The sequence below is a fragment of the Anthonomus grandis genome, chromosome 13, assembly GCF_022605725.1.
Source record: "Anthonomus grandis grandis chromosome 13, icAntGran1.3, whole genome shotgun sequence".
NCBI lineage: Eukaryota > Metazoa > Arthropoda > Insecta > Coleoptera > Curculionidae > Anthonomus > Anthonomus grandis.
In genome coordinates, this window is record NC_065558.1 from 4038423 (window position 1) to 4110511 (window position 72089).

Consider the following 72089-nt stretch of genomic DNA (forward strand, 5'->3'; position numbering starts at 1 on the left):
CTCACGGCCACTCGCTTTTCTTCGTATTTTTTGCTTACGCGATCGTTACCACGATTTTCTCTGGGCAAAAGATCTGATCCTTAGAGATATTAAGAATGTCCAAAAACGTTTTTTGGCAAACTTGTATTTCAAATTTTTGGCAACCGGACTTTTTCACAAAATACTTAACACTTTTTCGGGTGCTACCTACTTTTATATGTCTACCGCGCTTCGGTTGTAAACATTTACAAAATTTTAATATGTACCCATCTTGCTCCTTCTTGATTTTCCCCTGATAAAAGTTTTGATGAAAGTCATATACATCTCGGCTGGTTAATCTTATACATTTGTATGTTTTTCCATTGTGACCGTAGGTAGGATAGCCTGGCAAACCTTTGGCGGAACGCCTAAAGTAGCAAAACAATTATCTTTAAGACCCTGTCAATCTTGCAAAAAAAAAAACATAAAATACCTTTCGCGTTTTAGTATTTCTCTTTTCCACTGAGATTTGTCTGCGGGAAAAATTTTTTGCTCCATATTAAAAATAACTAGTTAGTTTTATAAATTATAATTCCAATACAAATACCTTAAAAGTTAGTTAAAAACAAAGAATTTGGTAAGAATATCCCACAATAACTCTGTTATAACCTATACTAATCCAAATAATTTATAAAAATATTAAACGGGTGATACAAGCAGGCACGCGTTTTATGTTTTCGACTTCTGATTGGTCGTGCGGATAACGCGTCGAAATTTTGCCGTTGAATTTTAATGAGATAAGGCAAGTTTTGATGAATATTATTAAGATAGAAGGAGCATATCAACCTAAAGAGAATATTGTCATATTTACCACATTTCTTGTAAAATTTGGATAAGACGAGTTTTGCTATGAGACGCCTATATATATATACAAAATTGCTTATTGAAAATTGCTCTAACTATAAGTGAAAATGCTTTTTAAATACCTGGAATAGTTTTCCAATTATCCAGATTAGAAACAAATTTTTGCAATATCTAAATATGAACTACTTTATCCTTATAATTTCAATTTTTAACCCGCCAAAAGTCATAGCTAATAAAACTGAGCATAACTCAAAAACTTTGATGTATAAACTTGTTTATTGAGAATAATTGCCCTAGCTAGTAGTAGAAATTCTATTCAAATGCCTGGAATAATTTCTGAATTTGCAGCATAGGACCTAACGTAGCAGTGTCCTAATATAAAGTAGTATATAAATTTATTTATAAATTTAGTTACTGCTGCAATAAACTGTCTTTAAAAAAAATACAAAGTAATGTAAAATTATTTATAAAAAAAAATAAGTACTGTCTTAGTGTATAAATTCTAAACATTTTCTTGTCTTTGTTTAATGTGAAACTTTATGAAAGACCCAACAAAATTTAATAACATAAATAAAACAAGGCTCTAATTTAAAAACTCTATATCTCAATCGATTTGCAAACTGTTTATTAAATATGATAATTCTATATCATCGAATGCTTTATATAAAAATTCTATTCAGATGCCTGGAATAGTCTTTGAATTATCCAATTATTATTTGAATTATATATATTTTATAAAATGTCAATGTAATTATTAAATTTTTGCTTTTTTTTGTAAATATGACTCTAGTTTTAGTTACTAGTGAAGTAAACCTTATTTAAAAAAAATACAAAAGTTAAATAAATTTGTAAAAAAAAACTTTTGAGCTTTCCACCAATGAGGTCAATATACTTACTTAAGGTAGGTATATGTTTATTATTATTTCATCTCTTTGTCAATTTAGTGAATGTTATAGCTTTTATTAGTTACACTTTCTCTTTTCGTTTATTTAAACCTTGTTTTATTTGCTTATTTATTTTGTAGTCTTAACAGGCTATGGCAAAAATTCAAGCCAGAAACAATGGAAATTAAATACCAAATATTGATTTTATTCATTGATGCCAGAAAATCTCTAATTGATCCGAGAACCTTTGTACAATCCTTGCATAAAAATAAGTTGAACCAACTATGAGACGCTAAAATCGTGAACACGAGTAAAAAAGGTACGCATATCTCTAGTAGATGCCTTGACTGCCTCACGTATTCGTAATTACGTAACAATGTGGACTCAAGCTCAAATTTGCACTTTAGTGCTTTAACACCTCGCCCTTAAAAATGAAAGGATTAAAAATTAGCCAGTGGAATTATGCATAATTTAATGAGGTGTGACGCACAAATTTAAATTAATTTGAATTTGCTCTATAGTCTTAGACAGTAGATGAAAAAAAAATATTTTTTTTTGATTGATTTTAATACTGTAGAAAAAAAAAACAAATTAGAGTCGTAACTTCCAAACTATAAACACGAGTAAGTAATTGTATCGCAGTGAAGCCCCGACGGCTTCTATGTTTCCAAACTTTATAATCCGCCCTGTTTTAAAAGCAAATGTGTGCTTTAAGCCCGGAAACGTCCGGTTTTACTGCCGTAGAAAGACCGTCTCCACGTCTCGACGGTTTAAAACAGTTTACTTAAATCTACGCGGATTAGAATAATTGTCATAATAGTTTCTACTTGTACCGGATTATCTCCGAAAATGGAAACTGAATTATTTTTAAACTAATAAAATATAAATTCTCGTTTAATTCTGAGCACAAGAGCTTAGGTTTATAATATAGAAAAACTTTTTTAAAACGAGTATCCTTTCCTATACAAGAGCACGTCTTATCTGTACATTATGTTTATCCAGGAATTATCGAGGATTACACGAAGATTATACAATGTCAAAATTTGTTAAAACTAAGACGCTACATCGCAAAATCGACTCTCACAGCTCGCGCTAACTTTCGTTATTACCGTGGCCCAAGTTTTAATGAGACTGTCACATTATTTTGACCTCCCGAGTCTCTTCGAACTTCTTAACGAATTAGAAGTTTCCTACGTAAAATGACAAGATGGTGTGTCGTCGGAAAAGGCGCCTCAGACATGATAAGTTTAGCAGATTTCAGTGAAATTAGATATATTTTGTATAAACCTGGAGCGACAAGTGGAATAAGTAAAATAATGTGCATAACTTAAATGGATCTAATTATATATTTTTTTTTAAAGTGAGTTTTTAGTTCGTTCAAGGTAAAGGCAGAAGTTTCTATTTCTTTCAGAGTTGAAGTAATTTTTAATTTTTGTAGGAGTTAATTTTTATTTGTTTTAGACAGTTAAAATTAAATCTATTATATAAATTTTTTTCTCAAGACCTCCATTTATTGACGACCAATAAAGTCGGTAATGCTTAGTCGATATCTTTTATTACTATTTTTGAGTATTTTATTTGGGATTCTTTAGTAATTTTGCGATTCATTTAGGTATAATTTTTGTAGACATCCTAACTTTTCTCAGCTTTATTTGCATTATTTATGGTTAGCACCAATAATTGCAATATATTGTAAATATCTTTGCTAGATATAGATTTACTTTTAGGCTTGTATTGAAATAAAAGCATTGCATGTTTCCCAAGCAACACACGTTAAATAAATATTTGTTTTTAGTTTACACCAGGTGTACAGTTTTGGTTGATTTTCAACTATAAATATAAGATAAAATGTCTGCGTAATATACGTTGAGGAATTTAAAATTATCTTAATCTAATGCTTAGTACATGCTAATAATATACAATTATTATTTCATTAAAAGTTAAACCTCTGGTACATTGTTTATTATTTAAAGATGTTTACATAATGCGTTTAATAAACAAATATACTTATCATCAACAAAAGCAAACTAGTATAAAACCTTTAACTTAAACCTTATAAACAAAAAACAGTTTTTTTCGCATTTTATTCAAAAACTTTGAGGTTACGTCAGAAAAGTGTAGATACAAAAGTTACCAATTTTTTTTTATTGTTGATACGCAAAAAAACGATTTTACTACCCAAAATACATCTTAGAATGCATGAAAAATACAGCATTAAACAATTGATAAGATTTCCAGAAAATTATATACATATATAGTAAATGGGTTTAAATAAGGTGTACTTCATTTTTTTTCTGCTGTAAATTGGCGGAGGCACTGGAAGATGCAACGTTCAGTCTTCCTTTCGACCTAATTAAATTATTATAAAAAAAATTACCATTTTTAGTATTATTTTTATACTTATTTTTCGACGTGCCAGAAAAAAATATTTTTTACCAATGGCGTCCATAAGAGGTTTATTGTAAACATTTTTTAATAAAAAAAATACACCACTGGATTTTTTTAAAATATGTTTTTTTTTTTAATCCTTGTTAAGATTTGAATAAACTTGTATATGTATGAAAAGTATATCGGATGCTGCAAAGTGGCATATATTATGTAATATCGAGGTTATTTTATCAAATATGTGAGGTGTAATAATCGACTATAAAAATTAGATATGTGAGTCCCGTGTCAATTTTTTTTAAATGCAAAAATGTTCTCCTTTTTAGAAACATAATAGTATATGATGTACGTTAATTCTACAGTTCAATAAATATATGATATGATACATATATCAAGACCAAAAATTTACGAAAAAATCGTTGTCTAAATATATGTTTAAAAAAATAAACCATAATAATTTATAAGTGGAATATTATTAACTAAAGGAGCATTATGGTTAATTCATGTATGCCCTTGAGTCCACAATTTTTATTATTTAATTACAAAACTGATTGGAATGCTAAATTTTTTGAGAGAGACTTCAAAAAGACCAATCAAAACGGACTTTAATAAATTTTTTTAAATACATAGAACATGTTCTTAATAAATAATAAAATACGTGAAAATTCTATTGAGTAATTTATATTGGCCTGTAAATAGTGTGAGCTCTTTTAAAACCCAAAACAACTCTAGACACTTGAAAAATTGAGTCTCGTAGGTTTAATTAAAACATACCTTACTCACCAATTCCAAATAATTTATTTCTCATAAAAACCTGGGCTCAAGGAACCTCCTTACGACCCCTCCTTCATACTTTATTAGTTTCATCCATGGTCGAAAATTTATGCAAATAAATTTAATTAAGGAGATAATTATTCAGGGAAAAAAGCGGGCAGGAAAAATATGAATATCCCATTCTGCATTAAGGAGCATGCAAAAGACCGGTTAATGAAGTGCCTTGTACACCGCGCCCGCCAAGTACCGTTAATCATTTTACGACTCCCGTTTGGCAATCCTTACTACGATGGTTTTTTGGCTGTTAAATTAAGGAAAAAAAAACTTTAAACAGTGCAGTTCGTTTTGTAAGCAAGCAAATAGACAAATGCATAATTTAATGAGATGTGATACGTAAATTCTATTTATTTAATTTAATGTGTATCCTTAGACAGAAAATAGTTTAGTGTACTACACTTGCTTGATTTAAGGAGGATTTTATTTAAAAAAATACAAAAATAACAATAAAGAAATAAAATAAAAGATACATTTGCATTAACGGTCATCCTAATACCCCCACTTAATTTCAGAATCTATTGCAAACCCAACTTATTCACAAAGCTGTTCTCGAGTTTTTATAGCACCGGCATAAACTTTCGATTTCAAATATCTCCAAATGCATAAATAACCGGGATTTAAATCGGGGCATCTAGGAGGCCAACAATCAAATCATTCCTTCCTATCTATTTATTTTGGTACGTCTGATTTAAATACTACCGAACGTTTACATCAAAATGCGACAGTCATCGCCAATAATATAGACGAATATTTAAAGCCACTTCACTTGTTTCAAAATTAAAAATCATTCAAAAAATTGAGCACTGGTCTTTTCTTGGCTTTTGTTATTTCCAATTCTTCTAAAAGGTCCAACTTTTTTTCTTTAGGTTTTTTATGCATTAATTTCATATTCAGCATGAGAATAACCAAACATGACAATTGCAATATATTTTAATATATCTAGTGCATTTTTAAATGCTGTGTTTAAGGGTGGGATTTGGAAAAGTTTATAAAAGGAACTATTAAAAGGCGCAAATTTATATGAATTTTGTACACATCTTTAATAAGTAATAAGCCTAGAAAGGATAGTTCTAGCTTAAGGTTTCCTTTCTTTAATTAGAAGTGTAGTTCAATAACTCACGAAATCACTTAGTTTATTTTCCACGCGATCCAAATGTTGTCCACGTATATTTTGTAGAAAATTGTGTTGTTGTTAGGAACTGTTTATGATTTTAAAGTTCCAAGTCATGCATGAAAACTTCGATAAAAAAAAGGAGAAAGAGCCGAGACCCTATAGCCATCCCAGTAATTGGTCTAAATAATTATGCATAATTTAATAAGGTACGATGCACAAAGTCTAATTTATTTTAATTCGTTCTGTCTTTAGACAGTAAGAAAAAGAAAAGATAGTCCTCTTATTAAACCTCTGATATATAAGCTATTTCAATGTTCATATATTCTATAAGCGCAAGTATAAAGCTTCTTAAAAGAAAGAAAATAACTTTGAAGTTCAAAGGATATTTAAAGAAGTTTATGGACTGACACACCCTGTATTATTCACAATTCAGTCATCGTCTGCTACCAATTCACTTCCATCAACCTAAAAACCTATTTAGCAAAAAAAAACCACACTGACTCCATTCGTCCATCGAATAACAGACAACAATGAAAACTGAGCTGGCAGCGATCAAGCAAGAGCCGTCGTCTTGCGACCTAAATTCCCGTTTTGTCCCTAGGGACGTATGCTCCCGGTTAATGGGAAATGCCCGACATGAACACTGCGAATTCGTGGATCCCGAAATAATATGGACGATTTAGGACTGTGAACCCCGAAATGGACCGGGGACAGTATGTCAGCGGTAACTCGTTCGAACTGGTTATCCCGTAGGAATTGTAACCTGGAATTGGATTGTAAAAAGTGTGTAATAACAGTGTGAAAAGGATAAGTCTGATTGAGAACTCATTTTCTTTATTGACTTGTATTAAGATAATTTGATAATTTCAGTTTTTCAAATCAATTAATTTTCAGAGTTATCCTGAGTCAAACGGGGTTGATTTGAAGGTTACCTATTAAGAAAGTGTATGGAATATGTGCGTTTAAAATCTAATTTTCATATTCAATTAGTAGAGCAGGAAAATGCAAGGAATATAATTGTTAAAGGCGTCCTTGCATTATCGATCTGTAGCATAATTAACCTGAAGCTGAAAATTTCACATTTTAACTGCTTTTACCTGGAAATGACGAAATCGTAGACTCTCTTTGTGCTGGTAACTATGCTATAATATTAAAAAGCGCTATAGAATATATCATAGAAGAAACTTTTTAAGGAATCACAAACAAATTACGGTCAGCTAATGATAAATATACTGGTATAAATATCTTAATGAGTCCAGGAGTTTTATAAAAATACTTATCGGAATTAAATTTGAACATGCTAGTTTCCCAGCCATATTAAGTTTTATTATTGGTAATTGTATCGGCTGCAACACTACAGGTGACATAATTCACAATTTCTACCGTGTAAAAATATATTCAAGAAATCAAGAAGCATTACTATTAAAGCTGATAACATATAAAGTTGCACTTACTACTGAAAATATCAAAATATATACAGCTCTACTTGCCTTTCTAAGCCAAATTGGACTTCGAATATTTAGAGTTATAGAGAAATATCTTATAGATTCAATTAAATATTTAAAATTATAAGATAGGGAATAAAAAATTTATTATATCTATGAAAAAATTGCAACTGGAAATAATTAAATGCAAGAAAATAATTACTTAAAAAATTCATTTTTATTATCAATTGGTAGAATAATAAACAAGAATAATAAAAAATAATAAATAAAGTACGAATAATGTGAATGTTTGAACACTCATTATCATTATCGATTTGTAGCCTATTGGCTATCTGCTCATAATTACATAATTTGTAATTTAATAAAAGAATTTTTATGAATTTTAATATAAAGTTTTAACATTTAAGACAACCCAACCCAACTTGATTTGAGTTTTAGAAAACGTCACCCTGATCGTTCGAATTTTTCGTGTTTTCTCAATTTTTCCTTTGTAATTTTTTTGCAGTTTACTTGAATTTCTTTAATAGAGTTTTCTTAGTTTGAGCTATGACTACGAATTAGAATTAGAACTTCTTAATTTCGAGATTTTTTGAATTTTATCTCTACATTTTGAGTTTTTTTCCGTATGACTTCTTCCACTTAAATTCTTGAGTCAAAATTTTAGGAAAATATTTTAAAAAAATTAATTAAATTTTTTTTCCCAGATTCAAGTCCCAAATTCAGCTTGTTAATTTTTGTTTTTTTTTTTTAAGTTTCCTTTAATTTTTACAGTATTTTTCTTAAATTTCCTTTAATTTTTCTATTATTGCTAAAGGCTTATATTTTCAATTTTCTTTTCGTATAATAACGAGAAATTTTTAAAACAATTAAAGGAAATTCTTTAGGTTTCCTGGGGTGTTAATTTTTTTTTCAATTTCTATTTGGGTTTCCTTCACTTAACACTACATTGCCTATTACATTAACTTTTGGCAATTATTTTTGAATAAATTCTCGAAAAAACATTCAAGGAAACTCAAGCAATTTTAATTTCATTACAGCTTTTCTTTAAATATTTTCAAAACCTTTCTTTTCCAAAGGTTTCTCTCCATTATTCTAATATACAGCTCTGATAAATGTTGGTCTTGATTACAAAAATCAACGAGCAATAAATCATCAGACCTTTCTTGACAATATCGTTATTATTGTCTTTGCTGCGCACCTATAGGGAGTATTTATTAGAAATTTTATTTTATAAATTTATTTAATTGAAAAAAATGTATAATAGAGCACCGGTGCCTTGTATATTAGAAATTATAAATAAACCGAAAATTAAATGTTTTAAATAAGTAAGGAATTAAAAGAAAAGAATGGTAAAAAAGAAACAATAAAAGTGAAAGACAAATACAAAAAAGTGTTTATGGTGTAAAAGTTATGATAGGAATTTAAATACTTATAAATTCCTTTCAGATTTACAGAGTGTTAAATAATTTTGTTTAAAATATTTTTACACCCAATTATTATTTTTTTTAAAAATTGAAGATCTGTTCTATATATCAGAAGCATATTTTAACGTAGAAGAAACCCAGTGGCATTCGTAAGAGGTTTCTCTTAAATATTGTTTAATACAAAACAAGTACATCACTTTTCCCAACAAATTTGTATTCTTGAGTTTCTTTTTTTTTAAGACACTGTCTTTTAAGTTATTTAATAAAGACCATTTTTGGAATGGTCAAGTTGATAATATTTACTCAACAATTTACGCAAAAACAGTGCATCAAATTAAAAAAAATCAGAAGTAAAACTTTGCTCAAAATTAAACAGATGATTTAAAAATATTAATATTACTACTTAAAATACTGGTACAATACTTTAGTTTAATAACTAAATGTAGATATTCTGTATATTTTCAACTAATTATCCAGGATACTAATATAATTTGACAAAATTGCATTAATTAAAAATTAATATCTCCTGCGGGCAGACCAGTTTAAAGTGAAACCGCCACTCGGTCAATAACTAATAATATTCAATTTGATTACACGAATCGTAACCAGCGGACCCTATTAATTATTAACCATGATATAATTATTATTTAGGACCCATCAGACCATTAAACTTTAAATTAGACACATCGACCGGGGATTTATTTTGTGTTTAAAATCGTGCATTGAAATTAACCTCTAATTATTTTAATCCTCTGATTGATTAAAGTTAATACGTCCATCACGGGATTAAAATCGATCTCGAACCCTACAGATAATTGTTTTGCGGCTCTCGTAACAAAATCCTTCTCTCACGGATTTCAATTACTGTCAAAGGCAGCTTTTAATTAAATCTTGTTCGTTTCGTACTTAAAACGTGTTGCTTTTGACTGACACTTTTACGAAATAAACGTATGGAATGAGATTTAGCACCCTGATTGGATGTGTATAATAGTTAGGGAATAACAACCTGCCGGCAAACACTTTGGCAATACAAATATTAGACCATATTATTCTAGGTTCCCGGGTTTCCATTAGTGTAAATTCAGGAATTTCAATTGAGAGGTATAATGGATTTTAGTTATTGTTTGTCGATTACCATTAGGAATTCTTGGATTATCAGATTTGATTTGCACTTTTTAAGCCAATAGACATGTTTGCTTTCAGGAATTTTTCATGAATAGCTTATATAAATATTAAGGCTTTTTTCCAGAGAGGGAGTAAAAATGCGCTAATTTAAACCCATTCGATCATATAGAATTATCATATTCAATAAACTTTATGCAAATTAGAGTCATGTTTTATTATTCTATTTCTGTTATTAATTTTTATTGGGTCTTTTATACAGTTGCACATTATACGGAGGCAAGAGAATATTTAAAATTTATACAGTAAAACGGGACATGACAGAATTTTTATCACATACGAAGCGACACCGAATGTATATTATATGGAAATGTAGCCTCTATGAGACCTATTTATATGTCTGGAATATTTTGTAACGCTTCGCCCGTGTCAGTTATATACACGATTTTTTCATGCTAACAAGCCTTGATAAGTCGCAGTTTTTCGACCAGAAATTTTCCACCAGTAGTATGTAGATTAAAGAGGCGAAAAGAAAAAATAAAACAACACAAACGAGTTTTTTAATGTGGCCATTACGGCACCCAGAAATTCAACTTTAAGCAGCCACTACAGCCGGTAATCGTTATCCATTACCCGCAGTTAATACCGTGGGGCCCCGCAGAATAAATTGATACAAACTTCCCACTATAAATTGCGAGGCTTATTTTAAGAAAAGTAAGAGAGAGGTGCGGTTTCGGGGGCTATTTTCTCCAGGGCTACGTGATTTACAACCGGCGCTTTACGAGTTTCCAGTATACACGAACACCTAAAGCGCCGGTTTTCTCAAAGCTCGAAACTTTATTTTAATAGTAGGTACCTCTACTATACCGACGGCGGTAGTTAAATTTTGATGAATTAGGCATGTCTTAAGAGGTATTTTTACTGCATAACCTTTGTATCTATGGTTATTTATATTTAAAAGAAAGTTTTAGGATCCCAGTAAACATTTTCATGCTGTTCTGACAACGATTCATATTTTACCACTAGAAGCGCTGAAACGATAAACCTACTTACACGAAATAAATGGTTTTGAACTAAGCAGTGAACTGAAAAGGCGAGGTCATAGTTTGAATACTCGTTATCTTAATCAATTAACAAAACATATACTAAATCTAATAATCCCATATTATTAGAAAACTGATTAATTAAATACTGAGAGGGAATTCACAAGAAAAAAATATTGGACTCAAAAGAGGAAATATTTGAATTACTTCAACGAGACAGACAATTCCTTAAATGGCTCCCAGACAATGAATTAATATAATAAATGAAGGCTCCGAAGCAGAAATCAGGTGAAGGTTTAACGAAAATCTTATTTTTATATTTAATTTGTTACATGTTTTCGTTATCGATCTGCAACATTTTTACCATTTCATATTTTTAATGATTTTAACTGGAAATAATGAAGCACAAAAGACTAGTTACTTTGAAAACTCATTTTCACTATCAATTTATATAATAATTAATTATATGCCAATATGATAATTTAGCTTAAATTCTCGTTAAGATTTTTAGGGCATGTTCCTGGACTAGTAAAGTAATTACTTAAATATTCCAGTCCTTTATAGTAATTCAGCCATTTATTTGTTCTATAAATTTAAAGTTATTTTTCTTTTTATTATCCGGATTTTGTTTTGAGATTTGTAGATAATTTTTTTTATAAATTATTAGGCATTTAAGGTTTCGAATTTTTTCCTGGTATTTAAAGCCCTTTAATTTTTTTTTCTAAATTTTATTTTAATACCTCTCAGGTTTTTGAGGCAATTTTCTTGTTTTATTCCAGGCGTTTGATGTAATTTGAAAGTCTTTTCATGCATTTAAAGTAATTTTAATGTATTTTGCAGGCACCTAAAAAGTCTTTAATTAAATAAGCTTTGGAAGCTATGAAATTCTCTATTAATTTAAAATATTTTTTTTATATTCCAGATTTTATGTCGGCAATTATACGTAGTTTTGCAAATTTTCCAGGCATTTAAGGTAACTTTTTGTAATCCTGGACTTTTAAAGTTATTACTTAATATTCCTGAATTTTAAAGTCTATAATTAATGCATTAGAATTATTAAATTATTTTCTTTATAATATATTTTGCATAGTTTTTTAATTTAAAATGAAACTAATATAAGCTACATTAGAAGTAAAAAATTTGACTAGAAACCATCAGTAAAAAAACATTCCTTAATTATTTTTTGTATTTAGGTTTTATTTTGTTTGATTTTTCTCAGTTATAAAATGTTGTCTTTTATTTCTAAATAATTGTTTAGTTATACATTCTACCTAATTTTCTTCCTATTTTTTAGTAGCTTGCCTAGTTTTTTCTTTCTTTAGATCTTAAGCGAACATTTTTAACTTGTTTTTTTTGAAATATCAAAGAATATTGTAAATAGGTGATTTTATGTTTTCAGTAGTAGTGTAGTAACAACTATTAATAATTCTTTTTCGCCAAATAATAATTTTTTTATAGCTTATTTATAATTTAGCTGATCAAATTAAAAAATACAATTGTCTTTATAATAAAATACTAATACATATTTTTGCATCATTTTAAGAATTAAATAGTTTTATTAAAAAAATCCTACACTTTTTTTAATTTTCATAATTCCTTTGTTCAATCGATATTTTTTTATACCTTTTTTATATTTTCGTATTACTTCGACAATTTAGTTTCATACCTTTATGATTTAATACTATTTTTCTACTTTCTAATAAATATCTTAGTTTTTGATAAGTTCATGTTTAAAATTATTGAAAAAGTATACCCTGCTTCTCCTTCTCCTTGACATGTACTTGGAAACATTGGTGTTACAAATGATTTTGGCACTGACTTTTAATTAAAAAGCCGCAATAGCCACATTTAAAATATGTGCCTATAACCTTGGTTCGAACTCAAACTCGAAATTCTAAAAAGAATGGTACAAAATAACAACTAGAAAAAAAAAATTCTCAAAGCAAAGGACTTACCTAGAAATTACAGAATACTATGCAAAAAATGTTTTGGGAAAAACTTAAAATTAACAATGAAAAATAGCGTAACGAACTGAACGGACGCAAAAAATAAGGTTCGAATTAACAAAGTTCTATCCGTAGAACCGGTACCAATGTGGATTGAGGCTGAATAGCTTTAATCACATCTCAAGAATAACTCCTAGTCATTATAGCATGAAATATTGTGCAGCTAGTAATAATTGGCCACAAATTAAAATAAACTAGAACTTGTGCATCGTGCCTCATTAAATTATGCATAATTCCACTCGTATATTTTTAATATTTACATTTTTAAAGACAAGTTGCTCACTAAAGTGCAAATAGAAACCAAAACCTTAAATTTCGTCCCAATGATAGCTTTCAATTAATAGACCTTAAAGTATTGTGCAAAATACAAGTAATTGGTCATCTTAGCTAGCTACAGAGCAAATTCGCAATTATTCTTATGTCTTTAGTTTGGAAATTACGGCTCTAATTTGATTTATATTTTTTATTTTCTACGGTATTAAAATCAATCTGGTATATAAAATTAAAAAAAGAACATGCAGGTATAATTTTTTTTGCCAGTTTTTAGCGGTGAAACTGTAAATCCCTTAAGTTGAACAGAAAAATTAATTAAATAAATTCTTTTTAATGTTTGCATCAATTTTTTTTATCAGCAAAATTAGCAAAAATGATTTTTGTCTATTCAAGGTTTAAATCTTTCTATTAATTTTATTGATTTGATTTCTTGCAAAAACCACTTAGAATTTCCATGTGCAGTTCAAATTTAAAAAGTTTTAAATTTAGGTGTAAAAAAGTATATTTTTCAGATACGTCAGGAATGATCCTCTCAGAATATTTACAAAATACTTAAAGACTCATAGCAGTTTTTCAAAAATAACTGACTTTAGTGATTCAATTTTAATTAATTAAAAATTATATTAGGAAGAACTTACAGCAAGTTTTTATAAACAAATATTTAAAAGAGCATAAAGTCTTCATTTTTAAACTTACATAAGGAAAATCTTCAAGATTTATAACTTAAATTATTTTTGGTCTATAAGAAAAATAAATTAAATCAAAATAGCATATTTAGCAAAAAACCTCAATAGCAATAAACTAAATAATACCCTTTTATAGCTTGCTAGCTGATTAATATTAGTACAAGTTTTTTTATTCTTTTTAAATTAATTAAAATTTCTTAAATCTCTGTATAGAACATAGTTATGCATTTGACTGATACTGCATTTATTAACCAAAATTAAATCTTCAAAATTTCTGGTTTCATAGGTCATTGGATATCATAATAATAACCTGTTAATTTATTATATATATATGCCTATGTAATACGCCTGTTTTCAATTCGAATATAAATAAGTTAACATTAAACTCAATTTATTAATGAATGGATAGCAATTAGCGATTACGTTTTAGTATCGTTCTTATAGGAAATAATTATTTGTTTTAAATTTAAAATTGTAACCAAATATAAGATATTTCTCATCATACACCAATTTTTCTCTATATATATATATATATATTAGTAAATACATTTTCAGATTTTTTTAGATTTTTGCTTAAGTTTGTTACTGCAGAGCAAGCAAAAGAAATCCATAAGTATAATAGTAATATTCAAAGACAACAAATAATGAAATATTAGAATTTTTGAACCAAATAACCGTAATATTAATGCATTATAAAAATAACAATGGACCAGGCACAGTAACTTATAGCATACCATATTTAAAATATATATATATATAAATTGCAATTTTCCGTAGATCCCTACTTATATTCTCAAGGTCTGTTGTATTTTAAAAAATATTTTGTATTTTTTATAAAATCTTTTTATTTTCATCTTTTTAAAAGGTATTAATTAATATACATTATTATTTAAGTTAAGTTATATATAAGTGTCCTTATAAAGCTACGTTACTAGCTATGCTGGATAATGCAATGTTTGAAAATAGCTTATATGTAAAGTACATAAAAATTAAAAATGAGCAAGAAACTGTACAAAAAATAATAATACCAAAAGAATAATTTTTAATAATAAAATACATATATTTTATTATTAAAATTATTAAATATATATATTTTTTACACTAATGTAGAAGATCATTAGTTAAAAGGCAATCGATGTTTTTTTTAAATACATGTAGTAGTACAAGAGAAAACATTAATTAATTTAATTTTTATATCATAAAGGATCTTAAAAAATATTTAAGTAGATGAAAACTTGAAGAATATTTTATCGTTTTTTTTTTTTTAATTAAAAACCACAATTCTGAAAACATTGCCTTTAAAAGTTCAGAAACCCTTTTCAAAATACTCTTTGAGGATTTTTTTTTTTTAAACTTTATGCCCAGTAATGTCTGTATGTATGTGTGCCTACTGAAGAAGGTTACTCAGAGGATCATAAAAAAATATAATTAACACTTTCTAAAGCTTAAAAACCTTAAATTAATAAATAAAAAATTAAAGAATATTTTAGTAAATAATTCAGCCAAAAACTACAATAACAAAAAAAATACTGTTGAAAATTTTTGTTGTTGGTATTTTAGAAGCACTTTATGAAAAGTTAATTCTAGGTAAATAGAAGTAAAATTGAACGAAGTACAAAGTAAGGGTGAAATAAAATATACATCAAAAATCTACCAGCAACAATACAGAGTTTTAGTTCTACTTATTTAAACACCGAAATCAGGTAAACTTTAGGTAAATTTTGGTATTTTATTGAGTGTTAAATTGTAAATTGTAAATGGGAATTTATTTTCTAAATCATTTAAACATATATAACGGATTCAAGTTTTTAATTTTTTCTAGTAAAGGTAAGTAAATACGTGGATGTATGTGTATGTAGAAAAAAAACTTTGAGCTAATGATGTTTTAAATTTAAAGATTAATCGACTATATAATTACAATGAAAAAGTGAAATTTTTATTTTTTTAAAGTCTAAAGAAAAAAAGGGTTCTCTTTTATTACTTTCTCATTTCTTTTATCAATTTTTAATAAATGATCTAATGTTTTAGGAAATACCTTATTATCAATATTTTTCGTTTCATTAATGATTTTTTGTAATAAATTTAAAAAATAAATAAATATTTTAACTGCCTCAAACGAATTAAATTTAATATTTATCCTTTATTTTAAATAAATCATTAGAAGCCTGAATAGAAGAAGCAAGCAACTGTTCTTAAATAGAAAAAATCAGTACAATTTAAATGATGATGAAAAAGCATGTAAGAAAAATAAAATTAAAATAATTAATTTAATTCCTTTTATACTTAAGTGGAATTTTAATTTTTCTCAGTGCTAAATAAAAGGAATAAGGGAAATTTATCTAGAAAATGTTAAAAAAATTATCTGACATTAATTTTTTCAAAAAGATAGTTCAGCTTTCCCTATAAACAAGTCCTTATAAATAATAGAAAAGAATAGAGAAAATATCTCATTGGCTTGTAAGAGTTATTTAATTATAGTAAATGTTTAATGAAAAATTAAGCTAGTTAAGAAAATTAATTTTGCTGTATATGTAAAAGAAGTTTAACTACTCAAAATAAAATTGAAAAACATTTGAGAAACTTGTATTTACTTCAAATATTTCTAATTTATTGGCTTTCCTACTTCCTCTTTTAAGATAGCAATTCTTGATAGAATTTTATTTTAATAGTCATTACTCCCTGATTTTTTTTTAAAGTGATTATAAAAGAATCAACAAATGGCTCTCAACCCAAACTTCCTTTTACATAAAAAAACATTTGACCGTTAACTGTTTGACTAAATTTTAACACTTTAACAGCATTATCGGAAAATTTACCATTTACCCAATTGCGACCACCATCAGGGCCGATTCGACCAATGTCAGACGACAAATTGAATTGTCACGGTTCTTCATGAATTAGCAGATCTGCACATTTTGATTAGGTTGCGCCTTCATAAATATTCAGGCAATTTAAATAATATTGTACCGGGCCTCACAATTTGCCTAATGAAGCCTGAAATAGTGCGTTCAGACTATTTACATTTTCGGGCCCGGGTGTTGTTGGCTCTGTATAAATTAAACCGTAAAACAAGTTTATATTCTGTTAATGCCCTCGATGATTTTTGTCGCTTTATTTTTTAAGCTATTTTAAGTAAATTTTATCCAGTCATTTTTTAGGGCTGAAAAATCTACATGGAAATAGTTTCCCCCGGTTCGGATAAACTTGTTTGGAACTCCACTGAGCTAAATTGGAAAGATACACAATTAATTTAGCTAGAGAGTTCGGAAAGTTTTTCATCTAGTCTCTTGCTCACTACAGCAACTTAATTTTAAAAATATGGGAAAGCTAAACAGAAGTTGGAAACGGACGGAATTAGCAACTCAAACAAGAGGAGGGCGCGGCGACATCTGCCTGAATTTCTCGGAGAAATGGAGCCAAGGCCGTAAACTTCCTTTTTTTTTTTGGCAATATAATAATACGAATACGATTTTGGTAATATCTTAATTGCAAAAATTGTACTTTATTTAGTGTGTCCATATTCTAAAATTTTGAATTATTTAGGCACTTTAAGGCATAGAAATTATTCAATAATATTTGTCACTTATATCATACCATCTTTTCTTTAGCAAAAAAATAGAAAAATACAAAATGCTGTTATTAGAGTGAGCCATAAATACGTGTTTACATTTTAAGGTTTCATGATAATAAGGTGTCTGACATATTAAAAAATACATCAAGATATTTTCAATGGTAATCAATCATTAAGAACCTAACTTTATAACTAACCCTCCTAGATCAAAAGCGTCACTCTACGCCCATTTTTTTAAAAATTGATTATTTTTGTATGATTTACCTTTTTTGTCACGTTTTTTTAATTATTTCTTTCATAAAAATATTAAATTTATCCTACAAATTGAAAAAATATTTAAACGTTATTATAGTAAGGTTTTGCGTTTAATGCATCTTCAGGATTATGATAATTATATAATAGATAGTAGAATGTTGTTTTACATACATTTTATTATTCACTTTTATTATATCAGGCAGTTAAGTTAATTTTTTTTCTATGTTGCTTAGTTTCACTAAGTTTAGACTTTAAATGGATCTTTTATTAAAAGAAATAGTAGTTTAAATGCGTTGCTCTACGACCATTCCTTCAAAATTTTATTACCTTTTTTTGTAATTATTTGTTATTGCTTCCTAATTTTCCTGTCTAATTTTTGTATTATTTACTTTCTTTATTACCTTTTTTAAATGTTTTTTTCAATAAAATATAAAATTATAACCTAGAATTAAAAAAAAAATTGTTGTAGTCACGTTTTGTTTTTTGTGGGAAGCATCCTCAGGACTGTGATAATAATAGTATAGGTAGCTATTTTTTTTGCAAACATTACTCTAAGTTTACCTATTATTATTCACTTTCAATATAATCAGGCAGTTAAGTTATATTTCCTTTTTTTTCTATGTTGTTAATTTTTTTAAATTTTGAGACCTTAAATGGATCTCTTATTGTAATATTTTGTTTAAAAATTAACTGGATGCACTAGCAACTAGATCTTTCCCCATAGATCATAAAGGCTATGAAAGAATTTGGAAACTTCTATAGGAACTAAATTAATTTTTTTAGGAGCTACTAATTTTTTTTTTTTAATTTAGCAATTTTGAGGATTTTTTCATCCCATTTTTTTTATTAAGGAAAAAGTCCATTCTAAAGTAGAGTCTATAGAGTAGAGAAAATAATATATATTTTATTTGGCATATATTTTTAATTTGTTGGTTTTTTTTACTTCTTCTTTTTTCAGGTCTGCTCTTTTCAGAGCACCTCTTAACCTTAAAATAATAACAAGTAGTTGTAAGAAATTTGTTTTATCTGATCACTAACCTTCCTGGATAAAAAGCGTCACTCTACGCCCATTTCTTCAAAATTTAATTACGTTTTTCGTAAAAATGTATTGTTCCTTCTGAATTTTTCTGTTTAATTTTTGTATTGTTTACTTTTTTTATTATGTTTTTTTTTGTAATTTCTTTTACAAAAATATAAAATTTTAGCCTTTAGCTTAAAAGAGTCGAAAATAATAAAAGCAGCCTCAGAAATTTTATTTTTTCTCCTATGTTACTTCATTTTACTAATTTCAGACTCTCTATGCATTTTTTTAAATTCTTTTTTTTGAAGTTCAATTAACTACACTAGCAACTAAATCTTACCACATGTATCATAAAAAAGTATAATACAGTCTTAATTTCTGCGTTTCTTCTTATTCCTTTTTTCAGGTTGGTTAGCTCTTGACCTTAAACTAATAAGTACTCGTAATAAATTATTATTATCGGCTTACTAACCTTTTTCGGTCAAAAGCGTCAGTCTACAGCCACTTCTTCAGAATTTAATTACCCTTTTTTGTAATAGTTTTTTATTCCTTCTAAGTTTTCTTGTTTAATTTGTTTATTATTTACTTTTTTTTATTAAGTTTTTTTATGATTTCTTTTATAAAATTGAAAAATCTTAACCTAGTTTGGAGTAAGATTTAAAAAAAAAATTTTTGGTTGTCTCGTTTCGTCTTTAAAGGAAAGCATCCTCAGAATTATGATAATGACATTTTAGGTAGTCGAGTGTTGCAAATATTACAGAAAATTTAATTTATTTTATTGTTTACTTTCATTATATTAAGTAGGTAATATACACTTAATTTCTTCTTCCATGTTGTTTAATTTTACTAATTTTAAACTTTGAATGGATCTTTTATTAAAAGAAAAAAAGTATTTTTAAAAATAAATTGTTATCTAAAAATTAATCTTCTCGATTAAAAGCGTTGTTTTTCGACCATCTCTTCAAAACTTAATAACGTTTTTTTTTTGTTATTCCTTCTAAATTTTCCTGTTAAATTTTTGTACTGTTTGCTTTAATTAATACCTTTTTTTTTTAATGATTTCTTCCTTAAAAATAAAAAAAGGTCTATATACGCATATTGTCTTTAAAGCATCCTAGCTGTAAAATTTTGTAATTCACAAACAATATATATCTTTAAATTATACATTTCTTTTAATTTCTTTTTTTATGTTTGTTCGTTCTTAACCTTAAAATAATAATAAGTAGTTCTAATAACTTAATGATAGCTGATTGCTAATCTTCCTCGATCAAAAGCGTCTCTTTACGGTCATTCCATCAAAATTTAATTACGTTTTTGTGTATTAGTTTGTTATTCCTTCTAGATTTTCCTGTTTAATTTTTGTATTGTTTACTTTTTTTATCACGTTTATTTAATAAGTTATAGATTTAAAGTAAGTAGTGATTCTGAGTAATAATACTTATTTTAAATCTTCACTTTTATTATGCCAGGCAGTGAAGTTAAATGTGTTTTTCTTCCACGTTGTTCAATTTTAGTAATTATAGACTATAGATAGATCTCTTATTAAAAAAAAAGAAAGTCATCAATCAAAAGCGTCACTCTACGGCCATTTTTGCAAAATTTGGTTGCGTTTTTTCATATTAGTTTGTTATTTCTTCTAAATTTTCCTGTTTAATTTTTGTATTGTTTACTTTTTTAGATTTTTTTAAAATTTTTCTTTTGTAAAAATTAAAAATTTCATAAAAAAATTAAAAATTTATTGATGTCGCGTTTTGCCTTTCACGCAAAGCATCCTCAAGACTAAGGTAATATCACTAAAGGTAGTTGTGTGTTTTTTGCATACACTGATATAATTATACTTATTTTTAATGTCCACTTTCATTATCCCATGGAGTTAAATTAATTCTTATTTTTCCTTCCATGTTATTCATTTTTACTAATTTTGCGTCTTCAATGGATCCTTTATTAAAACAATTTTTTTGAAGTTTAACTATATGAAAGGGTGGAAGGCATTTCAAAATTTCTATAGGAGCTACAGAACTTTCAACTTACGAAGCCTCAATAAATATAAGAGTTACAACTTTCCATGTAGTCTAAATGAAATCATAGGAGTGATATTACACCAGAGCAGCTGGTATTGTAACAAAAATTAAAGATTTAGCCTTTTTATAAAAGAAATTAATGACAAAAACTTTAGGTTATACAGGGATCTAAGAAAATTTATAGGATCTATAGCACTATTAAAATTAACAACAGCTTTTTTGAAGATATATTTAACACCAAAATTGACCTTGTGAGGCTATAATATATATAACTTTAATTAAGTGAATTCGTAGTTTTCCCACTTTGAAACTTTCTAAAGTAAGTAAGTCTTTCTAAATAATTTTATTGGATTCAAGTGTAAAATTTTTTAAACTTGTAATTCTTAAACATGTTTTATAATTAAATAATTAAAATAAATGCTCACTGTACTGTTTACAGTATACTAAATATTTCTTTTTTGGCTGCATTACCTTTACGTACTCGACTCACATTTTCTTAAACGTGACAAAAGAGCTATCTCGCGGTGTCCATGCCTCAAAAAACAATCACGAAATTTATCTCCGACCCTCAACAAGAGCGCGCCACCATCGTCAGCTAAGTTACGAAACTTTTACCAGAAGATAAAGGGTAGCCTATTTAAGGCTCCTCTTATTGTTTAGGTTTATTAACGACATCTCTCCGCTATAGAAAGCCATTATGAATGTTAAATAGAAAACGCTGTCATTGTTTCATTTTCGAGACATTTCCCCGGCTTTTAAATTGCCTGCTTGAAAGTTTTATGAGGTCTATTGTTCGACCGCTTTTTATATGAGTCAATTATAGTTCAACTCGAGGCTCCGTTTTATGTGTATAATATGGAATATTCAACGAGGGGTCTGCTAAGCGAAAATATTTTCCCTACAAATAGTTAATTTATTAATATCCGTATCGGTATAGTGTTGATACCAATAATGTGCTTAAGATGATCTGGCATCGTGCAATTAACTACACGCTATTGACGCGAAATTGCGAACATATTATTATCTACTCACCCGTATTATAACGGATCAAAGGGTGCTATGTCAAACGGATTAATTTGCAATATGTGTTAGCCCAAATATGTGTTAATAACCAAATATCGTCATAATATAATTTCATCAGTTCCCAAAATTTAATTAAATGTCAGCAAATGAAGGGCCTAACAAACCTAAGCCTGCCTAGTCTAGGTTTTCTATTCCCTCACATGGAAAGAAAATATGGAGGGCTAATCTTTAAAAAGTATAGAAACAAGGAACTTTGAATTACACCTTATTGATTGTACAGTATCTGTATGAGTTCTTTTGGTACGTATGCAGTGAGCTAGGACTGTATAAACAAAGAATAAAGACATACAACCTTAAAAGCCCTCACATACCCATATGACCTATAAATTTAACTTAAATTACTACATTATACTATGCACCGGAGTGCCTAACTCTAAAGCCTTCAATTTCAAAACAAATTTCTAGGCGATCCGGCCCACTTTCCGAATTCATGAATATTAAAATTGAAATTATTATGTAGAAATTGCGAGTTCTAAAAAGGATCACCAACGCCAGGAAAACCAACGACAACTTTCAACTTTAATAGCTCCACGGTGTTTTAATACCTGAATGGGCTAGTTGGGACGTTTCGGGTGGTTACGTTAATTTAACTCGGTTTTGCTAAGTTTTATTTAGAGCCGTTGAGAATGGGAGCGTTTAAATGTTATTTTTGCACTTTTCGGTTTAAATTTCTAGTAAAAAAACGGTTAGTAAAGTAGAAATTAAGAAAACAAAAAAAAACTAAAAATAGTTAGTCAGCTACAGTAAAAGACAAAATGTTTTTAAATTTTAAAAAGAAATTAGTAGGTTTTAGAACCACATTTTTTTAAAAGATTTATTTAACATTTCTGTCTAATTTTTTTAACGAAGTCAACTTTTTTTAAATTAATATAGCTAATTTTGGGAATTTCAGCTTAATATGAAGAGAATAAAAAAACGATGAATACTAAGAAAATTATTTAGATTATATGAAAAAAATATTTATATGAACAATTTTTGGAATTTAAGGAAAAAAAACGAAAAGAAAAAGAATATTTAAAAGTACAATTTTATAAAGAAAGAAAGTGGGAAACGAAAAAATAATAAAATAATTTATTTAGTAAGCCAGAGTTTAGACTACAGGAATTTGTTTACCATATAACTATACTTAATAAAAAAAAAACAAAAAAAAAGTAAATATAGAAAAAATTGTATATTCGGTACATCTATTATTAGCGTTTTAATCTAAATGTATAAATTGTGATAAATGGGAAAATTGCTTGGTGGTAGCAAATGTGGTGTTCCTAGTCTAAATTTCTATTTATAATTTGCACAATTTGTAACCCAATTCTTTATTAAAAATTGTACTAAAAAAGCCTTTATGCGTGGCCAGAGGCCTCGCATCACCAAGCAATTTTTCCAATTATCACAATTTTTATATTTCATTTAAAATACTTAAAAAATTGCTTAGTGGTACGAGGCCTCTGGCCACGCACAAGAGTATTTTTAGTACAATTTTGTATTAATATTTTGAATAATTTGTAACCTAATTTTGTAATAAAAAATTGTACTCGCACCACTTATCAATTTTTAAAGTGTTTTAAATTTAATGAGAAAACTATGATATATGGAGTTGTTTAAGGCACTTAAATAAAAATAAAATATTTGGTTGTAGTGCCCTTGTCTACTTACTGGTTAGGTTGTCTTAAAATTTCTTTACAAAAATTGCGAAATATAAAAATACTTACTAGTCCCAAAATAACCAACAAAAACCCCTAAACTTAAAAACCCCACAGTGGTTAATGCGTTTCCAGAGAATACCGCTTTGTTAATTCTTGATACTTGATACTAGCGTACTATTTAAGCCGATCGACGGGGAGAATTTTCAAATAATTCCATACAGTGTTTGTTAATTAAACGTCGTAGAAACCATACCGCAACCCCCAAACAAAGCGACTTAACTGTTGCAAGATCCCGAATGCGAAATATATCATCGAACGTGTACCGTGGTCTCAGTCACGGAATTATTAAATGAAAATCGCCCGAAATCTCGCTGGAGGGAGGTCTTACCATTGTTCTTGGAACATTTATCAATTTTAAGCTCAGACTTTAGAGAAATATAAACGGAAAGATAAAGGAGTTTCGTTAGGGTGTCGCGATGTCATAAGCCAATTTATAGGGTGAGAGACAACATGTGGTAATCATATAATGTTTGAGTTAAAAGGACGAATGAAATTATCAAGCGTTTTGATAATATTTAGTAGGTATGTCAGGAGGGAAAAGTGGACTGATTTCGTAGCAAGTGAGACGAATAAGCTTAAATATGTCTTTGATAATCTAGCACCTCTATGTCTAGATATAAGTATAACCCATTAGCGCACAGTGTCATCATTTGAGGACGGCGCGTATGAGTGGAGATAAAAAAAATGTGCGTGGCAATAATTAATTGTGTCCTAGACGATGCGGCGGCTTAGTATTGGTCCAGAGACAACCAAAGAGACGCGCAACTGTGCGCTAATAAAATATCCGATTATTTTCCATCTTTGTCTCTCTTCGTGAAAGGTGAACATAGATGGCGTAGATAGCGTTTGCCGCCATAATTCAAACCTCGTCAAAAATCAGCCGGTTATTTTAATTTTTTACAACAATATTTTGATCCTCTGCTCCACTTTAGTCAATACATAAAATGTCAGACTATTTAAAAATTCTCTCGTTAAATCGCTCTGTAGTAAAATTCCAACAGTCTACGCAAAGGTAATCTGCATACATTAAAACTTCGAAGCAAAGTTGAATTATCGAAGCGTGTTTGCTAACAATGTCCGGGGCGTGCCTGAATGTATTAATACAGATGTAACTCCGCTATTTCGGCCCGTACGGTCTCAAAAAGCGTCATACTGTTTTAGAGCTTTAAGTTTTACAAACTCGAAGCGCGACCCTCGTTCTCACAAAAGGGTTTTATTAAAAAAAGAAAAAAGCGTCGGACGATTTGAATAATATTTTCCATACGGATGAATGGATGAGGCCAGAATTGAATTAACAATGCGATAGGTTAAGCCATTCGACTCGATAAAGCCATATAGGAGCTCTAAATAAGGGTAACGTTACTGATATTTATTCACTGCGAAGCACCCTTATCCCCTATTGTTGGGGTTGAGTTTCCAATTATTTTCCTTTATTTGAAGCAATATTAGATTAAGCGGTATTAGCGTAATTATACTAAAAAAGCCTCTTAGGTATTCAAGGGACGTGAATTTTAATTTCAATTAACCAATTATTCGTTCAAAAACAAAACTTTTCCCCGGAAATTATTATTCAACCCGGATAATATTTGCCAATTTCTATGAACAAACAAGTACGTGTATAATTATGAAATTCGCTAAAAGAGCGCGAGCCTGAATACTAAATAAAGTTATACGTGAAATAACATTAAAATTTCCACCTTTATCTCGTAAAGGCGAGACGAATTCGCTTTCAGAGTGTTGTCAACGCTTTGAAACTCGCAGTTATGGGGGTGATTTAATTAAAACCCGATGAAGGTACGCAACAAGGTGTAGGCTCTTAAGTAGTTTACTAACAAATTTTAAATTATCGTTTTAAATCATGTGTTTTTTTTTAATTGGGCAAATGAAAGTTTTCCGGTTCTCCTGCACTAAATTTTCATTTTTCGGACATAGAACATGTTTATCATTAGGATTATAAATTATATATTAAAAATATTTTTTTTGTTAAGCTGTTAAATTATAAAAATGATGAAAATTACTTACACGGTTATGGGGTTTTGTGAAACTCATACGTCTAGTGCCTTCGATAAAGTTAAATAGTTAAAGTGAATAAAAATAAACAAAAATGACATCTACAAAAACGATAAAATGCTTGCAAGGAATTAACAAATAAATGGACGTTGAAGGCATAAAACTTACCATTACTAATTTTTCAACAAATTCTTTTGTGCTATTGTACCATATGGCCACGCAAAAAGCGCTTTTAGTACAATTCTAAAACTAGTCCCTCGGCTAGTAAAAGATAAAAGATGTTGATAAAACCTTCTACTATTTAAAAACTTGTACTAAAATAAGATAATGCTTTGCCAAAGATAACATGCAAAGCGTTTCTAGTACAATTCTAAAAGTAAACCCTGGGCTAGTAAATATTATAATACAACCTTGCACCATTTGAAAATTTGTACTAAAACAAGATTATGCATTGCCATAGATTATATACAGAGTGCTTTTTGTGCAATTTTAAAACAAAATCTTCCGGTAGTAAAGGATAAAAAATGTTGATGGAACCCTATACTATTTGAAAATTTGTATTAAAACAACCTTGTGCATATCTAAGGCTTACGTACCACACAACTATTAAAATTATCTCATTTTTCTTTAATATCAATGAAGACTCTGCAGACTCTGAAGCCTCTGGCCTCGCATAAAGCGTTTTTGGTACAATTCTAAATGTAACTCTTACTTAGTACAAAATAAGAGATGTTGATAGTGTAGTATCCATGAAATTCGACAACACTGTCACGTACAACGACTGATATGTGACTTTATAGAAAGGGATTTTACACTTCTTGGTTAGGTTAACAATGATTACGTTTTTATAAAGTTGCATACAAAAATAAAATATAGTATTTGTTAAATTTATGACAGTTGTATTAATTTAAGCAATGAATAAATAACAACAATATAAGTAAGATAAATAATACAGATAGAACCCTATACTATTTAAAAAATTGTAATAATATCAACGCATTAAAATACATGTGAATAGGAGAAAACTTGTGTTTTCAAAAAATTGAAAGTTACATAATTAAAACAATAGGTCCTTAAACGGAAGAACATAAAAGAACGATGTAAATTACAAAAATCTACCCAGCAAACGCACTCATCCTTTCAAAATGATGGCGTGCGCCTTACTTGGTGTATGGTATCCTTAATTTGCAAAATTAGATTTTAATGTTGTCTACATATGGCAGTACTGGAAATGCAACTTATAAATAAATCATAAATGTGTTTAATATTAGAGAATAAAAAGGCATTATAAATTAGCATAAAAACTCAATGAATTAAAAAAATGTATGCACAAATGATTTATTTGATCATTGACACATGTAATACCATTATTCTGTATAGCCTTAATTATCTTTAAAATTTATAGTAAATCTAGTTTATTACTTTTATGACAGAGACCTAAATAATTAATGTCTAAAAGAGGATCGAAGTTATGGTTGTTAAAATATATGTGTCCTAAAAATAAGTTTGATTCTATATCTTATAATCCCTGATGATGGACATGTTCTATATTCAAAACATGGATTGATGATTTTTAAATAAATTTTGTAAAGAATGACCAGAAAACTACCATTTCATTTACGCATTGAATTATTAACCCCACTGCAAGAATGGACTAGTTCTTCAGTTTTAAATTAGATAAAGGTACTAGGATTTTTTGTATCCATATTTAAAACATTTTGGCCTATATTTAGCCATCTTTAGGGTGCTAAAATGGATATACCTAGTACTTATCAACAATTAATCAATAATTATTAAGATTTATTAGTTTAAAATACATATCTAGTATATAGCATACGATAGAATCTATAGTTTTTTAAAACTTTTTGGGCTTCAGATGTAAATCATTAAAGTTTTTTAAAGATAATTTTTTGGATAATTTTTATTACCCGATATATTTTTGAGAATGATATGATGAAAAATAAGATTGTTATGACTAAAGCTATACCGTTTTGAAAATACTAAAACATTTTTAATTTGAGCTTTTAATCTACCGGTAGAGTACCTCCAATAATCTTATTAAAGTTTTTGAGTTATACTATCAGAAATTTAAAATACATTTTTTAATAAAACTTTGCATACCTTAACTTTAATACCTAATTTCGACTATTTATAGAATAAACGAGAGAAAATTCTATTAAAAAACAAATATATGAATTTTGAAGGTCAAATGATGCTAAACAATAGAACTCATTCATTATAGTTTTTTGACGTTCTTCAGTAACCTTAATATGGCACTTTAGTGGCCAAATCCAATTAAACCTTTTTCTCTTTTTATTTTTGACTGCTTATATCATTTTTGATATCTGCAAATCGGTTATTTTTCACTTTTGAATAATTTGTAATTTCGTCTAGTCAGTTTAAAATTAACAAAACCTCTATTTTTCTTCTCCTTCTGTTTCTTCTTGTTTCCTTTCTTCATTCATCATTCTCTTTCTTTTTTTCTCACACACAGTTCATCATTTCTTCCAGGCAGTTGAACTTATATTAAGAAGAAATCTTTTAAGGTTTTTTAACTGCCAGGAAGAATAAAATGAATTATTTCTTCCAGGCGGCTGAGGTTATGCCATTAGATCTTTAGTCTTCTTAAGGTTCCTTGAAATTTCCTTGAATAGTTTTGACAGCAATTATTTTACCTTAAAAACTAGTATATTCGTCTCCTGCTGATCCTGAGTTTTTCTTAAAAAAAAATCGAAATCCTCTTCTTTTGGTCATAAGAGTTCAATTGTTTTGTTGGAACTGGAATCTTGGTCACTAGGTTGGTATTTGGAACCTGATTCTTCAAATCGGGTCTTCTGTATCAGATATGTAGATATCATATAATAGAATGAAGCTTAGAAGAATTAGGCATCGGATCCAATTAGGTTATGCATAGTTTTGCAAAATATTTGGTTTTTTACCTTAACTGTTTTTTTTTTGTAAAGAAATGCTTATATGATTTTTTTTTTATTCCTAAATAATATACAGACTTAGAATAATTTAAAGAACAAGTAAAAGGTTTATATTTTAATAATTTAGGTAAAATGCGATTTATACATCTCGTATTTCCGGAATTAAATATAGAGGGATAAGGTGTATAATAGTAGTTCTCAAAGATTAAACAATCAAAAATTTATTGGATCACAAATTTTTGTATCAAATAAAATTTTGTGTCAGTATTCTTAGGTTTTGAATTATTTTTTTTACAGAAACAAGATATGCATGGTTTATTTTAAAATATTTAAATGAACGAGATCTATGTCCGATATAACCAAATATACTATAACTATCAACCTATTTTAGTTGTATTTATCTACTTTATAGTTTCTCTACAATCTATCGATGCAACTCCCGGAGAATAACCTTGCATAGTAGAAAAAGGATTATAAAAAAATTAACAATTATTTTTAGATACCAACTAGGCTGAAAACAAATTACATACTGTCTGTTAACGAATTGGCGAAAATAGTTTTTTTTTGCTACGAGGGTTAGCTGGAATTTTTTTTTAAAGAAAAATTAACTAATTTACTGAAAATTAAACAAAGGATTTTTGATTTTTTCTTTAGGCATTTAAATATATATCTTAATTTTTCTAGGATATTGAATTATTATTGAAAGCAAAGAAGTAGTTTCTTTGCAGATAAAATGAATATTTCTTTGCTTTGCTTAATTTTTCATTTAATTATTATATAATTGAAATTAATTTCATGTCTAAAGATATTTAAATTAAAAAAAAATAAGATTAAAATGACAAGTTGTAACCAAAATTTAATCATCTTAAAAGGTTTTTTTTTATTTTATTAAGGTAATTCATATATAAACTTTTAAGGTGTTTCAAATAATTTTGCACGCAAAAAAAGCTTCAACCAAAAAAAAAATTATATACCTTAAAGGTTCGTTTAATATCTCTTAAGTTTTTTTATGAATTTTCATTTTAATAAAACAAGTTATTTTGGTATTAAGAAAATGGTAATATGAGACTTTTTCGAACGTTCTTAAGTAATTAAAAGACTCTTTTCCAGGCATCTTAAATTATGTCTACTTTTCCAGGATGATGAATTTTAATGAAATTTATTGCCAAAAACATACAGACATTTTTTTTTGCTTCTAAAAGGAAATAGCTCTTTGTGTTCCAGGTCGTTTTAATTTTACCACAAAATTATTCTTTCTTTAGGTTTTTTCCGAAGAATATATTATTAAAATAATATTTTTATAGAGCAGTGGAAGATATTAAAAATAAAAGTCCTTGTTTTTTATTTAAGGGTCAAATTATTTTCTTTTATTTTTTCGGTTTTGCAATGCATTTATACTGTATACAAAAATAGTTTGTTTTTTCATAAAATAATTAAAAAAAGTGTTTTTTGCTTCAGATGAATTTAAAAAAAAAAATTAGAAAAAACTTGTCAAAACAAAAATTTTTTAATCTGAATCTGACTTCTTAATAATTATTAGTTAGGAATTTAAAAAAATTAACTATAATTAAATGATTTATAAAATTTTAATTTCCTTTTGCGATAGTTGATATTTTAGGATTTAAAGCCATAGTTCTTACTTTTAGTTTTTTTTAATCAATTAAAATTTTATTTATTCAAAATCCACGCAGTTTTTAGCTTAAGATAATTTTAACCTAAAAAATTAAATTCCCTGAAAAATACAAAATATTACATATTTGACTGCCTGGAAGAAATCAACATTATTTCTATGGTATTTAAGGCTTTTTTACCTTTTTAAAAACTAAATAACCTGAAAATCCCCACCTAAAATTAAAGAGATATAAGCCTGTTTTACACACGACCTTTTGGAAACCTTTCTTCAAATCTATTTAAACTTTACTTATTCAAAAATCAAAATCGACATTTATTTACATGCACTATATAAATAACTGAGATTAAAATAATTTTCTTCTTATAACAAAATTAAATCGCCTTAGGACGCTTTACTTTCATCTTCTTTTTTCGCTCCTCATTTAAGATCTTAAATACTTATCAAAATCAAAATAATTTTTAAAATATTAGGAACAATAATTTTTTTAGAAAATTATACTTTACATATTTGACATATTAAAAGATATGAAAAACGATTGTCAGTGCCCGAAAAATACAAGCAATTTGCCTGGAATAATTAATTAGTAAATATCTCTAAAAACCTATAAAAATAATGGCTTTAAATACCTGGAAGTTAATTTAAAGTTTATGTTAAATTAAAAAGTAATAAAACTCCCTGGAACAAATAAATAATTATTCTAAGACACATAAAAAATCACTTACTGGATCCTTACTTTAAGTCCCAATAAACTGTCCTTACCAGAATAATAGTTTCAAAAAACGTCTAATAAATCCACTTAAATTATGCATAAAATGGCAAATTTTTCTAACACATAATTATAATAATTAATTTAAGAATTACTAAAGATAAATTAATTAGTAAGGCTAAAATAATAAGCAGCAAATTCAAATAACCTCGAAGAAGTAGTCAACTTTTTGTCCCATATTATTAACGTTAAATTTTTAATCTGGACTTGTAACATAGAGTGCTATTTTTTTGTTATTGTTTTTATTAGTGAATAAACAAGAAGCTCTGATGATGCCTAGTACAGGCGAAACGCGTGTTATTCTCTGACTTTATATTCAATATACTTGAGACCTGTTAATTGAATTTTAATTTGTCACTATATAACTTTGGAAAATATTTCGTTTTTTACCCAAATGGCATTTTTTTTAAAGAAATATTTTGTAAAAAAAATGCTATTTGTATATTGTTATAACTTAAATTTTCTTTATTTTTTTTGCATTTTCTATTATTGGAAGACTTATCTGTTGGAAATATATATTTTTTATTAATTTTTATATAAATAAAAAATAGTGATCTAAAAATATTCTATAAATTAAGTTGTATAAATAATGTAATAGTTTTAGAAATTATTGACCAAACCAAAATGAAATTATTAAAGAAATAACACCTAAATTCTGACCGAAAAACAAAATTCTATGTAAAACGTTTAAATATGGAACAAATAATACTAAAATATAAGCAGGTTGACAACAACACTAGATTGTTTAATTTAAGTATTAAGTAAAAATAGGAAAAAATATAATGACAAAATACCTTAAGTTCAAGAAATACGTCTAACATTATGGCTACTACGACTATATTATGGAACAAAAATATATATAAATTATGTAGAAATTTTTAGTTTTATTTTCTTGTTTAAATATAATTTTATTTGTTGGAATTGTAAGCATGAAACAACCCCAATTAATTGAAAAACATAAAATTATTTAATAAGCTTGATATTAAAAAAAAATCACTTCACATGTATGGAAAAATGAAACAGCTCTCCAGGACTTTAAAACACATAAGAAATCACTTGAATTATGTAAAAAAAAATAAAAAATTATAAAAATTCCCTAAAACGAATAAAGATTTAATCTAGGAACTTGAAACATATAAAAAATTACTTCAATTACCCGGAAAAATATAAAAAATAGCCCAAATTACCTGGAAGTTATATAATAAAATTTAAAAAGAGTAAAACTAAGAGCCAATAACTAAATACCTTAAAAAGTTTTAGGAATAACCTCAGACACCTGAAAAATTAAGAAACTATTCTGGGAGTTTAAAACACATGAAAAATCACTTACTTGATGCTTATCTTTGCATTTTTTTAAAAATCCAAATGAACTGTCCTTGAGCAGAACAACGGCTTAGATAAACGGCTATCAAATCCAGTTAGATTATGCATAAAATGATTTTTTTTATTATTTATAATAATTTATTTAAAAATTAATAAAGAATTAACTAAACGTTAGTGAAGCTAGAACCAAAAGCATCAAAGCCAAAGAACCTGAACTTAGTAGTGTAGCATGTAGTGTTGTTTTTCTATTTTTTTTTATTAGTGAATACATAAGAAGTTTAATGAAGTTGTTAAATACATAAGTGTTGGATTAGAAAGAATGATGCCTAATTTAGGTAAAAAAAGACGTATAATTCTCTGACCTTATCTTAAATATATTTAAGACCAGTGACTTTATGACTATTAAAACACAATTAAGTTATGCATGACTTGACTGGAAAATCCTCCGTTTTTTACCTAAGCTGTATTTTTTTAATACAAACGTTTACTGTTTAGTTATTTAAAAAATATTTTTTTTACAATATGACTATCTTTTATTTAGACATGTACGTACTTAGACATAAGAAATTTGTTTTCTAATTTTAGTTGGTTACATTTCTTATGCTACATAAGTTTTATTTCTTCAGTAATATACAGCCTTAAGAACATGATGCTTTCTCATCACTTCACCCTCGTAATAATGAAAACTTAACGCTACCTGCCACCAACTATAATTAACCAAACCTCATTAACCGTATGACCGTCTGGGGTTATTTTTATAAGCCGCAGGCGACATATTATAATTATTGGCTATGCACCAGGTCCAGGAAACCTAAAATATTTCACATTTTTAATGAGAGACTCTAGCACAAAATATTTAATCGGTCGCAAGTTTGAAATAGTCAAAATTCATTATGTTTTCGTGTGCAAATCGTTTCATTTTTGTGTTCTTCACCCTCTTGCCAAATTCCGGATTTACGCAAACAATTGTTAATATAGGTAAACAGCTTAGGTTATATAAAATAATAATAAACTTCTTAAACAGATTATGTATTCTAGGCATATGCTTGCACGAAGGGGATCTGGAAAATTTTAATATAGATACAATATCAGGTAGCGCTTCCAAAGATTATCTTCACATATCTGCAGCAACAATTATGGTTCCAGATGATATTTTAGATGCTTTGCATAGCAGTAAGTATTTTAGGGTATATTATAATAAGCTTAAAAAGTGCTTAATTTTAGTATGTGATAAGGCTGCCTTAGAAAATGGCTTGACAGCCATTATTGGCCACACTAAAGGAAAGACTGATAATTTACTCAAATCTACTTCGTCATTCTTGGGAATTCCTTATATAAACACCCAATGGATTCCAAGGGAATTTACGGATATTCCTAATAGTTTTAGTGTGTATCCTGATACTAGTATGCTTGCTCTTGTAAGATGGATTTATTAAATGCGGAATTTATTATAATATGAAAAAAATATATTTCAAGGCTTATGGTGCTATTGTAAAGAGTCTAAGCTGGTCCACTTTTGCCATAGTATATGAAAACGAGGAATCCCTAATAAGGCTACAGGACGTAATTAAATTGCAGCAATACAATAAGGATGCTAAGAGAAACTCTGTTATTTTAAGGAAACTTCATGAAGCAGATAGCAGGTTATTAAAATTATGAATTTTAAAATATTTACTTATTAAATATTTTAGGCCAATTTTCAAGGAAATAAGACATTTGCCAATATATTCCGTGCTATTGGACTGCAGCATCGAACGCACTATAGAAGTCTTACAGCAAGCAAAAGACGTTAAACTACTGGACGATATTAACACAAATTTTTTCTTGACGTCATTGGTAAAATTTGTCCTTTTGTACATTATATAAATTAATTAAAAATTATATCTTTAAGGACGCGCACACATTAAACTTTACCGCTCTTAACTCGAAAACTAACTTAACAACAGTTCGTCTATTTAATCCGTTCACGAGTGGGGTACAGAGGCACACAAGGAAATATTATCCAAACATCGATCCAAACCAAATTTCTGTAAGTTTGCGATAAGTTTACAATATTATCTGGCTTGTGCATATGTGTGTTTTCGCTTGGAGTTTGTGCCGGGGAACGTGTCAGATATACCAGGCTAAGTCGGGATGTTTTCTTTCGGATGCAAATTTTAATCCGGTGTATTATGAAAGTTATTGTAGTAAGGGATGGGGCGGAGAGAAGATTTGCCGTGTTTGCAGTCTTTTGAGTGAGTTCAACAAGTCTAATTGTTGAAATGTGTTTCACGAAGCAAATCTGAAAAAGAATATTTATCTTTTAACTGTAGAAATCAGCTTGAAATACTCAAAATAATTGTATTTATTTATATAACTTAAAGAAATTACTGTCAAGTCCAATTAGATTATGCCTAATTATCTATGAAAATTCGTTTAGTATTTAAGATGAAAAGTATTCTTTCATAATTTATTAAGGCTAGAAAAGTGTAAATAGTCCACTAAATCTATCATATTACTATGGAAAACATGGCAAAGGTGTGATTTAACTGTATTTCGACGGCAAAGAATTCCCGTAATAGAATTAAAAACAATGCATCCAAAAATTTCGAGTGGAACATGTGTGTGCACTAAACAAAAAATTCAGTTTTGTAATTTTTATTATTAAACTGTCCCTACAAAGTGCACAGTATATGTTGCGAAAAAATGTTGGTCATTAGCGTTTGGTGTTGAACATGAAACTTGTCCCATTAATTTACGACAAATATTTGACGAGAAATTTTATTGTTAATTTAAATAAAGTGTTTTTTTCACTGTTAGTTTAATGTTTTTTTTTTCGTTTTTATGGTTCTAAGTTGTGCAATCGCTTTTTGTTTGATTCCACCGTTAATTTTTGGACTAATTCAATTAATAACTTGTTTAGAACCTAGTAAGCAAATTAACTTTATTAACCGATTTTATTAATATCGCTATCAGAGAGTTGTTATGTAACCTTTTTCTTGATAATAACTTAAAAACAAGTTTTTTAACGCCTAATCTTTTTTATTGTATTTTGCAAGTAACGACAATTTTGATAGCTATGCTTTTTGTAACATGTATTGTATACTCTATAGGCAGTTTAATAATAAAACATGAAGTCGAATATTTTGTTTATTATAAAAACATGTTGCACTCAAAATTATTGGTTGATTTTTTTTTACTCGTTTACAGGAATTTTTTGCTATCGAAATGCAGCATTTTTCTATTTTTGTTTAAAATTTTGGACAGAATAACTCAGCCAAAATATTAAAATTTTGACGGGTAATATTGATCCAATAATTTCACGATCAACTACTAAACCTTCTAAGGGTTCTATTCCTGAAGAACCTCCTATTATCTTGTCAATTATTGCTGATAAACTTGGTCCTAAAGAGCCTCCATAATATAAGAGAATCGATCTCCTATCATTTATTTATTATTATTATATAAAAGACAAAATAGAAAACTTGATCTCTTCTAATTAAAGTTTTAGGTCATTCCAGCATATATGATGGGTATAGAAGTAATATGAGTAATAGGATGGTGCTTAGCAGTATTTAAAGGGCAACTAGTGGCATTTGGAAGAGGTTCATTTAGAATTATTTCGAGAAGTTTCCGGATTAAACATCAGGAATTTGTCAACAAGTTCCTGATGCTTAAAAATAGCTAATCACTGTCAAAATATAATACCTAGTATTCGATTTGTAATTCATTATTATGTACTAGTTCCAACTCTGTTCATTTAGGTTTATTTTAAAGTTATACGCAATACCTATTAGTATCCATGGGTAGTTAACCTCAATATTTTATTAAGGAGTACCTGCTGTAGTAGCCTTTTTCCTTATAGGGAAGCTAGTTAGTTATTTTTTCGCGTATATTTTAAATTTTTGTACTAAATATATAAATATATAAATTATCTAAAAAAATATAAAATTAATTTAGAGATTTAGAGAGGATTTATAAGAATATTCACTGTATGTTTGGTATAGGGTTTAAATTTTCGAAAGTTTACAAAAAAGGAGAAAAGTCTGATAAATATGTTAATAATTAGGAACAATTACCAGAGCTTATAAAATTGTACAAAAAATTAATATGTAGTTTAGGTCATCAGATTCATTTAGATTATGCTTATATTAGTAAACATAAGTAATTTCATATCATTTAATATAATATATAACTAATAAATAATTTTAATGAAAAATAATAATTCAATGCAGCTAAAGCTTTACTTATTTATATTTACATCATATTGAGTTATTATATTATAGAAAATTAAAAAATAAGCTAAAGCATTTTTTAATAAAAAGACTTTAATTGCTTAAAAATAGAATTTCAAATACAATAAACTTAACAAAAAGTTAGAAATTCTTATAAGGAAAACTACTTTGTAAATTTTAGAAATAAAAAAATATAGCATAACTTGGATTTGCAAAAATTATTTTTACTGGCTCAAAGAAATATTAAAAATTTAATTTTTATTTTTTAAAACAATATTTATTAGACTTTAAACAAGTACTAGAATTTTAAAACGAAAAAAAAAGAATTAAGGAATAAGAATTTAATTAAAAAAAATCATATTCAACTTCCTGGAAGAACAAGCTTTTTTAATTATAGTCTCTAAAGGTATTTTTCTTTTGAGAAAACATCTTCCTTATTATTAAGTTTTAGATTATTATTATTTTATAAATAAATATTAGATCTAGATTTTTTTAAATTAGTTCAAAATTGGGTTTGCAAATATTGCTAATAGAAAATAATTATTAAAATTTAGGGCATCACTATTTTTGTACCTTTCTTAAGTAGCTAAGAAATTAATTTTTTTGTAATCAAATTTAAGGCAAAAAACATAAGTGAATATTTCTAAGTCATAATCAATTAATAGAAATTAAAATTTGTTTTTGGAAAGTTAAGTTTTATGTAAAGAAACATCCAGGGATAAAAAAGATAAATTGTTAATCCATCACTAAGAAATAAATATTAAAAAATAATAATTTAATGCTAATAAAACTTTAAAGAATTGTAATATTACATCAGATTCAATTATTACCTTATAGATTTACCTCAAAATTTTATTTTTTAAGAGACTGACTTTATTTGTCTTAAAACAGATTTTCAAATATAAAAAAATATTTTTTTTTGTAAAAACAGGCAAAACGGAAGTTACAAAATATGTAAAATAAACAAGGTTTCAAGGAAAAGACAAATTTTACACAAAAAAAATTAAAATTATGAATAATTTAAAAAATATCCAGGGACAAAAAAATTATGTATATATCTTGAGAATTAAATTTACAAAATATTAATTTAGTGCTATAAGAGCTTTAAAAAATTTTTTAAATTACATTCAGATTAAATTATTACAATATACAGGGTGACGCATAATAAGCGTTATGGTTTGAACGCTTTGCCACTATTTTATATACCTATGAATACAATTTTAAAATAAAGCATAAACTTGGAGAATATTGTCAACCTAAACGTAAAAAATGACTCGTCGTGCTATTTTCAACACATGTTGCAAGACTTTTTTGGTTTCCAGTTTAGGGACAGTCTCTGGCTTATTGATATTTATGTCTTTCTTTTAAATAGCCCCAAACAAAAAAAGTCTGGAGCAGTCAAATCCGGTAAACGCGGCGGCCAATTAAAATCGCACCTTGACGAAATAATATGTTTGCGGAAGATCTCTCAGTAACAGAACCATTGTGTCCCGTGCAGTATGGGGCGTCGCACTATCTTGTTGAAACCACTTATAAAGATAGTTTGTCATAACTGGTCTCAAAAAATTACTCAACATGTAACATTGATGGTATCGGCAGCACCGACTTCATTTTCGATGAAATATGGCCCAATGATACTTCGACAATGCAGCATTCACAGATGCAATGCTCTTAGATCCTTTGTAGTTCATTAATCCAGATGTTGCTTTTTGCTTGTTTACAAATTCATTTAAATGAAAACGAGCTTCATTACTCAAATTGCCAGTGAAATCGGGAATGAAACTATTTTTTGTTGCAACGCATTAGCATAATCTAATAGTAGTTGGTAGTCAGCCGGCTTTATTTCTTGCACTAGTTGGATTTTGTAGGGAAACATATGCGACGTAGCCAAAGTTCACTGAAAAAACCTTCGTGATATCCCAAATTGAGTAGTATGTCTTCTTGTTGATGTTTCTGGACTTCGTCCACACATGATTTTTAAGAGAATTGCTACATAAATTGTCGCTTTTTGACATCTTTAATTAATGCCCAGATTTGAAAAAGATGGGTTGTCTATTAATTAATATTGTTAATTTTTGTTGTACTTTGTACAAATAACTTCTGCTGCTTATAGAGTATTACCTACCTTAATTTTGAAGCTTTTTTACCTTTCGTCAAATGTTCGTCCGACGCACGGTTTAGACGCAAAATATTAAAAGTTATATATATACCTTCTGTTTGCTTTTGTCGTTTTTTCTAAATAAACGGTGATGTTTTAGCCATTAATTGAGTTTTACTAAATTAAACAATAATAATTTTTTGATTTTTTAAATAATTCTTTATTCGTCTCGTATAATTTTGACAAAAAGAAAATAAATAAATTAAATAGTATCTGTTAATAAATTAAACAGATACTTTTTAAAATATATTAATGGCTTTTGCTCAAAACAGAAAATATCAAAAAATTTTAATTCAAAATAAATAGCAATTTAAAAATATTTACTTAATACGGTCATACAAAAATAAACAAAAAATGAAGTACATAATAAATGCCCCAAAAGCTGTAATATTTGTATAAAAAAAGATGCTCAATTTTTCCGGCCTCTTGAATGCATCAATGAATTATTTAAAAAAATAAACTGAACCTTGGGCGTTACCTCTGGCTTATTTCTAAAATAGTCAATAATAGTCAGTAGCATTCGAAATGTTTTGAAACAACTCGAGTAGTTTCGCTTCAGTAACTTTCGACTTAAAAGCGCCTTAGCTGTCTATATAACAAAGATTGTTAAAAATGACAAAAATAAAACACTTAATAAAATAATTAGGTTAAAAAATATCGTATCTATAAATAAGCGGAACAAAGAAACTTAAAAAATAACTCACTTTCTTCTTCTTCTTCTGCTTCCTCTGTGATAGGTACTTTGGCTCACATTTTGCAACATTTTTTAAATGAACCTGTGCTTGAAAAACAACACCACAAAAAAACACACTTTCTATGAATTTATTCCTTGCAGGTAAAAACGGCCCTTATGCATGACGCGATGCTTCTGTTAGCAGAATCTCTTAATGCCATTAAATCAACACATGCTGACGGGGAAATTGTTTATGAACCATTATTTTGTAACGCTCCTGAAAAATACAGCGATAAATATGGCTTGGTGTCAGCGCTGCAGGAGGTAAGCTTTTAATAATTCATTACCAGTGTTTTATAATGCCCCAGTTTTTTCGTTGTTTTTTGTTAAAACGCGACTCGCCATTTTTTTTTAATGTTTGTAATTTTGCATGTTTTTTTTTTTGGTGCCGTTTTCAACACGGGATAAATTCAAATTAGTTAATGGAAAACTGTTGTCTAGTTTTGTTGTTTGTGGATATTTAACGCGTTCGGTTGTTAATTTTACACGAAATTTATTTAAGGCCACGGTGGAGGGTATTACGGGGCAAATAAGTCTCCCCAATGGCAAAAGGGAGGGGTTCGAGTTGGAGATAATTGAAATATTTAATAGGGAGGAGCCTATTGGAACGTGGGACAGTAATGATCCGGAAAAGGTGGTTTTAAAGAGGAATGCCACCCAGAGGGAGGCTGATATTCAGAAGAGGTTGCAAAATCATAATTTTATTGTTACATCCAGGTACGATAAAAAGAATGAGTGTTTTATTAGAGATGTATGCTTTTTTTAGATCTACAGAATTTTTCAAAAAATTACAGAAGTCTCTGGGCTGTAAACAAGTATATTAAATGCACTTGAAAAGCAACATCTTAACTTATATTTTTCACACAAAAACGACAAACTTCAGTTAGTTTTCTCTTCTCAAATATTTACTTTAAAATGTTCACATACTATTTGAAAAATATCCAACCAACACTGAAAAACTCATGTTTTTTTTTATATCTTCTTTATGCTTCTCTGTTTAATACTTTTTCATATTAATACACTTTTTATATTTTTTTCTTTTCTTCTGTCCCGTACAATAAATATTAATCTACCCTTTACATATTTGTGTATAAATATTTGTTTTTCTTTTATTTTTTTTTGCTTCTTCTTCCTCATAATTTACTACTTTCCCTTTTGTTACCATTAATTAAGTATATAATTTTTATACTATGTTCTAATATTTATTTTAGAATTTTTAATTAATCTCAATTTATTGATGTTATCAAGTCTTTAAATTTTAGATTTTTTAAATTATTTTTTGTTCGTTAATTCTTTACATTAAAAAATTCTATCTAATTTAATACCCAGGTTTCTCTGTTTAATATTCTTTACATTAATTCGTATCATATTTTCATATCATCTTATATCTTGCAATAAAATATCAACCTATCCTTTACATATTTTTTTCCTAAAATTTATTCTTTAAAATTCTTTATTTTCTTATTCATTTGCATCATAATTTTCTCCTTCTACTTTTATCTTTTCCAATAACTAATAACTATTCGTTTTCATAGTGTTTGTATTTTTTTGGTTCTTTTTCTTCTTCTTCATTTGCATACTTCTTTTTCCCTCTTTCTACCTCATTTCGGTAGTTAGGTCTTATAGTCTCACAATTTTTGTCATTTTTTAAATATCTTTTTCTCTTTGCATTATCATTTTTATAAACCATCGAGTCACTAAGGTTAATACGAAACAATCAAATTAAGGATAGTGACTAAATAGTTTAAAGACATAAATGTAGATACCCTTATTTAATATATTGTTCTTCTTTTTGGTAATATTTGTATTTGTTTATATTTAAAATTATTTAGCTTCTGCTTGAATTTCATCATCCAGTAACCCAATTCATTTCAAATCCACACTTTAAGAACAAAAAAACTATCAAATTTACTCTTTGTGTAACAAATAATTTTTTTTATCTTTTATTTCCCATTTTATCTCAATATTTGATTTATATATCAAAATTACTTAATCTACCCTTTTATCCATCAAACTCTTCTGTATCATAAGCTTATGGTACGTTTCCTTCTTCAATTTTATCATTATTTATGATACTGCTATTGATCTACTTTTAAATCATAATTTGTTTCTTCTTTTTTTTCATCTTCATCTTTATCTATTTCTTTACCTTCATCTTCTTTCCCTTCCTGTTCTGCGTCTTTATCTTTGGTTGCATCATAATTTTTATATGATTTTGTTTATTAAGGTTATTAAGACATTGAGATTCTCCTTGGATTTTACGTTATAAGTAGATTACTTCTTTTATTTCATTCAGACGCATTATCCAATAAACTTTTAACTTATAATTGTTCGTTTTTCTGATCTTTAACTTCACATAATTTTCTTTTGTTTTATATAAGTTTCGTAATTATTCTTCCTATTGATTTACTTAATTTTTTTATTCTGTTTTTCTTATCCACCATTATTCAGACAAAAGAATAAAACGTAAAAAATTTAATAATCCATTTCATTCTTTCACAATTTTTTGACGATCGTTGTCTTCCTCTTCTTCTTATTCTATTTCTGGTTTTTTATCTTCAGTTGCATCATAATTTTAATTTTTATATGTTGAGGTTATTAAGGCTATTTTTTTGTTGGACATTATCATGTAATAATTTTTTTTTTATCTGCTTTATCAGTTTTCGGGTCATGATCAGTTATTTCACTCATAAACTTTATACAATCTACTTTTAGATGATAATTATTCGTTTTCACGATCACCCTTTAATTCTTCCTGCTTTTTTATCTTTAGTTGCATCATAATTTTTATTTTCGCATCTTTCTACTCATTGAGGTAATTAAGGCTATATCTCCTTGGACTTTATATTATAATTAGTTTTCATCTCCTTCTACTTCATTATTATTATTATATTTCTCTTACTTTTAAAAAAAAAAAACATTCAATCATCCCTTGAATTTTCATGTTTTTTATCCATATTCATTTTCTTCCGTCCTTCATTTGCATGATATTTTTTTCTCCTTTTTTTCTTTATTTAGGTCTTATGATCTTTCAGCCTTTACTATTTGTATTCTTTTTCTATTCAACCTTAATTTATTGATATTACTAGGTCGTTTAATTTCAGATTTTTTAAATTGTATTTTTGTCACAAGAACACTACTAAAATTCAGTTTTCTCAACTTTTTTTCCTGCATAAAATTTTTCACACTGAAAATATTAATAATTAAATTTAATTTCAATGTTTCTCTTTTTTTATGTTCTTTACGTATTATTTTCCCAACATTTATTTTTTTAATTTCTTTTACTTCATTTGCATCATAATTTACTCCTTCTGCTTTTGCTTTATCGTTACTTAATCATATTCTTTTTTTCTTATGGTCTAATGTTCTGCTTTGTCATTTTTTGGTTCTTCTTCATAATATGTTCTCTCTTTTTCTACTTTATCAATATATATGCGTACACTTTTATCATCTCATTTCTTACTAAAACTATGCATCAATGCAATAATGCTTCTTCATTTGCATTATATATTGTTTTCTTTCCTTCTACCTTATTTAATATAATTGTATTTTTCTTTGTAATATTTCTATTTATTTCTTCAATTCTATTTGTCATTATTTATCCCTAATTTTATCATCCAGTCATCAAATTTAATTAAAAACACTACCAAATTTCATCCTTATATATCTTTTATTTTCTCTTTTAATTTTTGTATTATTCTCTTTATTTTATAGTCAACCCAATCCAACCCTTTTATCTATATCACACTCTTCTTTATCCATCTTAATCTTATAGATATTTTTCCTTTCTTTCTATTTAATTAATATTTATATAAAATCTATTCGACCTATTTTTAATTCATAATTATTTGGTTTCGTGGTCATTATCTTTTTCTCCTTCTGATTCTGCGTCTTTATCTTAAGTTACATCGTAATTTTCATTTTTTTATTTTTCTGTTTTTTGAGGTTATTAAGGCTATATCTGCCTAGACTTTGACCTCTTAAAACTTACCACTTAATTTAAATATTTTGTCAAAATATTTATATTTTAAATATAAATTTATATTTTAATAATTTTTAAAATTTTTTTCCTCTTCATTTTCATATTTATTCCCATAAGAATTATGTTCTTTTTTGTCCTCCTTCTTTCAATTTATCTTACCTCTTTCTGATTACGTAGGGAGTTTTCGTTGTTTCATGTAATTACTTGGTTTATTCACATAATGATCTTTATTTTTAGAATATTCTTCTCCTTCATTTACATATTGTTTTATTTCCTTCTTCTTCTTTTGCATCAGTATTCAGACCATACCCTCTTAAACTTTGAGTCATTGATCCAATTGATTTAACTGACCCTGTATTTAACTTACCATATTATTTCACTAAAAAATTTCAGTTCTCACTTTGATTTTTTTTTATTTGCACAAAAATGTTGCTTCTGTCCTTTTTTTACATCAATATTTAGGAATGATTATCCTTTTTTAATTAAATTTCATTCAATGATCCAAGTCAAAAAACTATCCAGCCTTCCTTTTCATCCATATCGTCCTTTTTCACTTATCTCATCTTATTTCTAATTCCTCTACATTTTTATTTATTTGTGTTTTCTTAGTTCTGTTCCTTTATTACATATTAGTTTCTGCAGATGCAGCTACTATACAGAGATTTTATTATTAAAATATAAAAAGATGTGAAAAAAGAAACTAGGGGTTCGTAAAAAAGTTACTAGTGGGTCATACATTAAACATAATTTCAAATGTATGAAGGAAGTAACTAGGGGTTGGTAAAAATGTTACTAGTGGGTCATATATTGAACATGCAAGTTCCAATTAATTTTTAACTAAACACTAATTAATTAAACCGATTCCCGATTAGTTAAATATTATTTGTAGACTCGGAGGTCCGTATCTGTATCAAAGCAAAGACCCAGAGGCAACAGGCAACGCGAGGTATTACGGATATTCCATGGATTTGATATCGGAAATTGCTAAGGAGATGAACATTACATTCGAATTCCAAATTACTAAGGATAATGCTTATGGAAATTTGCAACAAGATCTTATAGATCGAGTAAATGTTAAATAATTTTTTTAATGATTTATCATATGTATGATTTTGTTTTAGAGAGCTGACTTGGCTATATGTGATTTCACCATTACACCCCAAAGGAGGGAGGTGATCGACTTTAGTTTGCCTTTTATGTCTTTAGGTAGCAATTGTTTAAAATTTTTATAATACAATTTAATTAATTAGGAATTTTGAAGGTATCGGAATATTACATACAACTGTTGAGACAGCAGAAGAGGCCAATCTGTATGGTTTCTTGGGACCATTATCCACAGTTGTATGGTTGTACATAGGACTTTTATACTTAATTTTGTCTTTTGTATTAGTACTTATAGCAAGGTATTATTTTATTTTGAAAAAAATTAGATAAATTATAACATGTTCTTAAAAGGTGTTCTACTGAAGACTGGGAAAACCCGCATCCATGCGAACAAAACCCCTCTGAACTGGAAAATATTTGGGACTTAAAAAACTGTTGTTGGCTCACTTTGGGATCCATTACTACTCAAGGATGTGATTTATTGCCCAAGTACGACTTAATTCAGTACTGTTGTATGGTACTTATAATAGTTTTTTTCCGGAGGGACCTGCACTAGGATAGCCACTGCTAGCTGGTGGTTCTTTTCTCTTATAATCACCAGTTCTTATACAGCAAATTTAGCTGCTTTCCTAACTATGTCAAAACAGGAAGCCACTATTGATTCAGTGGAGGAGTTGGCTGTACAGAACAAAATAAAATATGGTATATAATGACCACATCCTTCTGTAATATTAATATTTTCCATTGCTTCCACCTTTCTAACTCTTTTAGGTCTTGTCCAGGGTGGTTCAACAGCAACGTTCTTCAAAAACTCCAACAACTCCCTCTACCAACGGATGTGGAATACCATGGTGAACGAAAAACCTTCAGTTTTTGAATCTGATAACATCAAGGGTGTCGAAAGGGTCGAGAGTACCAAAAATGGCCTGTATGCTTACTTTATGGAGTCCACCGGTATCGAGTATGAAATGGAGAGAAGGTGTAAGTTAAGAAGAATCGGAAACTTGCTGGATTCTAAGTCTTACGGAATCGGAATGCCTATGGGTACAAGATTATGCCATGAGTCTGTTTTTTTTTCATTGATATAATAATTGTAGATGCAGAGTACAGGCATAAGATTAATAATGCGATCCTGAAGCTGGCCGAAGTGGGGAAATTAACTGAATTAAAGGAGAAATGGTGGAAGCTTGAAAGGGAGGGAAAGCCATGCCCTGTGGTTAGTATGTTTAAGTGAGAAATTGAGTCTATTAACTATATTTTTTTATTTAGCAAGAACCTGTTAATACAGATGCTCTTGCTCTAGTTAATGTCGGAGGAGTATTCATAGTTCTTGGAGCGGGCATCGCCTTAGCATTTTTTATAGCAATATTGGAATTTTTATGGAATTGCTACAACATTTCTGTGGAGGAGCACGTAAGCTTAGATTCTCCAAAGTCCTAAAGCATTAAATCCTGCTATTTGTAGATAACGTTCACTGAGGCCCTCAAAATCGAACTGAAGTTTGCCTGTAACATATTTATAACCCGCAAAAGAGCAAAACCGGTTATTTCAGAAGCTTCATCAGAGAAATCTGATAAGGAGGATGACGCGAAGTCTCACAAGGGAATTTTACCTGGACTAGGATCGTTTTTGAATGTATCAATGCTTCACGTGGATGAGCATTCAGCACGCAGTCCTACACCAAAATCTGGATCTAAGAGGCGTAGCAGCTAATTAGATAATAAAGTAGCTTATAGTTGCTTGATCAACCCAACAGGTCCATTCCAGAAGTATACCTGAATATCCATGCTTCCTGTACAAAAATATATGTGGTGTGTTATTTTATTCCAATGGTAATTAAGTGCTTTATTCCCAACTACGATTAAACGATTTCCTAATAACATCATGACCAATTATCAAAATCAAATCACTTTAATCTCAGTTCCGAGTCCGTATCTGGCCCGAATCCCCCTTAATGAAGAGCATTGTCTAATATTCAGTAAATATGTGGAATTATGATACTCCAATTGTAGCAATTTACAGTTCCGAGTGTACTCCATCCTCATGCATATTGATATACATCGAGACGCCATTTCTCATTGCAGCAAGGGACTTAGGATAACTCTCTATTTATGCATATTCCTCACGTCTGACCCAATTAAGTCGGATTGTCGTTGCTTATGACAGGGGGATTCCCTTATATTGTGGAAAATTTGGTTCCATCAATCGCATTTCTGTTTAACAAATAGATATGTGATAAGTTTTATATTATTTTTTTATTGAAAATTGGTTTAATATTTACGACAACCATTATTTAACGACAAGTCTTCATGATAAAAAAATTTTTTAAGGCATTTTTCTTTAATCTAGTTTTATTATCTTTTTCCTAAAGCCTGAAAAAACTCTATTTTTAATCTAGAAATTAGTTGAACAATTACGGTGAAAATGTCCAAAAGCAAGAAAACATATTCCTTTTTTAATTTCAATCCTACAATACTGACTGATCGATCGACATCATAAATAAAAACATAAATAGAATGGACTCTCCCTTTTAACGCATATTACCATTATTTTGTCGCACCTAGAGCCATCTGGCGATCTGGAACGAAGTAATGGCTTACATCCTTTTATGCTAGGTAGCGCGCTACGCAAAAGCTCGCTATTTTAGGCGGGATTTTTAAATATATTGACTAATTTTATTGATCTTCTGCCTAAAGTCTTTTTTTTATAGAAATTAATTAAATTTTTGTACCACTTTAGTACTGGTACATAGGTTTGTGAAAAACGTAAAAAATTGGTGATATAAATCGCTTTTTTGTAACAAATAGATCTTAAATTAATTTCATATTATTTTTTATTGAAAATTGGTTTAATATTTGCTACAAGCATTATTTAACTATTATTCTTTATGATAAAACTTGTTTTTAAAAAGTTTTTTTAGATCTAATTTTATTGATCTTTTGCCTAACCCTGTAAAAACTTTATTTTTATTATAGAAATTAATTGAATAATTACTGACTCAATCTATCAGACTTAAATCCTATAATATTGACTGATCGATAGACATCATAGATAAAGACGTAAATAGAATGAAGTCTCCGCTGTTAGGGCATGTCAGCATTATTTTATTGGACCTAGGGCCACCTATCGGTCTGGAATAAAGTAGTGGCTTGCTTACACTCTTTATTACTAGATCGCGCGCTACGCAATATCTCGCTATTTTAGGCGGGAATTTCAAATATTTTGACTAGACCCGCTTTACTAACCTTGAATTTATATTTAAAAATTAAAATAATTCTTGAGAAAACACGTCGTACATTAAACAAAATGTATTAAAGTTACATATACTGTAAATTTTTAAATAATAAATGTTATTACACTTCTGAATACAGATTTTTAATTTAAAACGAATTTTAACATCAAAATAACATAATTTTAACATTTAAATCACGTGCTTAATAAAATTTAAAAGGGTTTACATTCTTAATTTGCACTTTATTTTTGTTATAGAAATTAACTGAAATATTACATTGAAAATGTCCAGAAATAAGAAATAGAATGGACTCTCCCTTTCAATGCATGCCAGCATTATTTTGTCGCACCTAAGGCCATCTAGCGGTCTGGTATAATGTAACGGCTTGCATCTTTTATTACTAGATGACCCGCTATGCAAAAGCTCGCTCTTTTAGGCGGGGTTCTTAAATATTTTCACTAATTTTATTGATCTTTTGCCTAAAGTCTGTATAAATTTCATATTTATTATAGAAATTAATTAAGAAATTAAGAAAATATCCAAAAACAAGAAAAAAAAATATCTTTCTGATTTCAATCCAATAATACTAACTGATAGACATCTTACAGGGTTGACAATGGCAATTGAGACTGCGCTAGTTATTCTCCTTAACGGCGCCATCTAATGGCTTACAACCAAGGTGTTCCAGTTTTAACTTATTGAAAAAGAAATGAAATAATGAAAATTAGCAAAAAAAAAGAGACAAGAACGATCTAAATAAATACTATAAAAACGTTAAAGTTAAAAAACTAAAAACAAATAACAGCCCTAAAGGATCAAACGAGAAACGACATAAAGGTATAGAGAAGAAATAAGAATTGCCAAATATTTTTACAGTAATTTATATACTTCAAAAGACTAAATACTACCAAAGAAAGAAAGCAAGATGTAAAACTGTGAATGTAGGTGCAGAAGAGATTCCAGAAATAATTGAGGATAAGATTAAGTATGCACTAACAGTAAGCAAACTTATAGGAGCTCTATCTGAAAAAGTATCATGCTCACAAGAAAAATCATTTTTCTTAATTTACAGATCTTATTAAATTCTACAAATTTTATAATAAGCCTAAACATCCTTAGATTAGTATTCACAGAGATATTAGAGGACAAAAGCGAGTGAGCAGTTTTCGGTCTAATAAGCATCAAAGCAAACTTCCAGGAGCTATATCTCGAAAAGTATCATTCTTACAAAAAAATCATTTTGTAACTCTCGTAAAACTGCAACTTTTTTAACAAAACCCTAACATTGCCAGTTTAGTATTAACTATGCTATTAAGGGATAAGTGTGAGTGAGCAGTTCCAGACTTAATTTGAATCTGGGAAAACTTCCAGGCAAATTCATCAGATTAGTATTAACCGAGATATTAGTAGAAATAGATCTGGAAGCAGCAGAAATAGATTTAAAATTGCGCTCCAAAATTTAAAATAGTTTTAAAGAAAACTTTCTTAACTGTGTTTAAAGTAATAGAATGACTTCGTTTTGAGTATCATGAGAGAAGTATGAGGTTGATGTTGGATTTGCGCACACTCTACATACGCAAGTTTTCACAATTGAATCGAATTTACTTGAAAATTTCAAACAAAAATTAATTTTGTGAATTAAAAAATTCATGAATGAAAAACACATACAGGAAATTCATTATTATCCTATACTTCTCCTAAACTAAATTATCAATAAGACATTCGTAATTTTTAAACATTAAAATTAATCAATCAGACGCATTTTTACAAGTCAATTTTTCATAGATGCTTGTTAATCCTAATCCGGTGGTACACCCAGGAAGCACGTAAATAGTAATTAAATCGTTCTAATTGCAAATGTAGTTTTTTGTAATTTCTGTGATTATTCATTGCTTTTTTTTCGGGTTATTAGTATTTGGTGACGCGGAATTAGTTCGGGAACATCAGTCTTGTTCACCTTCTAGGGCTTTATTAATATGTCTAAGATACTTTTGTGTTTTTTTGGTTTAATTTTGGTTCAGTATGTGGACAGTAGGGTAAGATTTGTTGATTTATCAGCTAATTATTAAATTAAATTAAGAATATGTTTTAGATGACCGATAAGCAGTTGGTAGCTGCGGTTAAGTTGGTTAGGAATATGTGTACGGGAAAAACGAAGGCTTCCCCAGGTAGGAACGATTTATAAGTAATTCAGATTTAAAAAATAATAAGTAACTTTAAGCGCTAATCATTTTTGATTTAAACAATATTTTTTATCTTTAAAAAAAAATTATTTTTTTATATTTATTTGATTCAAAGTTTTGAACTGTAAACTTTAAAAAATATTTAGGACGCATTTTTTTAATTTTTCTTATAAGCGTTTTAATACCATTTTTTTACAAATTAAATTGTTTTGTGTTTTATATGTAGCTTTTTTTATTGCTAAACACAGATTATATTCATTATTATTAAATATTGCAAAAAATTTAAATATTGCAATAAAAACAATGTTTCGCTTGATTTCTAAGGAGTTTCTTAATGCAAGACTTAGGTACTCAGTATTGTATTGTTCTATATGAATATATTTTTATTATAAATAATTTTTAATTTTTTCCAAATTTTCAAGATAATACGCATTAGATTTTCATTAACAAAAAGAGTATTAAACGGTTTCCTTTCTCTACCTAATTTTTGAAAAGAATTGTATCATTAAATTAAATTTTTGAAAAGTGTGCGATAATACTACATTTTTCACAAATGTCTTATACAAAACAAATAGAATTTTAATCTGTATCAATGAATTTCTCTACAAATATTTAACAAAGCCAAAAACACGTTTAAAACACACAATAAAATTTAAATATATATATTTTTTATTTTCTGGTATTTTATCTATTGGATACCATCTTTATTTGCGTGATTTTCAAGTTCTCCTACAAGATCAACGTAGAGATTTATTTTGAACATGTTTTTATTTTAAGATCTTTAATAGACTTAAGCATAGAAAATATTCATGAATAAAGTAAAAAAGAATATAATTATTCATAAAAAATACCAAGCGTTATAAAAAATAAAATGACGATTATTCAGACTTCATTATTTTGATTGTTTTGTTTAGAATTTTTTACATTTTCAAGATTTATGATTCCACTGACAAACTCTTATCTTGTATTGAGGAAAAAAAATATAAACAAAACAAAAAATTAAATTTTTCGAATTTTCTACTTTTATTAAATTTTTAATAGAACTTTTATAATTTTTCATAATATACCTTTACAATAGGTCAAAGAGCTTTAATTAATATTCATAATAAAAACACTGATAATAATATTCCTGAACTAACCATTAAAAATAAGTTGCATGACTTCCTCCTCCTTTTTGTGATCGTAAAAACTCAATTCTAAAAGTTGGTAAAATGACAAAAGACCTCAAGTGCTAAATTGTAAAATCCACTCTAAAAGCACAGAACCCAAGGGAATCAGAACATTATCGCACTTTTAATATTCTTACAGCGAATCCTCTCAATCTCAACTTACTGGTAAATAGCACGAGTTAGAATATACTAATCAGGAATTAGATTTTACTCGTATAAAAAAATACGTATTAATGATCTTAAGGCTGCAGTTCTTGATTTGGAGATCAATTTAACGAACAACGCTACTGAACTTTAAGATTTAGTTTCTTTAAAAAGTCGAATTGACTTACATTCAAAAAAAATCAAATTACTATATAACTCAAATGATGAACTAAAAAAGGAGAGTTCTTTACTGGCAGAAAAGGATCTACTTGTTTGAAATTGAAAAATTAGTTATTTATAAACAGTTAGACTTCTGTAAAAAGCGATCTGGTTTTAGAGTTTGAGTCATTTTTATGCAACTAGTTTTGCATACTTGGAAGTAAATGAGTTTTGATGGCTAGCTAAACAATATTTTGAGAAAAACTTTTAGTAAAATTCAAAAAACTAATATGCTTAATATGAATAATTTTAAAATGTTACTTTTCGTATGTAATTGAACCAATCACAGATGCGAAGCGTTAACTTTTTGCGATCAGCGATGATTTTTGGGTTTCAGAAAGGTTTTCATGCTAAAAAGCGGGTCAAAAGTCCATTATTTGGCATTCTAGCGCATCTCATCTCTCTAATATGCTTTGAATAATTTTGAAATGTTACTTTTCGTATGTAATTATTCTGATCACAGACGTGAACCATCAATTTATTGCGATCGTCGATGATTTCTGGGTCTCAGATAGGTTTTCGTGCAAAAAAGGGAGTCAAAGGCCCATTATTTGGCATTCTACAGTAATTCACGTCTCTGATGTGCCTTTAATAATCATTTCTTTTCGATATAATTAATCTGATCAGAGACGTGAATCATCAATTCATTGCGATCGTCAATAATTTCTGGGTCTCAGATAGATTTTCATGCCAAAAAAGGGTTCAAAAGTCCGTTATTTGGCATTCTATCGCATCTCACCTGTCTAATATGCTTTGAATGAATCTGAGATGTCACTTTTTTATGTAATTACTTTGTACAAGGTAATATAAGTTCAAGGTATCTTTTAAATGAAGAAATGTATTTTTCATAGCCTTATATAGTCACATTTTGACTACCGTCTTAATTTTGGATACAAAACTGACATAAATAAGTTGCAAGTACTACAAATAGAGCCATGCAAACTATTTTAATTTATTTTTTTTTAAATATTTACAGAAGAGATTGATAAAATGCATCAGGGAAACTGGGATGTTGATTATAATGCACAGGTATTACTCCTATAAAGAAAAAAATAATAATTTACTTGAAAACTTTATTTATTTTAGTGCTACATGTGGTGCAGCCTAAATATGTACAAACTGGTAATGTAACAATTGCCCTTCTTTTGCTTAAATATTTAAAAAATAAAACAATTTTAGATGGACAAAGAGAACAATTTCGATAGAAAATCTGCTGAAGCCCAAATGAGCCAGCTGCCCGCCTCTTTACTTGATTATGTGACCAAATGCATGGATCAGTGTGAACATGCAGGTAAAGTCATTGTGTTTTTCTTCGATACATTTAATAATGTCTTGTAAAACTTTAAGCTAAAAGATTAGATGACAAATGCATCGCAGCCTGGGAATACTCAAAATGCATGTACTTCTGCGATCCGGAGGTAATTTCACTATTTATCTTAATAATAAAACATAATTATTTAATTTCTTTCAGCAATACTTCTTGCCTTAGAAGGACCCTTTTAACACCCTTAAACTGTTAATATTCATTCAACCAATTGCAAATTCAATAAACTTATTTTAACCGAATTAGTCAAGTTTTATTTCAGTTCGAATCAATAAACCGAACATGCAAAAAAAATGGAAATCCTCCATGGGGGTTAAATATGAAAATCTGAAACCAAAACTCGACCCGTTATTTTGATTAAGATAATGGCATTTCGATGCGTGTATCCATCTAGTAATCGGTTTGCCAGCCTTTGTTGACCACAGTTCATTAATTGTCCGTCACATCCTACGTGATGGGAAATGTTTGCTCGAAAACGATTTATTTTGCGGATGATCAATTGACTAATTGAACCGTCGGGCATTGCTTTTGAGGTGTAGTTGAATTTTACCTGAAAATGAAATGAAATGAAATCACCTGGAGTGACTTTGGGGATTTGAATTTGGGAATTTAATTGATTTTGTCGTCAATGTAAGAGTATATAAATATTTTTTGCACAATTTAAAGTAGTAAGAGTTTGTTTTAGACTTCTTAAAATGTCAACAAAATTTCAATTAAAAAAACACAAATTAACTGATACTTACCATAAGAAGGTCATAAGAAAATTGTCTAAGTACAAAAAAATTTACTTTACCTTATTTATTCATTCATAAAAATAATACATCTCAAACCAAATATATATTATACATAATGGAGCAGAGCTCTGTGTGTGTATAAGGGTATCTAATTAATTTAATATATATATATCTATTTTTTACAAAATAACAAATTTTAATAACCTTTATACTTTTTATAATTTTTTCACAAAATCTATCATTTTGATAATTATAATACAATAGAACTATCAATAAATATGTTTATATATTAAAAATAACATTATTAACAATCAACCAATTGTTTAATTTATTTTTTTGGCAATTTTTAGTTCATTCGGTAACATATTAAAAATCTTTGGCACTATATATAAAAGGCTTCATTGACATTTTGTAAGTTTTACATTTGGAACTACTGCCATGTTTACCTGCCGTGTTGAAAGTCCATGATTATTAAAGTTCAAGTTTATTTTTTTTGAGATAAACCTAACTATTGACCTAATATATATCTGGTTTACTGTTAACACTTCTGCATCTTTATATAATTGGATTGAAGATTACATATTATTTTTATTATGATTGATCTTTAGTAAGTATTTTTGAGTAATAATCAATGGCTCTAATACATATTGACAAGAAGCCTCCCCCATGCCAAGATGCAGTAGTTAAGTATAGACTCATTAATAGCAGAATACATCATTTTCAGAGTTTTTAACTTCATAAACTTGCGCAACTAACAGAACTTGTAAATTAATTTCCTGATTTTGTTTAATATATACTGAACATATGCCTGCCATTTTAGGTTAGAGTCCAGTATCACTCCAAGATACTTTTATTCATCAACAGAAATCATTTCAAGTTAGCATTGGCACTGAGCAGTATCTTGACATTCATACTGATGAACTTTTAACTTTGTTACTTGGGATGAATTAGTCTTGCCAACTGAAAAGTTCAGGAAAACTGACTTTCTGGCATTGAGTGTTAAACAATCCTGATCAAATCAGGCTTTTTTATATTTATATGTGCAGTTTCAGCTTTAATTTTTGCTTCAAGCCAAGTCTTGCCTGTTACAATCAGTGCTGTGCCATCAGCAAAACATACTAACTGTCCCTGCTCCTCTTTAATTATCCAAAATAACCTATTTACATAAATTGTAAATAGTACAGGTCCAAGCACCGTCCCCTGTGGCACACCATATTGAACCACACACATACAAGTCTGTGCTCATTGAATTGTTGATTTTAACGCTTTGAGTTCTATTTCCTAGGTAAGCCTGGAAAAATTTCAGTACCATTCCATTTAATAAAATACATCTTAAAATTAAACTATGTCTTTATATACATGGTCTCCGGAAATCACGTGCAAATAATTTAAGAGGATTCTATATGAAAAAAACTGTTTATGTTATTATGTACATGGGATGGATTTTTTTTTAGATTGAGCTACTAAATCCTTAACAACTAAATCCTTAAATTCTTAGTCAGGTCCATGTCAGATGTCCTTGCTTATAACTGTTTCCTTCCAAGTCTAACTTTCCCTTGAGAATCAGATGTATCAACTGATACCTATCCTGTCTGAAGATGTGACCGAAGTAAGCTATTTTCTTTGTATAATACTTGTAAACAATTTAATATTCTTATGAACTCTTCTTTCTTCTTCTCTTCATATTTCTTTATTCGAAGGAAATTCTGTTTTTCTGGAATTTGATAAGAGTGGGTCATTTGATATTTCGATTGGTGCAAAGATGTCGTCTGGTAAACTTTATTAACAATCGCTTGTTCCATATACCCTTCAATTTCTTCAAAATTATTTGCAGCAGGAAGACAGGTTATCATTTTCATTAGATGCAAAATCCTTTATCTTGAATTACATCACTGCACATTCTTCAAAACAATTAATTCTCATTCTGAAGACCACATCGGCATTCCTATTTATTTTTCAAGGTTTCTATTCGATACTGTATGTGTATTCCTCAAGTTTTGTAGTGAGTAAATCTCTCTCGGTCTTAATTTCAGCGTTACAGAGGATCCTCAAGGTAAAATGATATTGAAGAGTCTTGGCCAATAGGATCTTGGGAAAAAATTGCACCCTTTGCAAATGTGCTTACATCGATAGTAAGTAAAAAGAGTCTTTCGAAATAAGGATATATTATGATGGGGCCTTATTTAAATTCGTTGATGGAGGTTTGGAATTCTGAATTAAGATAATGTGTATCTGGTGAGGTTTCGAAATCTTGGCCAAGTTGGATATGAAGCTTCTTTTGCCGACGACGTTTAAATACTTTCTTGAGATGTTCAAGATGTTCGACAATGGTGATGAAATAGATAGCAATGTCGTCTATGTAGACTAGGCGATATTCATTGATAAATACCCAAAAGAATGTTGTCCATAACACGTTAGAATGTGGATGAGAACATTTTTAAGCCGAATAACAAACGAATGAATTCTTAGTGGCCAAATGTGAACGCCATTTTGGAAAATAAATTTTGGATCTATCTTAATCTGACGAAAACCAAAAGCAAGATCAATGGTAGAGAAATATTCGCATTTTCCTAATTGATCCTTATAGGCCAGATACACTCGGAAAATGTAATCGTTGTCGAAACGCCTTTTTTGTTTTCCTAACGCTTTCAATATGATGTAGAAGGTCGTATATTTTTAATTGATCCTTTAAAATACGCCTTCTGTCTCTTGGTTTAGGTACAACTTTGTCTTGTCTTTATGCACTAATAAGGCTCATGATTGGGTTTGATGACTTCACAGTTTCTACTATTGGATCAGAGAAATCTGTTGTCAAAAAGATTTCGTTCGCAATTATAATTGTTGTAAAAAAATTAACTATTTTATTGAATAATACCAGGGTATGAGGAGGTCTTATTTTGTCTTTTTCTTTTTTTAACAAAATAGTATCGGTATTTAAAAGATGAATTTTTAATTTAATAATTTCTTCAGTGCATGCATCAATGAAATAGTATTTAAAGGAGGCTTAATTTCGGGCAAAAATATATTGGATATGCAAAGGTTATGTTTTAAAATTTCTAAGAAGTTTTGTAATTATATCAATTGCAGGTACATTGATAATGCTCTAAAAAATCAGGGCCCAAAATTACATCGAATTCCGTGTCTAGGTATTGCAAGCCTCTTTAATGTAATATGAGTTTTTGGAATTGACAGTAAGTATAGTTAGTGAAAGTCGTGTTCAGGGAAGTCTAGGTTCAATATTTAAATAGTATTGTGGATGTACAACAGATGAGAAGTTTTGTAGAAGGTTTTTTTGCTTTGGTGGTACCAGAAAAACTTGGTAGTTATTTTCTTCGTATTGACTGTCATAAAAATAGTATTTCTGATTCTCTTTTAATTATTGGATGTAGTCTGGTGTATCAGAATTTTTAAGATTCATATAATGGGCATCGCTGTTAATTACTGCTTACGTAGTTTGAATTTTATTGAATGACGGAATAATTAAGAACAAACGAGGCTGAGTTGAAGTAGATCGAGATTTATTGTAATGAGTCTGCATTGGTGGAAATTTTTTGGAATGTTAATTTACTCTTTGTAGAATACTCATTCAAGTGATTAAAGTGAAAGTCTTTTATTAAGATTTTGAGGGTAGAAACGTCCTAGGGAGCTACTAGCTTCCAAATTAAGAGAATTGCTGTTCTTGAATTCTCTATTAAGCAACTAAGGGGCCTCTCGAATTTCCAGGACGAATGCTTTGAACTGATCAAAATTCCAAACTAGGAAGAAAGGTCACAGGAAAAGGAGTCACAGTATCCATTACAATGCATTAGGTGAGTTTTTGGTCGACATTCAATAAATATTTTTGTATGAAAACTGCATTTACACTTTTTAAATATTCAGTCAATTAAAATGTAAAAGGGCTCATTTTAAAGTTGCTTAAGCCGGTGTAGGTCCTATATAAGACATGATAAGTCACTAGAATGTTCAAAGTGAAGATTAGCAAGTTGATTTATTGCTGCAAATGAAGGGAATAATAATAATAATAATAATAATAATAATAATAATAATAATAATAATAATAATAATAATAATAATAATAATAATAATAATAATAAAGGTCTTTTTGTTTAGGAAAAAAAATACAATTTCAAAGTTAATAGTTTAAAGGCGACATTCAGCACATAAAGATTCAGATATTTAAATGCCTGTTCCTCTGCCTGAAAAAGAAACAAATTCAACCTTCAACTCAAAACCAACAACTCACTTTTATATGAAAAACGAAATGATTCGATTATTTTCATTAACGCCAGACACATATAGTTATCTGTTCTGTCGACGTCTTACGGATCCTACCGCGACTGCGCCAATAAAATTAGATTCTAATAAAATATTTATTAAAAGAATAACTATTTATAATAAAAATCAAAATTTAAGTAAACAGATTAATAATGTAACTTAGAGAACTAACTTAAAGTTACAAGGTTTATCATATCTATGCAAAATGGTAGAGCTGTGTCAGCGGGTCCTATGGTGAAAGAATATATAAATGGAACAATTATATAGATAGTGAAAAAAAATTTACAATTCAAAATTTAGTTTAGATATAAATAAATAAATAAAAAAATAATAATTAATAAATTATAAATAAATAATTTTAACCTTAATGGACAAATATTTTGTTCGCAACGCATAGCTACTCAAAAGCAACCCTTTATTTACACAGAATTAAGTAGGATATGCTAGGAAGGCCTATAATTAAAACAATTATTTTTCGGATATACCACGACCGGAATATCTCACGACCTTGAGAATATTCTTGAAAAATTCTATGCATCATATTCGTATTCCTGCTAAGGTGCAATAAAGACCATCTGCAAAAATATGCTTAATAATAACGGCCATAAGTTAAAAGAAAATTAACCTTGCTTTTCATGTCATCAAATTTAAAACTAACATTTTGATGGCACTTTAAAATCTCATATAAAACCTTAATTTCCTGGAAAAAACTATAATACGGATAGTAAGTTATCTTTAGTAACTGCGTAATGCCTCCACGTTTGTTTATTTTTAAACAGAGAGTGTTGGCTTGCGACCAACTTTTTCTCAAAAAAGCGCATAAACTAGTCAAGAAACTATAAGTGCGGTTTATTATGCTCTTTTTTTTTTCTCTCAGTTTTATCGCTGGTTTATTGACTGGAAAATGGTCATCGGAAATTATTTCGTTTATTTATTACTTCTTGCTGTTAGTGGATGTCTATGCCAACATAAAAATCAAATACGTATCGGTAAGTTCGTTTCATTAAAATTATTTAGAAGAAAATCTAGATTTTCTTTTTTTAAGGGGTATTTTTTAATGCCGATCAAAAAAATATTACTTACTGGGATGCGATTAAAGAACTGCTACCTGAAACGGTGGAACTCGTAACGTCACCGAATGAAATTGAGATTGTACCGGAAAATGACGCTTTTAGTACACAAAAACAATGTAAGAAATAGTTGCACTCAAAATAATTAATTACAATAAATAAAAAGAATAAATAAATGAGGTTTGAACTTAGCATCTCTAGACGTCCAGTCCATATGCTACCCACATCTATTAATTATTGAGAAAAATCATGTCATTTTTGTTAATTGGTATTTATTAATTTTTTTAAATATTTGTCCATACCCAGATAGCACTCTTTAGGCCATTGGATATCCAATGGATGTCCCCTTTTGGATAAACCAGCTACTGTTTATTTGAATACTGTTAATATTTTTAAATGTTGACCCAGTTTTACGGTCACTTTTTTATTGTTTTTCAATATATATCCACAAAAAAATAATTTTAGAAAAATCAGTCTTTCTTTTCAAAACCTTACTCACTTCAAGCATTGCATGCTCACGATCAAGACTAAAGCTAATTTCACTTTTATTATTACTACAATCCTCGATATACTTCTCACATCTAACTTATTAATACGACCGTTAAAATGATTTAAATCTATACAGTGAAAATCACGATATTGATATTTTTCTCAGTGGAGTGCCTGGAAGATATAAAATAATTTGTCTCTTGTTGTCAAGTTAATATATTGAGTTTTTGTTACTAAATTATGGTAATTCATAATTTCTGATACCTTAAAGGCTCTTTAAGTAACTACTAAAAAAATTATTAAAATCCTTGCACCAAAAATCAAGATATTGACAATTTTCTTACTGGAGTATCTGGAAGATATAAAATAATTTGTCTCTGGTTGGCAAGTTAATATCTTGTGTTCGTGTCGCTTAATTGTTGTAATTATTAATTATGAGTTTACCTCAAAGGCTCTTGAAGCAACTGCTAAAAAAATGATTAAAATCCTCACACTAAAAATCAATATATTGACATATTTATCCCACAAGTGCCTGGAAGCAATGAAATAATTTGCCTCTTACTGACAAATTAAAATCCGAAATTCTTGTGATTAAAATATTATAATTAATAATATCTGAGATACTCCTAAAGTTTCTCAAGTATTTTTTAAAAAAATTATTAAAATCCTTATAGTAAAAATCAAGATATTGACACTTTTCTTACTGGAGTGCCTGGAAGATATAAAATAATTTGTCTCTTAATGGCAAGTTAATATCTTGAGTTCTTGTCACTAAAATGTTGTAATTATTAATTTCTAGGATACCTCAAAGGCTCTTCAAGCAAATACTGACAAAATGGGTAAAATCCTCGCACTAAAAATCAATATATTGACATATTTATCCCACAAGTGCCTGGAAGCAATAAAATAATTTGCCTCTTACTGACAAATTAAAATCCGAAATTCTTGCGATTAAAATATTATAATTAATAATATCTGAGATACTCCTAAAGTTTCTCAAGTATTTTATAAAAAAATAATTAAAATCCTTATAGTAAAAATTAAGATATTGACACTTTTCTTACTGGAGTGCCTGGAAGATATAAAATAATTTGTCTCTTATTGGCAAGTTAATATCTTGAGTTCTTGTCACTAAAATGTTGTAATTATTAATTTCTAGGATACCTCAAAGGCTCTTCAAGCAAATACTGACAAAATGGGTAAAATCCTCGCACTAAAAATCAATATATTGACATATTTATCCCACAAGTGCCTGGAAGCAATAAAATAATTTGGCTTTTACTGACAAATTAAAATCATAAATTCTTGTGATTAAAATATCATAATTAATAATATCTGAGATACTCCTAAAGTTTCTCAAGTATTTTATAAAAAAATAATTAAAATCCTTATAGTAAAAATCAAGATATTGACACTTTTCTTACAGAGGTGCCTGGAAGAGATTAAATAATTTATTTCTTACTGACATAAAAAATTAATTTTTTGTAAGTAAAATTTTATAATTATTAATATCTGGAATACTCTAAGGGCTTTTGAAGTTTTTTTTTTTTAAATTATTGGAATCCGTTTAAATAAATAAGTAAAAGAAAAAAGTTAAAAAAAGAATTTTTTTTCTGGGTTTGGAATAAGCAACTTTCAAAATCACCACAAATATTCATATTTTAACCTAAAATTACAGTAGAGATACATATTTTATGATTTTTGCAGATCCTTTAAAAATCTTTTGCCTAACCTTTAAAAATCACTATTGAGATATATATTTTACCATTTCCCAGTCGTTTAAGAACAACAAGTTTTTCACTGTTTCAGGACCAATGAACCTTTAAAATAAGTACAGAGAAAAATGTAAGCATCGGATAACATTTTTTTGTTTGTTTTAAGTCAACAAACCTTTAGTTTATTCAAAAGGTTTTTTTTTTATAAACTTGATAAACTAAAAATCAAGATATTAATTATTTTCTTACTGGAGTGCCTGGAAAAAATAAGATAATTTGTCTTTTTTTCGCAAATAAATATTTTAATTTTTTTTACCTTAATTTTTGCAATTATTAGTTTATAAGATACTTCAAGGGCTCTTCCATGAACTACTAAAAAAATTATTAAAATTCATACACTAAAAATCAAGATATTGATATTTTTCCTACTGGAGTGCCTGGAAGAAATAAAATAATTTGTCTATTATTGGCAAGTAAATATCTTGAGTTTTTGTAGCTAAAATTTTGCAATTATTGATGTCTAAGATAGCTGAAAGGCTTCTTAAGTATTTTCTGAAAAAATTATAAAATTCATACACTAAAAATCAAGATAGTGATATTTTTCTCACTTGAGTGCCTGGAAGAAACGAAATAAGTTACCTCTTACTGACAAACAAAAGTTGTAAATACTTGAGGTTAAAATTTTAGAATTATTGATATCTGAGATACTCTAAGGGTTTTTCAAGTGGTCCCTAAAAAACTATTAAAATTCATACACTAAAAATCAAGATATTGATATTTTTCTCACTGAAGTGCTTGAAAGAAATAATATAATTTGTCTCTTATTGACAAGTAAATATCTTGAGTTTTTGTAGCTAACATTTTGCAATTATTGATGTTTAGGATAGCTGAAAGGCTTCTTAAGTATTTTCTGAAAAAATGATAAAATCCATACACTTAAAATCAAGATACTGATATTTTTCTCACTTAAGTGCCTGGAAGAAATGGAATATATTGTCTCTTACTGACAACTGTATATCTTGAATTTTGTTGTAACATTTTAAAATTATTGATATCTGGAGAACTTGAAGGCCTTTTCAAGTACTTTCGAAAAAAAAGATTAAAGTCCTCATATTAAAATCAAGATATTGAATTTTCTTTAATTGGAGTGCCTGAAAAAAATACAATAATTTGTATCTTATTGACAAGTAAATATCTTGAGTTGTTATAGCTAATATTTTGTAATTATTGATGTTTAGGATAGGTGAAAGGCTTCTTAAGTATTTTCTGAAAAAATTGTAAAATCCATACACTAAAGATCAAGATATTGATATTTTTTTCATAGGGGTGCCTGCAAAAAATGAAATATGCTGTCTCTTACTAACAAGTGTACATCTTAATTTTTTTCAGTTAAAGTTTTGAAATTATTAAATACCTACAGAAATAATCATAGATAAAAATGATGATATTGAAATTTTTCTCATTGGTGTGCCTGGAAGGAATTAATTAATTCATCTCTTAATTTCTAGTAAATATTTTGAGTTATGAGTTAAGGAAATGGAATATGTTGTCTCTTACTGACAACTGTATATCTTGAATTCTTGTACTTAACATTTTAAAATTGTTGATATCTGTAGAACTTAGAGGCCTTTTCAAGTGCTTTGGGAAAAAAACAATAAAATCCCCAAATTAAAATCAAGATATTGAATTTTTTCTCATTGGAGTGTCTAAAAAAAATACAATAATTTGTCTCTTATTGACAAGTAAATATCTTGAGTTTTTGTAGTAAAAATTTCGCAATTATTGATGTCCAGGATAACTGAAAGGCTTTTTAAGTATTTTCTGAAAAAATGATAAAATCCAAACACTAAAAAGCAAGACATTGATATTTTTCTCACAGGAGTGCCTGGAAAAAATAAAATATGTTGTCTCTTACTAACAAGTGTACATATCTTAAATTTTTGTAGTTAAAGTTTTGAGATTATTAAATACCTGCAGAAAAAATCATAGATAAAAATCAAGGTATTGAAATTTTTCTCATTGGTGTACCTGGAGGGAATTTAATAATTTATCTCCTATTTTCAAGTAAATATCTTGAGCTCTTGTGGCTACAATGTTGGAATTATTGATTTCCAGATACTCCAAGGGTTTTTCAGGCAATTATTAAGAAAATTATTAAAATCCTTATACTAAAAATCATTGACATTTTTCTCACTAAAGTATCTAGAAGCAATAGAATAATTTGTCTCCTATTAACAATTGAATATCTTGATTTATAATGACTTAAATTTAGCTTATTTTTAATTTGAACATGCGCAATACACTGTAAACACAAATTTAAATAAATAGTCAAAATATCTATTGATTGCCTTACATATGTTTGAGAAAAAAATGAATAAGGGAGATTGCTTTACGTGGAAGAGACAAGAATTTAAAAAAAATCGCAACAAATTAATTAGCCTTTAAAGAAAGGAACAGTATGCTCATATTTCTAAAAATGTAATAGCTAGACATTTATAAATTGAAATTTAAAATTCATTCCGTGTACTTACGAAAAATATCACAAAATAATTGGATGGTGCTAGAGTACGGACTAACTAATATAAAACGTCAAAATTCTCAAATCTATGTTGCAGTTTGTAACTTCATCCAGAAAACAAAAAACGAAAGACTTATGGCAGTAATCGGACCAAAATCCTTAACAGCCTCCACCATGATTGAGTCCATTTGCGAACACTTGGCTGTGCCATATATTTCCACCTCACCAAAGCCTCCTTCGGTAAAAGAAACCCCTTATAGCATAAGCTTATATCCAGAGTTTCGAATGCTATCCAAAGTAAGCTCCCAATTATCATTTAACCCAAAAAAAAAACATTTAAAAATAATATATTTAATTAGGCTCTAGCGAAAATAGTAGAATCTTTTGACTGGACTTCGTTTATCATCCTCTATGAAGACGAGGAAGGATTGCTAAAGCTTCAAGATGTGATGAAACTGACTCATAAAAATAAAGAGGCAAAAAATGAACATAAATTCTTTAAGCTCATCATAGGGGGAGACAATAGGCAAGCGTTAAAAATGGTGAGAAACTCCAACATCAACTGGATCATACTTGATTGTCACGTGGACAGAATCGCCAGCTATTTTGAAGAAGCTAGAAATGTTGACTTATTAAGTGACTTATCCAGAAGTTTCTTTTTGACTTCTTTGGTAAGTTTCCATGATGGGAAATTGGGGCTCTAGTTTACTGTAATTTTTTTAGGATGCCCACACAATGGACTACACGCAATTCATCAAAGAACTAAACATAACTACTATAAGACTGTTTAATCCAGCCCATCCAGTTTTTAATAGGGTTGCATCTAGATACTTTGATTCTCCAAAGATTTCTTTAAACAATATAACGGTCGTACCTTTAATCAAGCTAAATGGCATTTAGTAATTGCAAAATTTTAGGTTGAACAAGCCTTAGTGTTAGACGCAATGCTTCTGATAGGAGAAACCGTTAACCAACTGAAAGCCCAGAATAAATATTTGAGTCCTAGAAGGATCAGTTGCCACTCCAACTCGAGATACCAAGACAGTCTGAGCATTATACAAGAAATGCAAGAAGTGCAACTTAACGAAGTCCTAACAGGATCCAAATTATCTTTTGCAAGTGGCAGTAGGGACGAATTTACTTTGCAAGTGATTGAACTTAATTCTAAGGACAGTCCAATAGCAATCTGGAACTCAGAAGATCCGGATAATATTGAATTGACCAGGAACGAGACTGAACGGGAAGCTGAGTTCAAAAGAAGAATAGCAGAACATAATTTTATTGTATCTTCCAGGTAAGTCTTTGTAACCATAATGGTTTAAGGATTACAAGTCTCTTTAGGATATTGGAGCCATACTTGATGGAGGATCCTAATCCTGATGCCTACAAAAATGCCAAATATTACGGATACTGCATGGATCTGATGACGGAAATTTCAAAAATTGCTAATCTGAGTTTCGAGTTTAGGATCACCAAGGATAACAGTCCTGCTAACGTGGTTAACGATTTAGTCGAGAGGGTGCGCAGAACTTGTTTATAAGAAAATGATTGATTATTCATTAAATTGTTTGTATTTTAGAGGGCCGATTTGGGCATCATGGACTTCACCATCACCCCTCAAAGGAGAGAAGTGATTGATTTCAGCTTATCGTTCATGAAACTCGGTATGGCTGAAAAATGGGTTTTAAAGAGTGAATTGAATTTTATGTATGATTTAAGGAATTGGCATTTTGCACCAAAAACCAATCCCGGAAGAAAGCAACAATAAATACGCCTTCATGAGACCAATCTCTTGGACTGTGTGGTTCTACATTTGGACTTTAAGTTTGATCAACTCGATCACGATGTTTTTTGTAGCAAGGTGCTTATACGATCTTCCTGGTTATAAGATTTTAGTTTTTTCTTTGTAGAATGGCTCCAGCTGAATGGGAGAACCCTAAACCGTGGGATCCAGAATCGAAGGAACTGGAAAACATCTGGACGGTGAAAAACTTTTTGTGGTTATGCTTGGGGTCTATTACCGCTCAGGGTTGTGACATTTTGCCAAAGTATGGTAAAGAATTAACAAGAATTTAATTTTTTTATTTTGGCAATTTTTAGGTCAGTTCCAGCACGTGTTATAGGAGGTTCTTGGTGGTTTTTCGCCCTTATTATTATAAGTTCGTATACGGCCAATTTGGCAGCTTTTTTAACCTACGAGAAGCAGGATGTTGTTATTGATAGTGTGGAGGAATTGGCCGCACAAAGCAAAATTAAATATGGTAATGTGCAGTGGATTTGTAACTGAAGAAATTTGTTCATTTTAAATGGCAATTAATTAATTGTTTTGGTTCTAAGTGAAATTTGATGCATAACATGAGCTACTGTTAAGGCAACGTTAACTTAGTCATGCACACATAAAATGTTAAAGAAGGTCAGGAAAACACCGTATTAAGAGTCAACTGATGTGCCGACTGAAGTGTTTTTTGACATTCTAATACTCTAAACCTGTTAAGAGGTATTACACATAATTATTACTTCTAACTAATTATCTTAATATTTAGTTTAGTAAAATTGCTGTAGAGAAACCATTTTAAAAGCGAGACGTATTTATTAGTACGTTTTGCAGTCGAAGCTCAAAAGAATTCACAAGTCTTGGATTAGTTTAATTGTTTATATTTTTAATTATTTACTATTAATACAGTATAAAGAGCTAGAAGTCAATTACAGATACTAAACTATGAACTATCACGTCAACACGTATTATTAAAAAATGAAAACATTTACCTTAACCTATTTCAATAATAAAAAAAAATATTAAATTTTACATACATACTACTGAGTGTCAAATGTCTGGTATCATTCATAAAGGGTCTGATTCTAAATAGCATAAAGCTTATCCTTAATTATTTTAGTCATATTTCAATGAATAAAATAAATCTAAGGCTAAATCACAAGCACAAATATTAAAACAGTAAGATATTCTATAAACTGGTGAATTTTTATAAATATTTGTACAACGATCTTGACGATAATTATGAGAAGTTTGGAAAGTATCATAATGACGTTATTATGGCAGATGATCAATATAAAGATGAAGATAAAGTTTGTCTATTATGAATGTAAATTAGTGTATAACAAACTCTGATGCCAAACCAGTCAAATCAACTTTGTCAATTTTATTCGGGTTAAACTCTATGAAAAACTACCTAAGTTAATTGTACGTACTCTAAAGGCGATCCTAAATATTGTTGTACTATGTTTATATTGCTAACTATGTTTTTCGTTCTTTACAATCAGATAGTTCATGATAACGTTAATATATAATAGGTAATATTCCAAAACTGCAGTATTTATTTAGAGTCTGATAATTACGAAGTAGCTTATAATAAATTAAGCAGTCGTTAGATACTCTGTAAAGAAGTCAATATTTGAAGTTGAAGGAATAAAGTATATTAGCGAAAAATGAAACAACATCGCAACGCCGCTTGATCGCATTGTTGATTCCACCGACACAAGAAATTTTTACCAGTGGCGTCATCAAAAAATATATTTACACGAAGAATATTTATTAATAATAGATTTTAGGTTTACTAAGCTTTAATTATTATAGATTTTTTAATAAGTTTTAATTCAGGTTTATTTCTATGCTGCCCTATTCTACGTTTATGATGACGGTTCCTCCTTGATAAGATGTTATGACAGTATCGGTCTTTACCTCTTTAGAAAACGTCTATTATTTTTGTGAAAATGTCCCTGAAATGAGAGATACTTAACGCCAAGCCCTCAGATGTTTTCCACTTGTCGAATCTAAATTAGCAAAAAATCCTGGTCTTCAACAATCTTACTCGAAATTTACAAAAGAGTAGATTGACAAAAACTATATGAGCCCTGTTTCACATTTTTTCAAACTAACAGCTAGGGATCCAAAGAATTAGAATCTGTTCAGCATTCATCCTTTATGAAAACACTAAATTTAATAATTTCTCTGGGTTTAAAGCCAATAGTAAACTTTTTTCACCTTTTTCAACCTTTGCCTCTTGAACTCATTCTAATACTTAGCCCTCTTACGATGTCCCAAGATTTTGGAACTAAAATCTCATGATCGATGATCAATTGTAAATCAAAGACGGTAATGCTGAAATTTTCTACACCAATCTCAGTTTCTACAAAACTGTTGTAAAACATGCAGCAACAAGTAAAATACTCTGATTCATATTTCAAACCTTTCAAAAAAGAACTCCTAAACCACTAACCGTAAATCATCCAACAACTCACAAACCTCTGTTACTAATTCAGGTGACCAAGCGCAAAATAATAGTAATGGTACAAATTGTGCTAATACTTTGTTTTTATAAGGTACAGGTCTTCTACTCACTGTCATGGTGGATATAATGGATGGAAATGGAAATCATTAATCCATCAAAGTTTTAATAGATAGCCGTCTGAATTTTTCATCATTTACTTCCAAAGGGTGTGTACTCTAAAGCCCTTAGAAAAATTAAATCCTACATATTCATTCGAAGTCCTTGTAGTACTGAAATTAAGTACAGACATGCCCTCATGCACCGTAAAGTTGGTCAAATCACTGCCATTGAAACTATTTTTGGTCGGGTTATTTTGAACCAAGCTTAGAACAATAAAAGACTAGAAGTAACATTGTCGTAAAACTAGAAATTGCAAAAAAAAATATTTTATAATATCATATTTTATAGGCACAAAACAATACTACTGTTCCTCCTAATTAAAATATAAATAATTTTTTAAAATAAAATAGAATATGATACTCTTTCAAGAAGTCAATATTCAAAGCTGAATTAATACAAACAACGTATATTAGCGAAAAATGCAACAACATCGCAACGTCGCTCGATCGCATAGTTGATTCCACCGACACAAGAAATCTTTACCAGTGGCGTCGTTAAAAAATATTTATTAAAATAGATTAGGTTTTAAATTATAAAAATTATTACCGTTTATGAAATCTTTATGCGTTTTTTTAACGTACTTCATTAGAGTAGAGGTACCTTTCTGATAAAAAGCATTTTCATGGCTATTAAATATTTTATAAAGTTTTAATTCAGGTTTATTTCTAAGCTGCCCTATTCTAGGTTTTTGATGACGGTTCTCCCTTGACATGATGTTATGACAGTATCGGTCTTTACCACTTTTGAAATTGTGTATGAACTTGACAACAGAGAATCGGTGAATGTTTGTAAGCAAAACACCCCTTTTTTGCCCCTAAGCACATGTTGAACTCAAAGAAAGGTGTTAATTACTAATTCTAGTCCTTCAATGTTCTAAGATGTAAAGTAAGTATCTTCATCCCTTTTGTGTCAAGTTTATATGTTCTTAATTAGTCAACTCAATCTCTTGAATTGATAGTGGCCATATTTTGGGACCTTAAACAGATCCTCTCTAAAACTCCACTATTATCAGATGACCAGCAAGCTGAGTCTTATTTTTGTGAAGATGTCCCTGGAACTAAGTCTAGTCATTTTATAGAATCTGTTTACTTTAAAGAATCTTATCTGGGAGATACTTAACCCCAGGCCCTCAGAGGTTTCAGACTTGTCGAATCTAAATTAGCAAAAAATCCTGGTCTTCAAAAATCTTACTTGAAGTTTACAAAAGACTACATAGACAAAAGTTATATGAGCCCTGTTTCACATTGTTCCAAACCAACACTTACCACATCATTGTGTATTGAGGTTTGGAATCCAAAGGGACTGAGTTTAAACGATACCTTAATAACTGTCTTGTTATACGTCCTGTAATACGTTTGGAGTTTCTAGCTCTCTTTTACTTGCCATAACAATCCTTAATGAACTAGCAGACCACAAAAGCAACAAATTTGTAAATGCAAGCCATATACTAAAACAACAAACATATATCCAGGTACCAGCACTTCAAAGTTGACCAAGGTCTCTTTCGTTTGATTAGGAGAAACCAATTATAGCAAACCATAAAAGCAAATTATCTTTACCTACCAATATGCTTTACACTGTAATCAGTGAACAAAACGTACGATTCTTTAAGGTATAAGCAGGTTTTATGACCCCGTAGGATATCTTTGTCTTACATTGCTACATGCTAAATATATTACACTTACGGAACTCTGGGTCTTAATTTTACTGACTGTGCTTCTAGAGGATTGACAGCTTGTAAACCAATTGATGTGGTGAAATGAACCTGCTTTCCTGTGGCAACCAAATGAAGATTGGCCTATTAGTTAAAGGGATCCTCCATTAGAGGATTTGGTGGTGTTAACATGGAGGAAAATCGTAAAGTCTTTAATTTTATTTCCGAAGCTTACTGTTAACTTATTGTCTGAAAGTAAGAGCTAATTTCAGAAAGGGTTCGACATCATTAGGCATGGTCAAACATCATCATTTTCTGACTTATATGCTAAACTTAAATAGGATTTACCTTTTTGAAAATTATTCCCTTTTATTATCGAACAAGGATTGGTTAGGGTTGGTGAACGTCTTCTGAATTCAGACCTACCATTCTCTTCCAAACATCAACTTCTAGTTCTAAAAACACTTTATCATTTAATATTACAATAGTTTTGGATTCTTTCTGCTCGATATACTTTACAAACTGTCTTATCCGAATACTTACAATGTTTTCGACCAAGATTATATCATATCGATCAAGCCTACGAGTAATTTGTCAAATCATCATATCAACCAACTTGAACGTAAGGTGTGACGTTATCGAGGGGCGAAAGTTTTAAAATCATACGTTTGTGGCTTAGTTTGCACAATTTACAAATGAATTCACTTAGAACTTATTACAGACTTGAAAAGTGATCAGGATAACAACTTTATTGGTTTCCAAAATCAGCTTCTAGAATATTTAATAAAAGATTCGGAAAAACTTCTAATTCGTTGGCATTTGCGACAAGTCTCCACTTTCACCACATTTTCATGCCTTGCCTGAATCGGGTTTTAAATCATATTTTACAAGAGTGGTCAAGGGTCAAAAGCTCAGCATTAAGGAAATGACAACTCCGTTTCATTTTTTGACTCTGAAATCACTTGACTCTGAAATACCTAATCCAGATTAAATTAGACAGTGAAATAGGTGGTCAAATCAGTTAAAACTTCTTCAGGTAATTACAAATGATCAGTTATCAAACTGTGTCCTTTACCTGGTAATTAAATATATAAGTTCTCTAAAAAAAACATTGCTCATTGATTTAGGATTTTTCTTTTTTTAAATCGATGAGCATTCTCAGAAATGAAATAAAGTAGGTCGCCAACACCTTATTTTGAAAAAAACCAGAAATTGATTATGAAATAGAAACGCTAATGGACCCCATCAAATTTTTTAGAACTTCTTATAGAATTTAGAAATATAACAATATACATGGTGTGTTATTTAAAATGATGCACCACTATAACCCAACTGAAAACAATCCATTTCTTATTCAAGGTCTAATGTCAAAAGGTTCAACGGAACAGTTTTTCTCATCGAGCAACGACTCTCTTTATGGCAGATTATGGAACAACATGAAAAACGAAAAACCTTCTGTGTTTGAAACTGACAATCCATCTGGAGTAGAAAGGGTAAAAGTAACGAAAAAGGGTCTCTACGCGTTTTTTATGGAATCAACCGGAATCGAATATGAACTTGGCAAAAGTTGTAATCTAAGAAAAATTGGTGGTTTACTGGATTCCAAGTCCTATGGAATCGGAATGCCTTTAAGTATGTCATTTTTGACCCAATTAACACTATTAAAATATAAAACCTTTTAGATGCCCCATATAGAAACATGATCAATCATGCCATCTTAACATTACAAGAAAGTGGTAAGTTGCAACAAATAAAGAACAAGTGGTGGAAGGAAATGGTAAGGGGAGAGCCTTGTCCAGAGGTAAGACTTTTTTTTATATAAATCCAGAAAATATTAACAAAAAATCATTAAAGGACCCAAAACAATCTGCATCACTAGCACTTTCCAATGTGGGAGGCATATTCGACGTACTCGGAATAGGAATAGGCATAGCATATGCAATTGCCGTCATAGAATTTCTATGGAACGTACGACAGTTATCTATTGAGGAACATGTAAGTTCAATTAAATTATTATGTAAAAAAATAACTGGAAAATTTTAGTTGTCTTATATGGAAACCTTGAAATGTGAGATTAAGTTCGCTTGCAATATATTTCAAAAGAAGAAAAGAGCTAAACCAGTACCATCAGAATCATCGTCATCCAAGAGCTCCTTGTCTGATCAGCATGAAAAAATCAGCATTGCTAGGAGCATTTTTAGTAAATCAGCTTCTCTACTAAACTTAAGCACCCACGATGAGCACAGACCAGATGCTTCACAAGTGAGGCAAAGAAGCAGATCCAAAGTCTCTAATAACCATTTAAGAGTTTCTTAATATATCATTCAAAAAGTAATAGAATTGCATATTTTCTTCTTAAGTCTCGATGATGATAATAGAGAAGGGAGGCAAAGGAGTAGCTTCAAAGCCACCAATATC

General features: G+C 28.8%; 3 protein-coding genes across 3 annotated transcripts; all 3 read left to right on the plus strand.

Annotated features, from left to right (window-relative positions):
* The first annotated feature begins 33124 nt into the window (after positions 1-33124).
* LOC126743965 (glutamate receptor ionotropic, kainate 2-like) lies at positions 33125-46363 on the plus strand. Its single transcript, XM_050451256.1, has 17 exons — positions 33125-33326; positions 33387-33521; positions 33573-33766; positions 33825-33991; positions 34040-34184; positions 34240-34377; positions 39556-39717; positions 39956-40170; positions 44325-44502; positions 44557-44641; positions 44697-44838; positions 44891-45028; positions 45081-45241; positions 45311-45583; positions 45637-45755; positions 45809-45952; positions 46004-46363. Exons 1-17 carry the CDS (start codon positions 33242-33244, stop codon positions 46250-46252), a joined length of 2730 nt encoding a protein of 909 aa, XP_050307213.1. The 5' UTR covers positions 33125-33241; the 3' UTR covers positions 46253-46363.
* Positions 46364-49667: 3304 nt separating this feature from the next.
* On the plus strand, positions 49668-53052 carry LOC126743808 (general odorant-binding protein 83a-like). Its single transcript, XM_050451032.1, has 7 exons — positions 49668-49807; positions 49864-49939; positions 52463-52515; positions 52573-52608; positions 52666-52777; positions 52834-52904; positions 52958-53052. Exons 1-7 carry the CDS (start codon positions 49748-49750, stop codon positions 52973-52975), a joined length of 426 nt encoding a protein of 141 aa, XP_050306989.1. The 5' UTR covers positions 49668-49747; the 3' UTR covers positions 52976-53052.
* A 5586-nt stretch (positions 53053-58638) lies between these two features.
* Positions 58639-72011, plus strand: LOC126743788 (glutamate receptor ionotropic, kainate 2-like). The gene is made up of 15 exons (XM_050451008.1): positions 58639-58808; positions 58865-59008; positions 63709-63908; positions 63971-64282; positions 64335-64478; positions 64529-64905; positions 64953-65130; positions 65191-65275; positions 65331-65472; positions 65522-65659; positions 65712-65872; positions 71031-71303; positions 71354-71472; positions 71526-71666; positions 71715-72011. Exons 1-15 carry the CDS (start codon positions 58724-58726, stop codon positions 71985-71987), a joined length of 2772 nt encoding a protein of 923 aa, XP_050306965.1. The 5' UTR covers positions 58639-58723; the 3' UTR covers positions 71988-72011.
* The last annotated feature ends 78 nt before the right edge of the window (positions 72012-72089 follow it).

What these genes read in the sequence shown, in the direction of transcription:
- LOC126743965 (XM_050451256.1), top strand. Translation starts at nt 33,242, where the DNA reads ATGTTTTCGTGTGCAAATCGTTTCATTTTTGTGTTCTTCACCCTCTTG. An exon ending in AATTTTATTGTTACATCCAG is followed by an intron (nt 40,171 to 44,324) that starts GTACGATAAAAA and finishes TATTATTTGTAG; the next exon opens with ACTCGGAGGTCCGTATCTGT. An exon ending in GGATGTGATTTATTGCCCAA is followed by an intron (nt 45,029 to 45,080) that starts GTACGACTTAAT and finishes GTTTTTTTCCGG; the next exon opens with AGGGACCTGCACTAGGATAG.
- LOC126743808 (XM_050451032.1), top strand. Translation starts at nt 49,748, where the DNA reads ATGTCTAAGATACTTTTGTGTTTTTTTGGTTTAATTTTGGTTCAGTAT. An exon ending in ATGTTGATTATAATGCACAG is followed by an intron (nt 52,516 to 52,572) that starts GTATTACTCCTA and finishes TATTTATTTTAG; the next exon opens with TGCTACATGTGGTGCAGCCT. An exon ending in GCCTAAATATGTACAAACTG is followed by an intron (nt 52,609 to 52,665) that starts GTAATGTAACAA and finishes AAACAATTTTAG; the next exon opens with ATGGACAAAGAGAACAATTT.
- LOC126743788 (XM_050451008.1), top strand. Translation starts at nt 58,724, where the DNA reads ATGGTCATCGGAAATTATTTCGTTTATTTATTACTTCTTGCTGTTAGT. An exon ending in AATTTTATTGTATCTTCCAG is followed by an intron (nt 64,906 to 64,952) that starts GTAAGTCTTTGT and finishes AAGTCTCTTTAG; the next exon opens with GATATTGGAGCCATACTTGA. An exon ending in AGTTATCTATTGAGGAACAT is followed by an intron (nt 71,667 to 71,714) that starts GTAAGTTCAATT and finishes GGAAAATTTTAG; the next exon opens with TTGTCTTATATGGAAACCTT.